At 43.1% G+C, this 72,089-nt stretch overlaps 1 protein-coding gene across 1 annotated transcript; it reads right to left on the bottom strand.

The window, feature by feature from the left end:
- Positions 1–16,676: 16,676 nt before the first annotated feature.
- slc7a2 (solute carrier family 7 member 2) lies at positions 16,677–69,678 on the bottom strand. The gene is made up of 12 exons (XM_060927858.1): positions 69,482–69,678; positions 67,090–67,490; positions 65,685–65,840; positions 39,604–39,769; positions 39,345–39,481; positions 38,997–39,219; positions 32,576–32,712; positions 25,427–25,529; positions 24,776–24,963; positions 24,480–24,646; positions 19,751–19,859; positions 16,677–17,228 (listed from the first exon to the last, which is right to left on the bottom strand). The coding sequence occupies exons 2-12, from the start codon at positions 67,451–67,453 to the stop codon at positions 17,074–17,076; spliced, it is 1,905 nt and encodes a 634-aa protein (XP_060783841.1). The 5' UTR covers positions 67,454–67,490; positions 69,482–69,678; the 3' UTR covers positions 16,677–17,073.
- Positions 69,679–72,089: the final 2,411 nt, after the last annotated feature.

Genomic DNA, 72,089 nt, shown 5'->3' with positions numbered 1-72,089 from the left:
AGAGAAGACGTCTGTGCTTCTGGATCATGTATAGATATGGCTTCTTCTTTGAACTATAGAGTTTTAGCTGGCAACGGCGGATGGCACGGTGAATTGTGTTCACAGATAATGTTCTCTGGAAATATTCCTGAGCCCATTTTGTGATTTCCAATACAGACGCATGCTTGTATGTGATGCAGTGCCGTCTAAGGGCCGAAGATCATGGGCACCCAGTATGGTTTTCCGGCCTTGACCCTTACGCACAGAGATTCTTCCAGATTCTCTGAATCTTTTGATGATATTATGCACTGTAGATGATATGTTCAAACTCTTTGCAATTTTACACTGTCGAACTCCTTTCTGATATTGCTTCACTATTTGTCGGCACAGAATTAGGGGGATTGGTGATCCTCTTCTCATCTTTACTTCTGAGAGCCGCTGCCACTCTAAGATGCTCTTTTTATACCCAGTCATGTTAATGACCTATTGCCAATTGACCTAATGAGTTGCAATTTGGTCCTCCAGCTGTTCCTTTTTTGTACCTTTAACTTTTCCAGCCTCTTATTGCCCCGTCCCAACTTTTTTGAGATGTGTTGCTGTCATGAAATTTCAAATGAACCAATATTTGGCATGAAATTTCAAAATGTCTCACTTTCGACATTTGATATGTTGTCTATGTTCTATTGTGAATACAGTATCAGTTTTTGAGATTTGTAAATTATTGCATTACGTTTTTATTTGCAATTTGTACTTTGTCCCAACTTTTTTGGAATCGGGGTTGTATCTGTCCTATCCAGTTATTGCGTAGTCTATTATGATCCTGATTTTTCAAATGTGTTTCTTGTAGAAAACCTATATCCATATCTAGTTTTTTCAAATGGCCTAAAATATTACTTCGTTTTGTAGCTCCATTAAGCCCTTTACACTTCCAAGTCACAAATTTGACCAAATTATTTGATATTGTTTTCGCCATCCTGGTGTTATTGGTGGTCATGTTTAATTATTGTTTGGCAGTCGATTCCATCTTTAATGACATCCTCTGAAATATAAAACACTCTGAACACAAGAACAACCCTTGGGGCCAAACCTTACTGTAACTCCCTTCCGGAAATATGGAACATTTTTATTGGAAAACATGAATGGAAAATGATGACAAATCTAGTCATGAATTGATCAGAATCAGTCTGTAATACAATTTTATTATTAAGACCATTAATTCATTCATAGGGTCTTGCAGAAGATATTCATAAGAGTTATTCTACAAATTAAATACTTGGATAATGTAATTTCTCCAGACTCTCATAAAAAAAAGATAAAACAAAAAAAACCTGGTCATGTCCTCTTTTAATTAATTAGTATTAATGATACATGCTAATTTATACAATTAATCAGTATTAATGATACATGCTAATCAGTAGGCAATGCTATGACTGCTGAGGTGGCTAAGATTTGTTTAAACGTAACACAATCTATCACACTGTAGTAAGACAAAAGTTTCCATGCAACTAACCGTATAGAACTAACCACCATTCCCCCGACTGATTTTCCCCATTTTACAATCATACTGACGTTCTACACTACAAAATGGTACAAATATGATAATATAATTGCCAACAAGAATTAAACACATCAACAATTTTAGAGTTTATATTTTTGAAAGTAGCCTTCATGCCAGCTTTGTCCATTCTTGGTGTTCTCTCAGTCTGCTTCGTGAGGTAGCAATTTGAGATACCTTTCCAACAGTTTGGGGGAAGATCCATATATACTGAACATTGCTTTGTTGCTTTTCCTAAGTCCTGAATGAAATTATAGACTGGAAGAACATTTTTAAAATATTTCCTTCACCAAATATTTTTTATTTTCATTCACATGATTTATTCTCGTGCGTCAACCTCGTTATTTATACCTGTCTGAGAAATAAAGGTCATTAAAATATCTTCAAGATCATGAAAGTCAAACATACAATCAGGTAGTCTAAGTTTTGACTGGTAGTGTATTATTAGACTATATAATAAAAGTCTATACAAAGAACAAAGGAAGGGTAAAAAAAAGTTAGTAATAGTAAATCTGATTGCAGAATGCACATAATTGCTTTTAATAGAAATAAACTTAAACTAGTATTATACTAGTATGCAATCAAAGTGTTTATACAGTAAACATAAGTTAAAACAGCCAAATAATCGAGTGTGTAAAACAATTATAGCTAGGAATGTAACCTTTGAGTATCAAAATATATTAAAGCATTGATACTACCGGTATCTGTGGCAGCTGATGGTGTTATTAGATAGGATGGCCAGAATATAATTGTGGCAGCGGGGGCGTGGTCAAGCGTCGGTCTGTGAATGGAGGGCGGAGTCAGGGAAGGTAAGTGGCAGAATCACTGCACCTGACGTGAATTAACCTGTGTTTGTGTGCCTCCCCCAGTGACCGCGCCCTATAAAAGGAGAGAGAGAGCAGAGAAAGGGAGCTCTCCCCAACCTGGACACGTGTGTGTGGGCAAGCAAGGTAAGCTGCTGAAAAGCGCAAATAAAAGTTTTTTGTAAGAACTCAGTTCTGGCCTGCTGTGCTTCTGTGCTCCACCCACCTTCAACTATTTCCACAATAATATATAGACAATTAAACTTTTAGGGTTAAGAAATGTATTTACAGTGGTGCTTGAAAGTTTGTGAACCCTTTTGAATTTTCTATATTTCTGCATAAATATGACCTATAACATCATCAGATTTTCACACAAGTCCTAAAAGTAGATAAAAAGAACCCAGTTAAACAAATGAGACAAAAATATTATACTTGGTCATTTATTTATTCAGGAGAATGATCCAATATTGCATATCTGTGAGTGGCAAAAGTATGTGAACCTCTAGGATTAGCAGTTAATTTGAAGGAGAAATTAGTGTCAGGTGTTTTCAATCAATGGGATGACAATCAGGTGTGAGTGGGCACCCTGTTTTATTTAAAGAACAGGGATCTATCAAAGTCTGATCTTCACAACACATTTGTGGAAGTGTATCATGGCACGAACAAAGGAGATTTCTGAGGACCTCAGAAAAAGTATTGTTGATGCTCATCAGGCTGGAAAAGGTTACAAAACCATCTCTAAAGAGTTTGGCCTCCACCAATCCACAGTCAGACAGACTGTGTACAAATGGAGAAAATTTGTGTACAAATGGAGAAAATTCAAGACCATTGTTACCCTCCCCAGGAGTGGTCGACCAACAAAGATCACTCCAAGAGCAAGGTGTGTAATAGTCGGCAAGGTCACAGAGGACCCCAGGGTAACTTCTAAGCAACTGAAGGCATCTCTCACATTGGCTAATGTTAATGTTCATGAGTCCACCATCAGGAGAACACTGAACAGCAATGGTGTGCATGGTAGGCTTGCAAGGAGAAAGCCACTGCTCTCCAAAAAGAACATTGCTGCTTGTCTGCAGTTTGCTAAAGATTACATGGACAAGCCAGAAGGCTACTGGAAAAATGTTCTGTGGATGGATGAGACCAAAATAGAACTTTTTGGTTTCAATGAGAAGCGTTATGTTTGGAGAAAGGAAAACACTGCATTCCAGCACAAGAACCTTATCCCATCTGTGAAACATTGTGGTGGTAGTATCATGGTTTGGGCCAGGATGGCTTGCCATCATTGATGGAACAATGAATTCGGAATTATACCAGCAAATTCTAAAGGAAAATGTCAGGACATCTGTCCATGAACTGAATCTCAAGAGAAGGTGGGTCATGCAGCAAGACACCGACCCTAAGCACACAAGTCGTTCTACCAAAGAATGGTTAAAGAAGAATAAAGTTAATGTTTGGAATGGCCAAGTCAAAGTCCTGACCTTAATCCAATCGAAATGTTGTGGAAGGACCTGAAGCAAGCAGTTCATGTGAGGAAACCCACCAACACCCCACATTTGAAGCTGTTCTGTATGGAGGAATGGGCTAAAATTCCTCCACGCTAGTGTGCAGGACTGATCAACAGTTACCGGAAACGTTTAGTTGCAGTTATTGCTGCACAAGGTCACACCAGATACTGAAAGCAAAGGTTCACATACTTTTGCCACTCACAGATATGTAATATTGGATCATTTTCCTCAATAAATAAATGACCAAGTGTAATATTTTTGTCTCATTTGTTTAACTGGGTTCTCTTTATCTACTTTTAGGACTTGTGTGAAAATCTGATGATGTTTTAGGTCATATTTATGCAGAAATATAGACAATTCTAAAGGGTTCACAAACTTTCAAGCACCACTGTATATTACAAGGTCTCATTCATAGGATAAGAACAAAATGGGGCAAACTATTACACATGCACATGTGTCAGTGTTTCAAGTATGTTATATATATATATATATATATATATATATATATATATATATATATACTGGGTGCGATTTGCTGGGGGGGATGGTGGGGATCATCCCCCCCTCTGGTTTTTATCTCTGCTGAAAAAAAATCCTCAGGGACAACCCCGTCAATAAAACAAACAAACCCCCAAAAAAAGTTGACATGACAGGCATGTTGTGACACAGTTTTCTATGGTCTACATTGCACTCACTTTCAAAATGACCCGAAGTGGCAGCTTTGATGTTCACGAACATCCCCAGCAAATAGATACATTGTAGATAATAACCAGTGTGAACGTGGATTTAGCGCCATGAATCACATCCTTACTGATGAGCGCAACAGAATGAATGTATCCACACTTAACAGCCTTCTTTTCCTCGCTGTCAATGGGCCAGACATGCGTTCCTTCCCTGCTGAGAAATTCGCAGAAATGTGGATTAAAGAAGGGCAAAACGTGGCGGATAGCGCACCGACGGGAAAGCAGAAAAGGCCACATGAACTGCGCCATCAGAGCAAACTGTTCATTTAGTATTCATGTATTTTAGTGATTTTCGAGTCACTGTCCATTTAATCCGGAGGGAGAGAAACATCACAGCAATGCGACAAGCCATGCGAACTTTGTTGTGTGTTAGTGTTTGTGTATTTAGTCAGAGAGATAGGAAGATGAATTTACTATCTCTGGTTTAGTGTTCGTTTTCATTTAGTGTTATTCATTTGATATCATCGGATGTTATTGAGCTGTTAGCCTATTGTTACCTTAATTTTGTGACGTTTCATGATTAAAAAAAAAAAACCATCCCCCCTTCTGGTTTTTTGACAAATCACACCCTGTGTATATATATATATATATATATATATATATATATATATATATATATATATATATAAAATCTCCTTCTCACCCCCGGCGGGGGGGTGGTATCCATGTCATCCTCAAGCTCGGGTCCTCTACCAGAGGCCTGGGAGTTTGAGGGTTCTGCGCAGTATCTTCGATGTTCCTAGGACTGCGCTCTTCTGGACTGAGGCTTCAGATGTTGTTCCTGGGATTTGCTGGAGCCACTCTCCCAGTTTGGGGGTTCCTGCCCCAAGTGCCCCCACTACCACGGGGACCAGGCAGCCCTTGACCTTCCACATCCGTTCCAGCTGCTCTTTCAACCCTTGATACTTCTCAAGTTTCTCATGTTCCTTCTTCCTGATGTTGGCGTCAGCTGGGATCGCCACATCTATCACCACCACCCTCTTCTGCTCTTTGTCCACCACCACTATGTCCGATTGGTTAGCCAGGATCTGTTTGTCAGTCTGGAAGCTGAAGTCCCACAGAACCTTGGCCCTGTTGTTCTCAGCCACCTTCTGTGGTATGGCCCATTGGGACTTGGGTACTTCTATTCCATACTGGTTGCAGATGTTCCTGTATACTATCCCAGCCACTTGGTTGTGCCTCTCCATGTACGCTGATCCAGCTAGCATCTTACACCCTGCTACTATGTGCTGGACTGTTTCAGGGGCTTCTTTGCACAGTCTGCATCTTGGGTCTGATCTACTCTGGTAGATCCTGGCCTCTATGGCTCTTGTGCTTATGGCCTGTTCTTGTGCTGCCATGATTAGTGCCTCTGTGCTGTCTGTCAGTCCTGCATTATCCAGCCACTGGTAGGATTTCTTGATATCAGCCACTTCCTCCATCTGACGGTGGTACATGCCATGTAGGGATTTGTCCCTCCAGGTTGTCTGTTCCTCCTCCTCCTCTGCACTCTCATCAGGGTTCTGCTGCCTGAGACATTCACTTAGCAGTTCATCCTTTGGGGCCATCTTTCTGATGTATTCTCAGATTTTCGATGTTTCATCCTGGACTGTGGTCTTGATGCTCACTAGCCCTCGGCCTCCCTCTTTCCGCTTAGTGTATAGTCTCAGGGTGCTGGACTTGGGGTGGAACCCTCCATGCATGGTGAGGAGCTTTCTAGTCTTGATATCTGTGGCTTCTATCTCCTCCTTTGGCCAGTTTATGATACCAGCGGGGTATCTGATGACTGGTAGTGCATACATGTTGATGGCTTGGACCTTGTTCTTACCATTCAGCTGACTTTTCAGGACCTGCCTTACTCTCTGGAGGTATTTGGCTGTGGTTGACTTCCTTGTGGCCTCTTCATGGTTTCCATTAGCCTGTGGGATGCCAAGGTACTTGTAGCTGTCTTGGATATCACCTATGTTGCCCTCTGGTAGGTCAATCCCCTCAGTCCGGACCATCTTGCCTCTCTTTGAGACCATCCGGCCACACTTGTCCAATCCGAACGACATCCCTATGTCATCGCTGTAGATCTGGGTGGTGTGGATCAGCGAGTCTATTTCTCGCTCGTTCCTGGCATACAGCTTGATGTCATCCATGTAGAGCAGGTGGCTGATTGTTGCCCCACTACGGAATCGGTACCCATAGACGCTCTTCGTGATGATCTGACTGAGGGGGTTCAGGCCTATGCAGAACAGCAGTGGTGATAGCGCATCTCCTTGGTATATGCCGCACTTGATGTTGACTTGGGCAATGGGTTTTGAGTTGGCCTCTAGGGTTGTCTTCCACATTTCCATTGAGTTCTGGATGAAGGTCCTTAGGTTCCTGTTGATCTTATACAGTTCCAGACATTCCAGTATCCATGTGTGTGGCATTGAGTCATAGGCTTTCTTGTAGTCAATCCAGGCAGTGCACAGGTTGGTCTGTCTCTTCTTACAGTCTCGGGAGACTGTTCTATCGACCAGTAGCTGGTGCTTGGCTCCTCTGGTGTTACTGCCAATTCCTTTCTGTGCCTCGCTCATGTATTGAGAGCCACATGCTTACTCATTTTTGCCGCAATGATGCCTGACAGGGCCTTCCATGTTGTGCAGAGACAGGTAATTGGCTGGTAGTTGGATGGGATGGGTCCCTTCTGGGGGTCCTTCATGATTAGGACTGTTCTGCCTTGGGTTAGCCATTCTGGGTGGGTCCCATCCCTCAGCAGCTGGTTCATCTGTGCTGCTAGGCGTTCATGGAGTGCAGTTAGCTTCTTCAGCCAGTACATATGGATCATATCGGGGCCTGGTGCTGTCCAGCTCTTCATCTTTGACACTCTTTCTTGGACATCTGCCATTGAGATGGTTACTGGTTCTTGTTCTGGGAGGTTGCTGTGGTCAGCTCTTAGGTCCACTAACCATTGGGCATCGGTGTTGTGTGATGCCTTTCTTTCCCATATGTCTTTCCAGTATTTTTCCACCTCAGCTCTTCGTGGGTCTGACCGGTTGTTGTTCCCCTGCCACCGAGAGTACACCTTGGCTGGTTCAGTGGAGAACAGCTTGTTTATTCTCCTGGCCTCTCCCTCCTTGGTGTATCTCTTCAACCAGGTGGCCAGAGCTGTTAGTCGCTGTTTGGCAGTTTCGAGTGCCTCTGGTATGGAGAGTGAGTTGTACTTCCTGGGTGCCTCTTTATTCACCATGTTCCCTTTCTGTAGTTCAGCTAGCTGGCTAACTTCTCTCCATGCTGCCTTTATCTTGGCCTCTAATCGTGGTGGATACTGTTTGTTATGTCCCGAGCCCACCTTGTGTCCAAGCATCTCCATGATTACTGTTGCTGTACTGTGTATCAGCTTGTTGGTCTCAGTGATGGTTCTTGTGGAGATTGTCTTCAGAGCAGCATTCACATCTACTCGTAGATCTGAACTCAGCTTCGGTATTCGTCGGGGGCTCCAGGTTTCCAGTTGGGTCACGATCTTCCTTCTCAGGTCAGCAGCTCTTGTGTTGAGGCTGTTAGCTGTTGGGGCTTGGTACCCAATCTCTGGTTGTGGGGATGATGATGCCGTTGTTGTATTTCTATAACTGTTGTATTTCTGTAATCTCTAGTTGTGATAGTAGTTCGATTACGGATGTTGGAACACTGGGCTAATAGCTGTAATAATAATAATAGCTTATTTGTTAGCCTTGATTTGTTAGTTTCGAAGTATCCAATGGTCCCACATTCGCTGCATGTATCCCCTCTCTCAGTTTGCCCTGGTTCCCTAGCAACTGACGCAGACCTTGTTGACCCAGGCGATGTCTGAGCCGGTATGACTCTATCAGTTATGTCTTCACTCATTCCTGAGGTAGGCTGATATATCATGAGGGGTCTTGCCTAAGGACCCTTACTGGATGATGTTTTGCCCTGACTGGGATTCGAACCCCGATCTCCCATGTCAGTGAGCATTACCACTGTACTATCCAGCTGATAGTGGGTTATATATATATATATATATATATATATATATATACACACACACACAGTTAGGTCCATTTGGACACTGACACAAATTTTGTTTTTTACCTGTTTACTGAAACATATTCAAGTTATAGTTGTATAATGGACATGGACATAAAGTCCAGACTTTCAGCTTTCATTTGAGGGTATCCGCATTAAAATTGGATGAAGGGTTTAGGAGTTTCAGCTCCTTAACATGTGCCACCCTGTTTTTAAAGGGACCAAAGGTAATTGGACAATTGACTCAAAGGCTATTTCATGGGCAAGTGTGGGAAATTCCTTCGTTATTTCATCCTCAATTAAGCAGATAAAAGGCCTGGAGTTGATTTGAGGTGTGGTGCTTGCATTTGGAAGATTTTGCTGTGAAGAAAACATGCGGTCAAAGGAGCTCTCCATGCAGGTGAAACAAGCCATCCTTAAGCTGCAAAAACAGAAAAAACCCATCCGAGAATTTGCTATAATATTAGGAGTGGCAAAATCTACAGTTTGGTACATCCTGAGAAAGAAAGAAAGAAAGCACTGGTGAACTCATCAATGCAAAAAGACCTGGATGCCCACAGAAGACAACAGTGGTGGATGATCGCAGAATAATTTCCATGGTGAAGAGAAACCCCTTCACAACAGCCAACCAAGTGAACAACAGTCTCCAGGAGGTAGGCGTATCAATATCCAAATCAACCATAAAGAGAAGACTGCATGAAAGTAAATACAGAGGGTTCACTGCACGGTGCAAGCCACTCATAAGCCTCAAGAATAAAAGGCTAGATTGGACTTTGCTAAAAAAACATCTAAAAAAGCCAGCACAGTTCTAGAAGAACATTCTTTGGACAGATGAAACCAAGATCAACCTCTACCAGAATGATGGAAAGTAAAAAGTATGGTGAAGGCGTGGTACAGCTCATGATCCAAAGCATACCACATCATCTGTAAAACACAGCAGAGGCAGTGTGATGGCTTGGGCATACATGGCTGCCAGTGGCACTGGGTCACTAGTGTTTATTGATGATGTGACACAGGACAGAAGCAGCCGGATGAATTCTGAGGTATTCAGAGACATACTGTGTGCTCAAATCCAGCCAAACTGATTGGTCGGCGTTTCATGATACAGATGGACAGTGACCAAAAACATAAAGCCAAAGCAAACCAGGAGTTTATTAAAGCAAAGAAGTGGAATATTCTTGAATGGCCAAGTCAGTCACCTGATCTGGGTCACTAGTGTTTATTGATGATGTGACACAGGACAGAAGCAGCCGGATGATGATGATGATGCCCTTTATTGTCATTAGTCACATGTACCAGCGAAATTAGCTGTCAACCTGTCCGTACATATACAACATACAATTGACATAGGGTAGACAGGACAGGAAGACAGGGATAAAGATAAAAAGGAAACACAACATGAGGAGAGATAAGGAAAAAAAAGAAACCCCCCCCCACTATGCTCCTGTCAGGAGTACAGTGTGGGAACATTTAAAAAACCTTTTCATAAGCACACAACACAAGTACACTTTAAACACGGGACTTGAGGGGGGGAATCAGGGGTAAGGGGGGAGGGGAGGAGGTAATCCAGCGCAAGCAAGCAGCCGTCCGCTCCTGCAGCCATGAAGGCGCTGGTCACGCACCCGCTTGTCACACTGGGGGTACAAATGGCGACCGCGGAGAGTTAGAGAGGAATGCGAGGAATGAGAGTGTCTCCCGGCAGTGACCTTCAGGGGGAAATGTTTCCTCAGCAACGGCCTGAGCCAAGGCTGGTGCTGTCTCAGGGCGCTGAATGTTGATAAGATATGAATTGTTTGGTCTTTCCAGATGCAGTCTTTGCATGTCCACACCGCTCGTCCATATCTGTCCATTCCGTCCATTCTATTCAAATTGATCTCCGAAAAAAGTATTCCTTGCAAAGCTGAAAGCTGCTCCGAGATAACAACCATTTTGTGGTTAAAGTTCTGAATGTCCACAGTCTGAGTGCCAACAGCTTTGCCCACCACTCCAATCATATTGGGCAGCTTTGTGGGGCTTTGAACAGCTGTCACCATTGTCTGATTTCCTCGATATACCAGGGCAATGCCTAATCCAATCAGCAAAAGTCCTGTAATCATGGTTCCGAATAGGTAGATATCTTCAATGTCCTCCACAGAAAGAATCGCCAGGCACACGACCCGCCACCGCTCCCACGCGTCCATCGTGTAACCAGCCACAATGAGCCAGATGAATTCTGAAGTATTCAGAGACATACTGTGTGCTCAAATCCAGCCAAACTGATTGGTCGGCATTTCATAATACAGATGGACAATGACCCAAAACATAAAGCCAAAGCAACCCAGAAGTTTATTAAAGCAAAGAAGTGGAATATTCTTGAATGGCCAAGTCAGTCACATGATCTCAACCCAATTGAGCATGCATTTCACTTGTTAAAGACTAAACTTCAGACAGAAAGGCCCACAAACAAACAGCAACTGAAAACCGCTGCAGTAAAGGCCTGGCAGAGCATTAAAAAGGAGGAAACACGGCGTCTGGTGATGTCCATGAGTTCAAGACTTCAGGCAGTCATTGCCAACAAAGGGTTTTCAACCAAGTATTAGAAATGAACATTTTATTTACAATTATTTAATTTGTCCAATTACTTTTGAGCCCCTGAAATGAAGGGATTGTGTTTAAAAAAATGCTTTAGTTCCTCACATTTTTATGCAATCATTTTGTTCAACCCACTGAATTAAAGCTGAAAGTCTGAACTTCAACTGCATCTGAATTGTTTTGTTCACAATTCATTGTGGTAATGTACAGAACCAAAATTAGAAAAATGTTGCCTCTGTCCAAATATTTATGGACCTAACTGTATATATTACCCTACAGGGGTCATTGTGGCAGCGGGGGCGTGGTCAAGCGTCAGTCTGTGACCAGAAGGCGGAGTCAGGGAAGGTAAGTAGCAGAATCACTGCACCTGATGTTGATTAACGTGTGTTTGTGTGTCTTCCCCAGTGACCGCGCCCTATTTAAGGAGCGAGCGAGAGCAGAGGAGAGCTCTCTCCCGAACCAGACACCTGATGTGTGTGTGCGCGCGTGTCTGGCTGTGTGTGTATGTTTATGAGAGACCACTGAAAAGTGTATAAAAATAAGAAGAGTTCCAAAACTCAGTTCTGGCCTGCCATCTTCTGTGCTCCTCCCACTCCTGTGAACGGCCACAGTGGTGCCGAAACCCGGGATTTGGAGTGCAGAAGAACAGCCCATGGAGTCCTCCCCTTTCGCTGACCTGGTCCACGCCCTCACCACGACCCAGCAGAGCCAGCATCAGGTGCTAGTCGCCCTCCGGAAGGAGCAAGAGCAACGGTTCGAGGCCCTGGTGCTGGTGCAGCAGGAAGATCGACAGGCGTTCCGGCACCTCCTCGCGTCAGCAGGGTCCACCACCTCCACCGCTGTGGGCCCTTCCCCCCTCACCCTAACGAAGATGGGCCCGCAGGATGACCCTGAGGCCTTCCTCACACTCTTTGAGCAGGTAGCAGAGACCTCGGGCTGGCCGGTGGAACAGCGCGTGGCGCGCCTCCTCCCCCTGCTAACGGGCGAGGCGCACCCGTGGTGCCCTCCTGTTTCTCCCTTCTGTGTCTGTCTCTCCCCCCCCAGGTGAGTGAGCCCCAGAGCACCAGTGCAGAGAGGAAGCCCGGGCCGGTTTGCTGGTATTGCAGGGAGCCGGGCCACCTCCAACAGCAGTGCTCGGTGATGGAGGTGGGCGCGGTGGTTCGGATCCCCGACACGCCAGGAGCCGCCCTCGATCGGGCCGGAGCGTATCGCATACCGGTGAGTGCCCAAGGGGTTACATATCAGGCGTTGGTGGACTCTGGTTGTAATCAGACCTCAATCCACCAAAGCCTGGTGCAAGACGAGGCATTGGGGGGAGCACAATTGGTGAAGGTGTTGTGTGTGCATGGGGATGTTCAAAACTACCCTTTAGTATCGGTCCACATTCTTTTTCGAGGGGAAAAATTTAGAGTAAAGGCGGTGGTTAACCCTCGCCTTACCCACTCGATAATTTTGGGACTGATTGGCCGGGATTTGGGGAATTAATGAGTCATTTAGTGAAGAGTGGGTCCTGCCGTAGTTCTACACGGGGATAGATTATACCGAGTGACGCAGGACACTCAGACTAAAGAGCAAGTCACACAGCTTTTGATTCCAAAGAGCCGCTGGGAATTGGTACTCCAGGCAGCTCACTTTAATCCCATGGCTGGACACTTAGGGCAGGATAAGACACTAGCCCGAATAATGGCCCGGTTCTATTGGCCAGGGATTCGCGGCGATGTCTGTAGGTGGTGTACGGCATGCCGCGAATGCCAGTTAGTAAATACAGCGGCCATTCCAAAAGCGCCTTTGTGCCCTCTCCCATTAATCAAGACCCCGTTCGAAAGAATTGGGATGGATCTCGTCAGGCCATTAGATCGGTCAACACGAGGGTACCGCTTTATTTTAGTTCTGGTGGACTATGCAACGCGATACCTGGAAGCAGTGCCTCTTCACAATATCTCCGCACGCAGTATTGCAGAAGCGCTCTTCCGCGTCATCTCCCTAGTTGGAATCCCGAAAGAGATTCAGACTGACCAAGGCACCTCGTTTATGTCACGTACACTGAACGAACTGTATGGGTTATTAGGTATTAAGCCGATCCGCACCAGCGTGTATCACCCAGAAACGGATGGTTTAGTTGAACGGTTTAATCATACCCTCAAGAATATAATTAAAAAATTCATAAGTGAGGACGCACGTAATTGGGATAAATGGCTCGAACCCTTATTTGCAGTGCGAGAGGTCCCCCAAGCCTCCACGGGGTTCTCCCTGTTCGAATTATTATATGGGCGTAAGCCGCGCGGCATTCTAGATGTGCTGCGAGAAAATTGGGAGGAGGGACCTTCACCAAGTAAAAATGAAATTCAATATGTTATTGACCTGCGCGCAAAACTCCACACACTCACACACCTAACCCAGGAGAATTTGCAGCAGGCCCAAGAACGGCAAACCCGCCTGTATGACAGGGGTACGCGCCTTAGGGAGTTCGCACCAGGAGATAAAGTACTCGTACTGTTGCCCATGTCAAGCTCCAAATTGATCGCCAAGTGGCAAGGACCCTTTGAGGTCACATGGCGAGTCGGGGACATCGACTATGAGGTGAGGTGAACGGACAGGGGTGGGGCACTACAGATTTACCACCTCAATCTGCTCAAACTCTGGAATGAGGAGGTCCCCGTGGCGTTGGTGTAGGTGGTTCCGGAGAAGGCGGAGCTGGGGCCAGAGGTTCAAAAGGGAGCACTGGCATCACGTATCTCTCCGGTCCCCTGTGGAGACCACCTCTCCCCGACCCAACTCGCGCAGGTTGCCCAGTTGCAGACCGAGTTTTCGGACATGTTCTCACCCCTGCCCGGCCGCACCGACCTCATAGAGCACCACATTGAGACGCCCCCGGGGGTGGTAGTGCGTAGCCGCCCTTACAGGCTACCCAAACACAAGAAAAAAGTGGTTCGGGAAGAACTCGAGGCCATGCTCGAAATGGGCATCGTCGAGGAGTCCCACAGTGACTGGAGCAGCCCGGTGGTCTTGGTACCCAAGGCTGACGGGTCGGTCCGGTTCTGTGTAGACTATAGAACAGTCAACGCGGTGTCTAAATTCGATGCGTACCCAATACCTCGTATTGATGAGTTGCTCGATCGACTAGGCACAGCTCACTTTTACTCGACACTGGATTTGACAAAGGGTTATTGGCAGATCCCCTTGACTCCATTATCCCGAGGAAAAACGGCCTTTTCCACACCGTTCGGCTTACAACAGTTTGTCACACTTCCTTTTGGGCTGTTTGGGGCACCCGCCACGTTTCAGCGGCTAATGGATAGGGTCCTCCGCCCCCACGCCACCTATGCAGCTGCATACCTCGACGACATCATTATTTATAGTAATGACTGGCCGCGGCACCTACAACACCTGAGGGCCGTCCTTAGGTCGCTGAGGCGAGCGGGTCTCACAGCCAACCTGAAGAAGTGTGCGATTGGGAGGGTGAAAGTACGGTATCTGGGCTTCCACTTGGGCAACGGGCAGGTGCGTCCCCAAATTAACAAGACCACAGCAATTGCGGCCTGCCTGAGGCCCAAGGCCAAAAAGGGGGTGAGACAGTTCCTGGGGCTGGCTGGCTACTATCGTAGGTTTATACCTAATTATTCGGACATCACCAGCCCGCTGACTGATCTCACTAAAAAGGGGGCACCAGATCCGGTCCAGTGGACGGCGCAATGCCAGCGGGCTTTTTCTGAGGTGAAGGCTGCACTGTGTGGGGGGCCACTGTTACACTCCCCTGACTTTTCTCTCCCCTTTATGTTACAGACTGATGTGTCGGACAGAGGGCTGGGGGCTGTTTTGTCCCAGGAGGTGGAGGGGGAGGACCGCTCAGTACTATACATCAGTAAGAAGCTGTCGGTGCATGAGGGGCGCTACAGCACCATTGAAAAAGAGCGCCTGGCAATCAAGTGGGCGGTCCTCGCCCTCCGTTACTACCTGCTGAGACGCCCTTTCACCCTCTGTTCGGACCACGCGCCCCTCCAGTGGCTCCACCGCATGAAGGATGCCAACGCGCGGATCACCCGTTGGTATCTGTCACTCCAACCCTTTAACTTCAAGGTGATCCACAGGCCGGGGACGCAGATGGTCGTGGCAGACTTCCTCTCCCGTCAAGGGGGGGGGAGTCGGCTGCAGGCCGGACAGCCGCCTGGCCTGAGTCGGGTGGTGGGGGTATGTGGCAACGGGGGCGTGGTCAAGCGTCGGTCTGTGACCAGAGGGCAGAGTCAGGGAAGGTAAGTGGCAGAATCACTGCACCTGATGTTGATTAACGTGTGTTTGTGTGTCTTCCCCAGTGACCGCACCCTATTTAAGGAGAGAGCGAGAGCAGAGGAGAGCTCTCTCCCGAACCAGACACCTGATGTGTGTGTGCGCATGTCTGGCTGTGTGTGTATGTTTGAGAGACCACTGAAAAGTGTATAAAAATAAGAAGAGTTAAGAAACTCAGTTCTGGCCTGCCGTCTTCTGTGCTCCTCCCACTCCTACAAACGGCCACAGTCATGCTGTGTTTCCTCCAAATGTTTAACGTTAAAAAGGAGTTATAACCCTTCCAAACTAAAAATAAAATAAAATGTACAGTTCTGTCATCTGTCCGTTTGTGTAATTCATACTTTGATGAGAGAATATGTGCTCAGTCTATCTACTTTTACTTTCTCCTCCATATGAATTTACGGGAAATATGTAAATATTCCACCTTGTTCCCATTCATTACGCTTGTGGGGATATGGGGAAACCATGACCTAATGGTTAGAGAAGCAGCTTTGGGACTAAAAGGTTGCTGGTTTGATTCCCTGGACCAGCAGGAATGGCTGAAGCGCCCTTGAGCAAGGCACCTAACCCCCAACTGCTCGCCAGGCTGCTCTGGGTATGTTGTATGTTGCTCTGGATAAGAGCGTCTGATAAATGCCATTAATGTTGTGACTGTACTTCATGTCTCAATTCCTGCTAATAACGTGCTATCATTATTACCATTTTGGCACAAATGGGGATCAAAAGAGGGTTTCATTCTGTGAAATCAGCTGTTAGTGACAAGCTACTGACTGAATCTACTCTCTGAGGTAGAAAAAATCAGCCCCATTGTTTCTTTTTTATTCTTTTCCTTCGGGTAATTTATGCTGCTGCTGTACCTTGTTCCAGAAAAATCCAAATGTGCCTTTAGACGTTTGACAGAAATTAAAGTTGCATTTCTTTTTATCTTGAAAAATCATGAGGGCTTAGTCCTGCTAGTCTATTTACACCAGCCATCTATGAATAATATTATAGCTCTATTTGCAAAAAATGTCAGCTCTGTATTGTAGTATAGAACTAACTGTGTTATCTTAAAATAAAAAAGCAATACTCCTATAGTAGTTTCTGTGAAGTGAAAGTGGAACGAGCTTCTTTTTAATCTTAAAGAAAGGCCTAAACATAGCAGTGAAAATGAATTGTGAACAAAGAACTTGTTGGCAAAATATTGAGAATACTGCTCATGGTTTAAAAAAAAAGTGAAAATTCAGTGTAACTTGTCGATATTTGTTTTTAGCTTATGGGGAATTATAATGAAAAACATATTCAAATCTGACACTACCCATGTTGTGGCTAATGGTCTTTAACCCAACTATTCTCCATGCATCTGAAATGCCTTATTCTATTGAAGATGTAGTGTTAACAGTTAATCGGTTAATGTGTGAAATTCAATCCTCCTTTCGAGTTAAGGCACTTCTTAGTCTTATACTTGTATGATCATGTTTCATACATATTTCAAAAATCACAGTGTTCATGTCAGGATTAATCTTAAGCTCTTCAGAGAGAAAGCAGTGTCAGTGCATGCCTGACACTGGGCTCAGAGGAGAGCTGGGCTCTCAGCTGGTAAAGCGCGATGGTTTGCTACACACAGAGTTTTAAGGCAAAATCAGCTATAAACAGCAATCCATTCTTTAAAGCTGGCTGGTCTTCTCTGATTGGATGCATTTGTCCACAACACCGTCCTTTACAAACATCCTCTGTTTTTCTGGTACATTTTCAGTGCTCTGCCGTTGCCTCTGGCGTTCGCTGCTGTGCCACATCCCATAACCGAAATAAATAAGGAAACCTGTAGAAGAATAAAACACTTGCTCTGTGTATGCCTCGTTCACCCAGTTCTTTCTTGGTCTACTCTACACTGTGTGCACAATTATTAGGCAAGTTGTATTCCTGAGGATTAATTTTATTGTTGAACAAATACAGTGCTCTCAGTCAGTCCAAATTAAACCTAAAACCCGAATGTTTAACAAAGGAAAAGGAAGTTGAGGCTTTCTCAGGTGAATATATGTGTACACAATTATTATGCAACTAAATGAAAAGCTAAAATTTTCCCATCTCACTTGTTTATTTTAATTTTTCAAGTAACAAATAAACACTTCTGGCATCAAGCAGCATGGTGGTGTAGTGGTTAGCACTGTCGCCTCACAGCAAGAAGGTCCTGGGTTTGAGCCCAGTGGCCAACGAGGGCCTTTCTGTGTGGAGTTTGCATGTTCTACCCGTGTCTGTGTGGGTTTTCTCCAGGTGCTCCAGTTTCCCCTGCAGTCCAAAGATATGCAGGTTAGGCTAACCGGTGGCTCTAAATTGACTGTAGGTGTGAGTGTGAATGGTTGTGTGTCTCTGTGTGCCAGCCCTGTGATGACCTGGTGACTTGTCCAGGGTGTACCCCGCCTCTCGCCCATAGTCAGCTGGGCTAGGCTCCAGCTTGCCTGCAACCCTGTACAGGATAAGTGGCTACAGATGATGGATAGACTTCTGGCATTTCAAAAATATTCGGTGACCAGTATAGCCACCCTTCTTTTCAACAACTCCCATGAGCCTTTCATCCGTGGAGTCTGTTAGTTTTTTGATTTGTTGACAATCAACTTTTCGTGCAGCAGCAACTACGGCCTCCCAAATGCTGTTAAGAGTGGTGTATTGTCTTCCGTCACTGTAAATATCATGTTTAAGAAGGGCCCACAAGTTCTCAATAGGGTTTAAGTCAGGTGAGGAAGGGGGCCATGTCATTACTCAGTCATCTTTAAGGCCTTTGCTGGCTCACCAAGCAGTGGAGTATTTGGATGCATGTGATGGTGTGTTGTCCTGCATAAAAATCATGGCCTTCTTGAATGATGTAGACTTCTTCCTGTCCAACTACTTGAAGATTGTATCTTCTAGAAACTGGCAGTAGGTTTGGGAGTTGATTTTAAGTCCATCTTCCACCCGAAATGGTCCAACTAGCTCATCTTTAATAATAGCAGCCCATAACAGTACCCCTCCTCCACCTTGCTGAGTCAAAGTGGTGCTGTGTGTCCATTAGTGATCCAGCCACGGGCCCATCCATCTGGTCCATCAAGGGTCACTCTCATTTCATCCATCCATAAAACCTTTGAAAAATCTGTCTTCAGATATTTCGTGGCCCAATCTTGACGTTTCAACTTGTGAGTCTTGTTTAATGGTGGTTGTGTTTCAGCCTTCCTTACCTTGGCCATGTCTCTGAGCACCAAACACCTTGTCCTTCTGGATACTCCAGATAGGTTGCAGTTCTGGAATATGGTGGCACTGGAGGATAATGGGTTCCTGGTAGCTTCATGTTTAATCCTTCTTGAGTCTTTTGCAGTTAATTTGCATCTTTTCTTCTCCACACATTTTTTGCGACCCTGTTGACTGTAACAAAGCATTTGATTGTTCTGTGGTCACATTTCAATTGCTAATGCCCAGGTCAGACAGCAGGCTGCAACTAGCTTTCAACTACTTGCGTCTCTCTGCGATAACAAAATCGCAGGTAGACGCAAGACTGGTCATGTAGCATGTAGAGGCAGGCAGTCGTGCAATGCTTGAGTGACCAAACGCAGGTAGTGGCAGCTAGACGCAAGCTGACACAGGGGAAGATGAGTCTTTAGAGATGGCTGCGATGCATTGCAGGTAGTTTACAACAAATAGTTTACAACAATCTGTGAGCCGTCTTATGGCCTTATACAAGGGTAAGTCAAAAAGTTCTAAGATAAGTTGAAAAAAAACTATTCATGAAATTAACAAAGCTATTTCTCTACATATCCTCCATTTAAGTCGCCACCCAACCGATCGCAGGTCACAGCATGCGTCTTTCTGTCGTCTGACCTGGGAATTAGCTGTTTCAAGAGTGCTGCATCCCTCTGATAGGCATTTTACAATTTTTTGTCTTGTCAGTGTCTGTTAAATCTGTTTATTAGCCCATTTTGCCTGAGACAAAGAAGCTGCCTAATAATTATGCACACCTTAATAGAGGGTGTGAATGACTTTAGGCCACACCCTCCCTCATTACACAAATAAATACCACCTGAGAATGCTTAAATCCAATTAGCATTCAAGCTGGTGGTTGGAAAATATGCATAGAAATAATGGTAGGGTTAGAGTACTCACTTGCCTAATAATTGTGCACACAGTGTAGGGTTCAGATATACTGTATCTAAAGCGCCGATGAAAATTTGAAGCATTTAGTAGTGCCAGTCATGCTTAAATAAATTGTTTTGGAGTGCTAATTGCTGATTGTGTGTGGGTCTGCATGTGTTTGAGGTGTGTGTGTGTGAGAGAGAGAGAGAGAGAGAGAGAGAGAGAGAGAGAGAGAGCACTTACCCATAGTCATCCAAACAGAAAATCGGATCCATGTGTCTCCACTCAGCTGCAACATGAGGTAAACATTGACAAATATACTCAGAATGGGCAGAAAGGGGAGCAAGGGAACCTGTAAAGCAAATAAACAGCAATGAACATCTGCAGTAGTACCCAATAATACATGGACTGAAACTTAGTCTGTGTGTGAAGTCAAATAAATGAAACACCACATTACTCAGTTAACTGAACCAGGCACTGTATATTAATAAGTAAGCTTTTTTTTTTTTCAAATATTGTTCAATCAATGCTGTTAGTTGGAAGCTTCATATTCTTTGTACAGTATTTAATATAGTAATTGGTGAGTTTATCATTCAAGCTGTACCAAAAAAAACTTTCCTAAGTGTTTATTAAAGGAGAACTGAAGTCATTTTTAAACTTGCTTTATTTCTTAATTATCATGTTATTCAGTTACGTTTTCGGTTTTAGTAACCTTATGTCGTGACGCGTATTGGCAACTAATTGAAAGAAAGCACAACTTTATTCATCACACACTTGTGAAATTCCTCTCTGCATTTAACCCATCTGAAGCAGTGAACACACACATGCACACACGTGAGCAATGAGTGCACACACATACCCAGAGCAGTGGGCAGCCATGCTAACAGCGCCCGGGGAGCAGTTGGGAGTTAGGTGCCTCACTCAAGGGCACCTCAGCCCAAGGCCGTCCCATATTAGCCTAACCGCATGTCTTTTAACTGTGGGGGAAACCGGAGCACCCGGAGGAAACCCACATAGACACGGGGAGAACATGCAAACGCCGCACAGAAAGGCCCCCGCCAGCCGCTGGGCTCGAACCCAGAACCTTCTTGCTGTGAGGCGACCATGCTAACCACTTACACCACCACTGTAAATTAATATTTAATCTAATTGCAATTAAATATTATACTTATCGGCCTATTTGGTTTTTAGCCATGTTGAATTTAGCTCGTTTGGTCCACGGCAGGCGTCACTTATCTGCGCGATCTTCACGAGACTTGTGCAAGACTTCAAAACGTGAAGTGTCAGCCAGGTGTCAGTGCCGCCATTTTGAAAACTGTTTTCCAAATGAAATATTGCACAAAAGCGAGTTTAAATGACGATTACTGCCTACTTTTTTCAAACTTTCCTGATTGCTATCAAAACAAACAAAACTTCCGGCTTGATTACATCCATGTTCGAAGGAGGCGCGCGCGCATCTTTTGACAACATTGGCAGATGTTGGTCACTTTGATTTCCGCTGTACATTTTACTTCCATCCTATGATGTCTCACACAGGTCTCAACGAATCTTGTTTATGGCCGTTGCTTTGACATATGGACTGATATATTACATAACATATTTCAAACACTCATAACTTGCTACAGCAGTGACAAAATAGCTGTCAAAATGCATTCCTATATTTAATAAAATGAGATAAATAGAATTTTGATAATAAAAAATTTGCCCTCAGTTCTCCTTTAAGTTAATTCAGCACATCTTTGTTGGCCTGTCTAAGTATGCATGAAATTTAGGCTAAATTTAGCTCTGTCTGTTTCCGTTAGCTAAAGTTATGTTCCCTTAAAGCTCTATTAGATAAGCCTTGTTTTATCTGTTACATTAATGTAATCTTTGTTTGTTGTTGTTGTTTTCCCATTCAGTAAAGCCTTGTTGACATTTGTTGGGTACGGTTAATCAGCAACTTCAGACACAGTTAACGGGCACAGGGTTTTGCTGAAGATATTCATCCTAACTTACTGCTTACCTGTTTTACCTGTTTATTTGTTCTTTCTGTTAGTGCATGCATCAAACATATACATTTATTCTATTACAGTGTCAGAACTTTACTATTTACAGGAAACCTTGGCTTGGATAAAAGAACATTTCTTATCTTTGTATTGAAGGTGAGTGTCACATCCATGTGCGCATGGTTCGAATTACCTGGGAGCCAGTGGGAGCTGAGCCCTCATAAAGTGAGGACTGGCTCCCATGAAAGCAGTAAAATCATATATCTGCGGGGGTCTCTAAAAATGCAGGATCATTATATTTTAATCACAAATGAAGCTCATTTTCCTTCAATATGCTGAGTAATGTTTATGTTAGATAGACAAATAGCCTTAAATAATAAGAAGAATCAACATGTTTTCCAAACATGTGCATACTCTTGTGACTGCAGCACCACCACGCCACTATGCATGCAGACTATCCTTTTGAGAGCTTGTGAACGTTGACACACACACACACACACGTTAATCCTTTCAGAAGAAGAACCACTTGACCTTGGTTTCATTCATTAGTTAAGTTTTCAAAAAAAAGATCATGACCATAGCCTGGTGAAAACAGACCACTTTGGTCTATTTTGTCTGTGTGATGGTAAGAGAATGGCTCTTACTTTCTACTAGTGGAATGCATTCTCCATCTGTTTAAAAGTGTAGGCTATAGGAAAATAGCAAAAACAATATGTTCAACAAAAAAACAACAACAGCAACAACAAAACACTACTCTGTGTGTGTATAGCCTAACGAACCACGTAGCCTCTCACTCACGGAAGGCACATCTGTTAGGCTATTTATTTATATATTTATTCACCGCGGCGGCACGGTGGTGTAGTGGTTAGCGCTGTCGCCTCACAGCAAGAAGGTCCTGGGTTTGAGCCCCGGGGCCGGCGAGGGCCTTTCTGTGTGGAGTTTGCATGTTCTCCCCGTGTCCGCGTGGGTTTCCTCCGGGTGCTCCGGTTTCCCCCACAGTCCAAAGACATGCAGGTTAGGTTAACTGGTGACTCTAAATTGACCGTAGGTGTGGATGTGAGTGTGAATGGTTGTCTGTGTCTATGTGTCAGCCCTGTGATGACCTGGCGACTTGTCCAGGGTGTACCCCGCCTTTCGCCCGTAGTCAGCTGGGATAGGCTCCAGCTTGCCTGCAACCCTGTAGAAGGATAAAGCGGCTAGAGATAATGAGATGAGATGAGATGAGATTTATTCACCGCATCTATGCACTGTTCCCTTTTTTTTTAAGAGACCCTCACAAAGATGAATTCATAATTCAAACCCTGCATGTGCGTTTGCGCCCGAAGATGAATATACGTGCACAGTGGGATGCCTCGAACTGCTACTCACATGCATGTTGTGCTGAAGCTCATTAGGACTAAGTACCTTGCTCCTGTTCCTGATTATGGGTGGCACAGTGGTGCAATGGTTAGCACTGTTGCCTCAAAGCAAGAAGGTTCTGGGTTCGAGCCCAGCGACCAAAGGGGGCCTTTCTGTGTGCAGACATGTTCTTCTCGTGTCTGTGTGGGTTTCCTCTGGGTGCTCCGGTTTCCCCCCACAGTCCAAAGACATGCAGGTTATAAATAAGAGCTGGTCCAACCAATTCACTTCATAAGTCACATAATTAGTTGATTAAGATCCAACTGTGTGCAATCAAAGTGTCACACGATGTCTGTGCAAATCAACCTGTTTTGGAAGGACCCTGACTCTGCAACACTACTAAGCAAGCAAAATGAAAACCGAGGAGCCTCCAAACAGGTCAAAGACAAAGTTGTGGAGAAGTATAGATCAGGGCTGGGTTATAAAAAAAAATCCCAAACTTTGAATATTCCAGGGAGCACCATTAAATCCATTATAGCAAAATGGAAAGAATACGGCACCACTACAAACCTGACAAGAGAAGGCCGCCCACCAAAACTCACAGGATAGGCAAGGAGGGCATTAATCAGAGATGCAACAAAGACACCAAAGATAACACTGAAGGAGCTGCAAAGATCCACGGCGGAGATGGGAGTATCTGTCCGTAGGACCACTTTAAAGCCATACACTCCACATAGCAAGGCTTTATGGAAGAATGGCCAGAAAAAAGCTATTGCTTAAGAAAGCATGTTTGGATGGGGCAGACTCCCCAAACACATGGAAGAAGATTCTCTGGTCAAATAAGACTAAAATTTATATTTTTGGCCATCATGGGAAATGCCATTTGTGGCGCAAACCCAACACCCTGAGAACACGATTGCTACAGTGAAGCATGGTGGTGGCAGCATCATGCCGTGGGAAATTTTTCATCTGCAGGGACAGGAAAGCTGGTCAGGACTGAAGGAAAGATGGATGGCACTAAATACAGGACAATTCTGGAGGAAAACCTGTTTGAGTCAACCAGAGGTTTGAGACTGGAACGAAGGTTCAGGTTCCAGCAGGACAATGACCCTAAACATACTGCTAAAGCTACACTGGAGTGGTTTAAAGATAAACTTTTAAATATCTTGGAATGGCCTTATCAAAGCCCAGACCTCAATCCATTTGAGAATCTGTGGCATAACTTGAAGATTGCTGTACACCAAGCAACTCATCTAACTTGAAGGAGTTGGAGCAGTTTAACCTTGAGGAATGGGCAAAAATCCCAGTGCCTAGATGTGCTAAGCTAATACAGCCATACCCCAAGAGACTTGCAGCTGTAATTGCAGCAAAAAGTGGCTCTACAGAGTATTGACTTTGGGGGTTGAATACCTATGCCCACTCCAAATTTCTGTTTTTTCATCTTAATTATTGATTGTGTCACAATAAACCAACAATTTTCGCCTTTAAAGTTGTAGGCATGTTGTGTAAATCAAATGGTGCTAACCCTCCAAAAAACATTTTAATTCCAGCTTGTAATGCGACAAAACAGGACAAACACCAAGGGGGATGAATACTTTTGCAAGAAACTGTATATTTTACCGACCTCAAGCATTTTGCAGTGTACATACCATGAACGACACCTTTTTGCTGGTCTGCGGTTGTCTACAGACCAAGGTGATACACAAGAAAAAGATGAAAAAGGATGCTGCCAACACTCCCAGGACCCAGGGCTCCATAGCAAGAATAGCTTGTCCATAATGTGTAATTAGTGCACTCATGACACACACTACGATAGCTGTAGAAAAGGGAAATGCATACATCAGTATGTGTGTGTTAATCAATCAATCTGCAATGTGGGAACAAAGGATTTACATTAAAAATTCTTTGCAAAAGACAGTGTTGGGCATGATGGCATGATGCTTACTAATGACCCCAATAGCCATGTTAACAGCAGTGGATGAGCTCTTTGTGGGCTGCAGGGAAGGACTGAGGAGAATGTGCACAGACATTTCTCCATCTCTCAGCCTATTGAGATGAGACTCAGACTCAGTCAGCTCAGACTCCCTGATCTCATTAGTTTTCGAGCTCTCAAGCACAGAGTCAGGACGATACCTGAAACAGAAAACTCATTATCATGACACCTTGATTTTCTGTTATTAATAATGACAACATTATGTCACCTGATTGATTAGACATTCATATTTAGGTTGCCTTTGAATCTTCCCTGAATGATATATTCAATTATTATACATACAGGACACTTTTTTGATGGAATAAAAACGTGTTCTATTCCCTTCTAGTGGGTTTCATTCATTTGGTTTGATAGCATGCAATATTGTTCACATATCGCTTATCCTACATGTATTACGCCACTCTACCCAATGGAGAATGAGTACTGAATATGGTTTACGATATGCATGGTTGTCAAGACATGACGTCACATGTCGGAGATGTAAAATGGCCGCCAGGTTTGCTTCGTTAAATATGGAAGATTTTGAGAGAATTTTGAAAGAGAAAGACGCGTTGAACACCCGAAAGGAATGTGTAAAAAGGAAATTAAGCCAATAGCACTAACCTGAGAATAAGAACACAAGCAGCAACCAAAGAGTATGCCAGCAGAGTGCCGATGGACATCATGTCCACTAAGGCTTTTAGGTCAAAAAGGCAAGCCATGATAGCTGTAGGATATGATCCAAAAAAAAAATCCCTTGTAAAGAACATACTGTATACAACAACAACAACAACTTGTTAAAATCTCTTTTACTAAGATGACATATTCAATTGGGAATTTATCAGTGGACATGCGTTAGAATTTAGTATGTCATTTAATAAATTGGAAGATGGTTTATTTTAACATGTTAAAGCAAAACATCAAATGGTTAAAGTGAACTTTTACCATAAAACGACAACAGACACTATAGTTAGCACTCCAAACAAAAATCTAGATAAGCATCTCTGCACATTTGTTTTATGGTGAAATATCACTTTTAAGTTGTTATAAATGTCTACCAGTAATATGATAAACTTTTATAAGTCTCTTTTGAATCTTTTTTTAAAGATGCAGCAAGCATAATTATGAATATGACAATTATATCTAGATTACCATATTTTTAAAATCACAATCAGGGATTTCATTACAACACAAGTAGGTTCCTGATACCATAAGTATTAAAGGTAGACTGCCTTTCAGATTTTTCAAGTGTAGCTCATAAAAAGAATTTTCCCTGACAGCCAATTATTTTTGTTTAGTGGACCGAAAGCTACTGAATTCGAATCATAGACTTCCAATTTTATTAGTTTTTCTTTTAAATAGAACAATTAATGAATTTAGGGCCATGTGTCTCCGCTCTTTTTTTCCTGCTTCACCATGATCCAATTCAAGATACTACATCCTGCATCACGTGGTGGGCTTTCCCCGTTCACACAAGGCATTGTGGGATACAAATTTGAACCAGGAGAGAAAAATGGAGGATGCAAATGAAATGTGAAAGACCAAGTACAGTAATGGAAAGCGAGAAGAAAAGATGTTATGTTGCGAAGGAAAGGAAACGCAGTACCAAACTAATAAATATTGGTGGTCAGCGAGCACCTTGGTGTGATCAGCTGTTTGTTTAGCGACAGAATGATCTAACTGTCAGTGCACGGTCAAGGTAAACCTGTAGATGGCAGTAATGCAACACTGGATGCCAGCTGCCATAAACCCCAAAAGAAGAATAAAAAGAAGCAGGTAAACCTGCGCATGCGCACACCGGATTTCCTCTGTCTGCTTGAAGTGAGCGATTTCATGCACATTATTTGCGAGGGAATCCCCTCAAATTAAATAACTTCCCAGCCACAGAATGGCCTGTTTGTTTGGGGTTTTTTTTAGATATTGCAGAAATAAGCATATATCACAATGACCAAATTTCAGAAGGAACGAGTTTATCAAATCGAAAGGACGTATAGCTTTAAATATAGAATAAACAATATAGCAAATAACTGACTGGAACACATACTGACTTTCAAATGGCTGGTTTCTGTATTACTATTAGTCAGTACCCAGTATTTCAGATTACACTGGGATGATATTGCTGCTTGGAAACCTTATCTAAAGTATTCATGAATTTTGTACTGAATGCACTGCATTGAACGAATTTTCACAAATCCATCCATCCATTATCCATAACTGCTTATCCTGTGCAGGGTCATGGGTAAGCTGGAGCCTATCCCGGCTAACTATGGGCAAGAGGCGGGGTACACCCTGGACAAGTCAACAGATCATCACAGGGCTGACACAGACACAAACACCAATTCATGGTCAATTTAGAGCCACCAATTAGCCTAACCTGCATGTCTTTGGGGGAAACCGGAGCACCTGGAGGAAACTCACGCAGACACGGGGAGAACATACAAACTCCACGCAGAAAGGTCCCCGTTGGCCACTGGGCTCGAACACAGAACCTTCTTGCTGTGAGGCGACAGTGTTAACCACTACACCACCGTTCCGCCATTTTCGCAAATCCCTGATTGTGGTTCATAAGCTATGATTAATGCTCTTCAGCTTTGACATTCAGGGGTTAAATTAGGGGATTAGAGGTGGAGAAGGACAAACTGTAAGTACTAAAACAATAACCACAACAATCAGGTCTGGCAATCTCATTGCAGTTATTCAAATTAAGTATTTAAAATAGAAACACTTGTTCCCATCAAACGTCAGTCATATAAATGCTGAGAAATTCATGAATAATGCATACATTTTACTGTTCCTTTATTGTCTTATGAAGGAGATGGAACTCTCCACTTTCTAAAGCTCAATTTAACCCCCTTTTGACATTACAATATGTAGCTTATAAGTAATAATAAGGAGATAATACAGTGTCTGGAGGTTATACCATTAATATAAAGCTGTTACAGTTAATCATTTTTGGAAAACATGGTAACGTCATTTCCTTATTCTTCACTTATTCTTATCATCAGTAGTTATTCCATGAAAAACCATCACTACTTTATTGTACGGTATAACCAATGAGCACCATATTATCTATGCTTATCTGTAAAGGGACTGTATGATTGCAGGTTTTCATTCCAACCCAGCAGGAACCACAGCTAATAGTCAACTGAAGATCAATTGATTAAAAAGGTGGAATCAGGTGGAATTCCTGTTTGGATGAACCAAAAACCTGCAGCCACACCTGCAGATGTCTTTACAGATAGAATTTGACACCTCTGCTTTCTGCGATAATACATTATGAGTAAAATATGTACATCTCTATCTATCTTTTACACTTATGTATGAAGAATTACTGGATATAATTTTGCAACACCAAAGGGCTCCCTAAAATCCCAAGTCAAAACGAAAGCTCTTAGCTGGTGTACTGAGTCAATTTGAGACATGAGCACTGATCCGGAGCATTGATACAGGTGGCTAAACTTACAAACAACCAGCAGGCTAGCAATGTAGACTATGAAACCCAGATTGCTTCAGTATGTACTGAATTATAGGGGCCTTGCAAAGCAAAGCTTGACCTCCTGGAGCCCTTTTCTCAATAGTTTATTCTCTACACTACACTCTGCCCTCTATGCAGCTGTACATAGGAGTCTTCAAACACTTGATAAACTCCTTCCCTCATTCCTGCTAGCATGAAAGTGCTTGTCCTCTACTGTTCCTCAAAAGAAATTCCTCTGAAGATGATCTTATAGGCAGCTGCACCTGTCCTTGTTTAATGCCTGTGTAAAATATAAATATTCCTCTCTTTTACTCACTCCAGGATATCTTCCTCTTTAGGGCCTTTATAAATTAATGTGTCCAAGTTCAAGGCACCCCACCCCACACACACACGCTGCTTTACGTTGTTCATATGCTCATAGAAAAGTTATATTGGCACTCGAAAGGAAAGCCTTAAAGGTTTTATGTCGAACACTACAACAGAAAAGTTCCAGAAAAGATTCAGAACCGAACCCCTTAGAACCCTTAACCGTTCAAACAACACCTCAGTAATCCTTTTTTCCGGAGAATATATCTTAACATGCACTAAAACACAGCTCATTCAACTCATCAGCTAATTACCATGTGAATTTTAGGTTAAATCAATTAAAACCCAGTTTCCAAAAAGGTTGGGACGCTATGTAAAATAAAAAAAGACTGCAATTATTTGCAAGCCACAGAAACCCTATTTTTCATTGACAATTGTACAAAGATAACATTTTAAATGTTGAAACTGAGAAATTTTATTGTTTGAAAAATATATATGCTCATTTTAAGTTTGATGCCAGCAGTACATTTCAAAAAAGTTGGGACAGGTGCATGTTTACCATTGTGGGTCACGCTCCCGGGCTCACTTAACACTCAGGACTCCACTTCCCACAATCCTCCTCACACACCTGTCACTACCACGTGCACTCCATCAGCCAACCCGGAGCCACTTCCTAGGAGTGGCTCCCCCGAGTTCTAATCATCATCACCTGTACCTCTTTGTTTATATCTGTATTTATACCCCTCTGTTTGTTTTATCCTTTGCACAGTATTGCCTCCACATTTTCATGAGCCTACTGGGCGTTTCTATTTCTGATTGCATTCCTGTGTATGACCATTTTTGCCTTCCAGTTTCTTCCGGTTTCACCTAGCCCTTGTGTTTATTTTGCCTGTGCTTTTCTGATTCCCAGTTCTTGGACTATTGCCCGTTTCCCGACCATGATTTGTTTTAGTTATGCTGTTATAGTTAGTTGCCGGAGTCCCTGCTTGTACTCAGTGCAATATGTATACTGTTCCTACTTATTCAGGTGACATTGGGCATACCTAACAACCTGTGGGTTTTTTTTCTCTCTCTCTTCCCCCTCCCCCCCAAATCTGTCCCTCTGAGTTACATGTTGGTCCTGGGATTGAGATGCTGACCTCTTCTGCTCCTCGAACCTGCCTGATCCATCCTGGTGCCCTGTGTCTGGTTGGAGTCTCATCGCATCGACAGCCCCATGTGGACAGTTGGGGGTCGCGCCTGGAGGATGCTCTGGACTCTTGCAGTGGTGCTTTTGTGGCTGGGGACTGCAGTTGACTTGCTGACTTTGGGACTGCGGTTGTCGTGAACGGTTTAGCGCTCGGGTTTCCGTCGGTGGGGGGTTTATAGCATCAACAAAGCTGACTTTATGTTAGGACTGTTAATGTTATAGTCATGTTGTCTGTTGTTGCCCAAATGAGGATGGGTTCCCTTTTGAGTCTGGTTCCTCTCAAGGTTTCTTCCTCATGTCGTCTGAGGGAGTTTTTCCTTGCCACTGTCGCCACAGGCTTGCTCATTGGGGATAGATTAGGGATAAAATTAGCTCATGTTTTAAGTCGTTCAAATTCTGTAAAGCTGCTTTGCGACAATGTTTATTGTTAAAAGCGCTATACAAATAAACTTGACATGACTAGCCCTCGTTACTGTGTTAGATTTCTTGGTATTGACTTGGCCTGGCCTTGGCCCACTGTGTTCATTAAAGCATTGAGTTTATTTTTAATCCACGAGCGTCTGGTATGTCACAGCTGCATTACACTGCATTGCAAAACCTCTTTTTTTTAACCACACTCTAAATATTTGGGAACTGAGGAGACAAATTGCTGTACATTTATGCCGCTTTTCCACTACCAACGCGGCTGAGTTGGGCTGAGCCGTGCCGTGCTGAGTCGGGCTGAGTCGAGCTGAGTGGGGCTGTTGGAGTTGCATTTCAACTACAACCGCGCTGAACCGTGCTGGCTGGAAGTGGGTGGACACATTGGGTGGAGTTAGCGAAAGTGGGTGGACGTCAGGTGATGTCGTTAGGTGGAGCAAACAGTGACATCAGTGACCTTTTAAGCGGTAGTCTCACGACCCGGAGAGTAAACAATAAACATGGAGGACATGGAGTCGTTAGTGTTGCTGGTCTTGGTGCTGTGGCTTGTTGTCGCCGACAACGCCAACAGATACTGGCAAGAGCGTATAGATGAGGCGAGGCGCATAAGGCTTCATAATTCTCATAATTCTCCTTCTTCCGGGTTTACGGTGTTTACAGATCCCAGCGTGCTCGCAGGGCGTGTGTGGGCGTGTGAGGACACTCCTCCTCACCAATCAGTGCACAGGGGAGTGTCTCCTCACGCCCCTAGCCTCACTCAGCTCGGTTTAGCTCGCTTCAGCCCTACTCCAAAACCGTGCAAGTTTTGGGGGCTGAGCAGGGCTGAAGCGAGCTGAGTCGTGCTGTTCTTAGATAGTCGAAACGCGAGCCGTGTCGGGCTGAAGTGAGCTGAAGTGAGCTGAAAAAGGGTAGTGGAAAAGGGCCACTAGTTTTGAAAGGGAACATGTCGTCCCATTCTTGCCTAATATAGGATTTCAGGTGCTCAACTTTTCAGGGTCTCCTTTATCATATTTTTCATTTCATAATATGCCAAATGTTTTCAATGAGAGACAGGTCTGGACTGCAGGCAGACCAGTTTAGCACCTGAACTCTTTTACTACAGAGCCATGCAGTTATAATAAGTGCAGAATGCAGTTTGGCATTGTCTTGCTGAAATAACCAAGGCATTCCCTGAAAAAGACATCATCTGGACGGCACTATGTTGCTCCAAAACCTGTATAGATCAGTATTAATTGTGCCTTCCCAGATGTACAAGATATTCATGCCATGTGCATTAATACAGCCCCATATCACGGATGCTGGCTTTTGAACTGTGCACTGATAACAAGCTGGATGGTCCTTCTCCTCTTTAGCCTGGAGGACGCGATGTCCATGATTTCCAAAATGAATTTCAAATTTCAATTCATCAGACCACAGAACAGTTTTCCACTTCACCTCACTTATACATGAGCTTTGGGCCCAGAGAAAGTGGTGGTGGTGTTTCTTGGTATTGTTTATATATGGTTTCTTCTTTGCATGGTAGAGTTTTAACTTGCATTTGTGGATGCAGTGATGAACTGTGTTCACAGACAATGGTTTTTGGAAGTGTTCCTGAGCCCATATAGTGATTTCTACTACAGAAGTGTGTCTGTTTTTAGTGCAGTGCTGCCTGAGGATCAGGAATATCCAATATTAGTTTTCAGCCTTGTCTCTCAGGTGCAGAGATTTCTCCAGATTATTGATATTATTCTCTGAATCTTTTAATGAGGTTATGTACCAGAGATGATGTGATCCCAAATTTCTTTTCAATTTTACATTGAGGAACTTTATTCTTAAATTGTTGCACTGTTTGCCTACACAGTCTTTCAAACAGTGTTGAACCCCTCCACAGCTTTACTTCTGAGAGACTCCGCTTCTCTGGGATGCTTTTTTTTTTTTAATACCCAATCATGCTACTGACCTGTTGCCAATTAATCAAACCAGTTGTAAGATGTTCCACTGGGCGTTTTTTGTTTTTAATTTTTGCCCCAGCCCAACTTTTTTGAAATATGTTGCTGGCATTAAATTCAAAATGAGCATATATTTTTCAAAAAACAGTACAAGTTCTCAGTTTCAACATTTGATATGTTGTGCTATTTTCAATGAAATATAGGGTTTCCATGATTTGCAAATTATTGCATTCTGTTTTTACTTACATTTTACACAGCATCCTAACTTTTTTGGAAACAGGGTTGTATTCAAGAACAGGAGATCAGGGAAAATGCATCATGTGCTTTAAGTTTCACCACCGCAAGAGCATGCATCCACCACGACCACTGCAAGTCATGCACACGCTGCAATTGCACCCAAGCTGACACAAAGAGACAGTGGTCCATGCCATGTCCCTCTCTCCTTGGGAGCTTACCCGCTGTGGTGCCTGCTGCCATTGTGGCAGCCACTGGTGATTGACGCTTACTCACTTTGGAAAGAAACCTGAAAAGTATGCCATCTCGCGCCATGGCAAACAGAATGCGTGGCAGAGGAAACATGGCGCCTAACAGGCTAGGAACAAAAAAGGGGTCATCGTTCAAAAACAATGTATTTCTGACATGCAAGAACATGTATCAATCCACTGGCAATTGTGAATGTGTAAATAATTGTCAAATGCAGAAATTGTGGAGGCTATTTTTTTCTTTATTGCTAAGCTTTGCTTTGGATTTTGTCTGTATGATTATTAATTCTTTTGCTTCACTAATGATTTCCTCATGTTGGACATTCACATTTGCCTGGTGAAGCATGTTGCCAGATTTTGCACAGCAAGTTACACCCCCAGCTCTCACCTGCAACTATACCGGAGGCCATTGTGGCAATAAGTGGGGTCTTCGTCTTAGGATTGATTCGGGCTAACACTTTGAAAAGCACCCCATCCTCTGCCATAGCATAGATTATACGTGGCATTGGGAATATGGAGCCCAGCAGACTGCGTATGGAGCAAAGACATGCAGGGGACGAACACATTAGTCAGGCAACACATACTGTACACAAGCCACACTGCACCATTGCCACAAAGCAGAACATGCTGGAGACCAGTTCCCCTAAAACTTTTTTAATGGATTATACAGTGTTTCAGTGTGTTTATTAAGTTCATAAAGTGCACACTTTAAAGAATTTCGGGATTTGGCCATTTATTTCTAATTTTTTTCTGGATTAGCCCTGAAGTCACTGCCATAGATTTGTATATTAATGATTTACAGAATTTTAGGATTTAAAGGTCCCATGGCATGAAATTTTCACTTTCTGAGGTTTTTTAACGTTAAAATGAGTTCCTCTGACCTTCTTAAGTCACCCCAGTGGCTAGAAATTTCATAATGTGTAAACCAAACTATGCCCAACATTTGAGAATGGTGCGTCAAAACGGCGCGTTGATAAACTCTTCCCTTGCCTACGTCAGCAAGGGAGATGATCCCCACGCCCCCCCTCTGGATTCCCACCCACTGTATGGATTGTCCGCCCAGCTCAAAAGTTGCCACCAAACATGGAAGTTGCGCTGTACATGGATGTGACAACACAGAAAGGAGTCTGTTTTTACTGCTGACGGGAGAGCCCCTGAAGACACAGTGGCTTAATTTTATTTACTCCAATAATACGCTGTCGAGTCTACCTAAGACGGTGTATGTTTGTCGGAAGCATTTTCCTGAGGAATGTTTCCACAACTTGGGACAGTACAGGGCAGGTTTTGCACATCAACTGTCACTGAAGCCTGGGTCCGTACCAAGCATCCCTGCCGCATCAGCCACAAACACCGAACAAGTAAGTGTATAACTGTTAAGTCGTTTTGCCATGTTTTAAAATCGGTGCCACGTTAGCCTTGCAATGGCTACATTAGCTGTGCAGCTAACCGCTTCCTGCAGTTAGCCAGGTACTCTGTGCTACAAAACCAAAAAGCATGCAGCATGCTCTGTTAAACTGAGTTTAGTCTGGAAATTGACTGTAACTTATGAGCTTATGTTTTGCCGTGTTTTAAAATCGGTGCCACGTTAGCCTTGCAATGGCTACATTAGCTGTGCAGCTAACCGCTTCCTGCAGTTAGCCAGGTACTCTGTGCTACAAAACCAAAAAGCATGCAGCATGCTCTGTTATAATAGCCAATCAAAACAGTTTTTGCAAAGACACCCACATTCTTTTTTTTAAGTCACTCGTTCATTTTATTTGTTTGTTTGTTCAGTAAAAACCCAAACATTTGTTGAATTTATTTTATTTCCTCGCGTCGCACCTTAATGACGTCAGCGCGCGGTATTTTTCCCTTCGCGGTTTGTTCCTTCTCTCTCGCCATAGTAAGACACCCACATCCGCTTGTTCTGAACCACTGGAGGTAGCGTCACAGTGCTGTTAGCCAATCAGAGGTAACACGTTTACATGTCATGAATATTAATGATAAGACCCACCCCCACCCTCTACCCTTCCCCGCCTCCTGCTTCTCATTAGCAAAACAACGCACTGGGAAAAGCGCTGAAATGGGGCTTTCTCCCAGGAGGCTATATCTACGTGCCGAGGGTTCATTTCGAGAAAGGCTGCGGATATAACATCCGGAAACCTCCACGAGCCCGTTTAAAGCATCAACAAACCACCATGCCATGGGACCTTTAATAAAATAATAACACTCTAGGTCTTGTCCTGGTGCACTATTTAACAGTTATTCCACAAAATCGAGTTGTACATGAGCTGATAGCTATAAGCCATGTACGATGAGATTGAGTGGAAAAACTTATTCTCTCCACATTCGATGGATTGAGAAACAGCATTTTTTTTTGCAAATTCAATAAATAAAAACTTTCTACAAAACATCTAACAAAATCCTTTCCGCTTAGAATGTAAAACAAACTGGTGAAATGACAGTAGCAATTTGTGAAAAATGCTATAATAATTCTTGAAAAATAAAAAAAGATACGTTCTTACCATCAAATACTTTTATTCCATATTTTGTTGCTTTTTTGTGGATTTATGGGGGTTTTGTTTTTGAGGAGTTTTTAATTTCGTCCTTGGTTGGTTCAGCAACACGCTCCACCATTTTGTTTTTCTCTGCTCACGGTATATGAGCTGATAGCCTAGTAGTAGAGTAACCAGAGTGTGCAATTGCTCATATCCAGTGAATGTGGATAGAATAAAACAGTTATTCCACTCAATCTCGTCATACATGGCTTAAAGCTGACTCTGTGCTACGCGCCTCGTCGGCTATCAGCTCATGTATGATGAGATTGAGTGGAATAACTTAAATATACACTCAGAGGCCACTTTAATAGGAACACCTGTCGCCCTGATTATTCATGCAATTATCTAATCAGCCCATCATATGGCAGCAGCACAATGCATAAAATCATGCAGATGCATGCCAAAAGCTGGTTTGAATAGTTCAGAAATGGCTGATCACTTTTTCCCCCTCACACAATCTCTCGAGTTCACACAGAATGGCGAGAGAAAAAAATCCTTGTTGTAACATTTCTTTTGACAGAAATGCCTTGTTGATGAGAGAGGTTCTGGAAATCTACAGAAACTCAAATAACCACTCTTTACAACTGTAGTGAGCAGAAAAGCATCTCAGAACATGACAGACCTTGAGCCAGATGGGTTATAATAGCAAGCCACATTGGGTTCCACTCCTGTCAGCCATGAAAAGGAATCTGAGGCTACATCAACACGACAACGGCAACAAGATTTTTTTTTAAATATCGTGTCCACATGGGCAACGGATCAGTAAAATATCAGGTACATATGGCAACACAACGCTTGCTGAAAACAATGCAATACACATGCCACACCTCTACGTGCGCTGTAAGACGGTCCCATCGGAGACACCAGAACAATAGAAGAAGTAGACGCATGCGCATAAACCCCTTCTTCTGTAGCATCAGCCACATAAAGTTTTGATTATTAATCAGTAGCGTAAAACGAAAGACGCGGAAAGAAGAATGAATGGGGGTAGATGGAAGCCGGTACGCCAACATTCCGATATCCTCCAGAATTCTTTAATGGTCCGGAATAAAGTGAATGCTACACATTGATGGATTACTTTGTTCTTCTACGCCCTTTTTGAGGAATGTATTGTTGGACTTAAACCAACATCTGAAGAGGTGAGATCGCTCCTTTTTTTTCCCTATTTTTGCTGGCGGGATTGTTTTTGTTTTTGGAAAGCAGTGAAAATATTTTGTAAGCGTGTTTCATGAACCAAGTTATAGGATTTGTTGACAACTCGCATCGAGTTCATTACACTTCTACCTGGCGTGAAGCACTGACAGTCATGTGGTTGTGACGTCATCGTAAACAAATCCGTTCTACTCATCCAGACGACTTCGCAACAGCGGCGTTGCCAGATTTTTCCACTCTGGAACCCGTTCTCAAAAGATTTCATTTTGGGGCACCCAAAACGCCAGTGCCGTGTGGACGCCAGGCCGAAACGATAAACAATTTTATCAGATTCACCTGAATTCGTTGCCGTGTGGACAGGGCCTGAGGCTACAGTGGGCACAGGCTCACTGAAATAGGACAGTTGAAAACTAAAAGGACAGTCGAAGTCTCCCAGTATGACAATGTGGCATGTCACAAAGCACAAGCCATTTTAAACTAATTCCATGAACATTACTGTGGCAGCGGGGGCGTGGTCAAGCACCGGTCTGTGACAGGAGGGTGGAGCCAGGGAAGGTGAGTGGCAGAATCGCTACACCTGACTGTAATTAACCTGTGTTTGTGTGTGTTTTCCCAGTAACCGCTCCCTATTTAAGGAGGCAGAGAGAGAGGAGAGGGAGCGCAACCCGGGACGAGATTACAGAGTGTGTGTGTGTTTATGTGTTATACCGCATACGAGAAGCGGGCGATTAGACTGAAAAGTTGTTTAATAAAAGCCCCCTCTGCATCCCAAGCGTTGTCCTGTCGTCCTCTGTGCTCCACCCACACTCGATCCGCGCTACAATTACATTGAGTTCGGCGTACTTCAATGGTCTCCCATTGGGATGAATGAATGAACCCTTTATTGTCACTAGTCACAAGTACCAGTGAAATTGACCATCAACCTCTCCTTACACACATACAATACATACACATAATTAACAAAGGGGAGTAGACAGGACAGGAAGACAGGGAAAAAAAGGAAATTGCAGAGAAACATGAGGAAAGGAGAGGAAAAAAAGCAACCCCTGCTCTATGCTCCTGCAGGAGTACAGTGTGGGAGCATTAAAAAAAACCCTCAGCACTTAAGCACAAAAAAAACACAAGTACACTTTACAACATGAAAACACGGGACTTGAGGGGGGAAAGGGGGAAAGGAGGGGGAAATCAGGGGTGGGGGGTAAGGGGGGGAGGTAGAGATAACCCAGTGCAAGCAAGCAGCTGTCCGCTCCTGCAGCCATGAGGGTGCTGATCATGCACCTGCTTGTCACACTGGGGGTGAAAACAGCAGCCGCGGGAAGTTGGGGGAGGAATGCGAGAACATCTCCCAGCAGTGACCTTCAGGGGGAGATGTTGTCCCAGCAACGGCCTTGGCCGAGGCCGGTGCTGTCTCAGGGAGCTGAATGTTGATGAGATTGAGATTGTTTGGTCTTCCGAGCAGACGCAGTCTTTGCACGTCCACTCCGCTCATCCATATCTGTCCATTTCGTCCATTTTGTTCAATTTGGTCCCCGAAATACTTATTCCTTGCAAAGCCGAAAGCTTCTCCAAGATGACAACCATGTTGTGGTTCAAGTTCTGAATAGCCACAGTCTGAGTGCCGACAGCTTTGCCCACCACTTCAATCATATTGGGCAGCTTTGTGGGGCTTTAAACACCTGTCACCATTGTCTGATTTCCTCGATATACCAGGGCAATGCCTAATCCAATCAGCAAAAGTTCTGTAATCATGGTTTCGAATAGGTAGATATCTTCAATGTCCTCCACAGAAAGAATCGCCAGGCACACGACCTGCCACCGCTCCCACACATCCATCGTGTAACCAGCCGCGAACATTCCGGCAGGACAGGCGGGTTCCCCCGAACCCAGGCTTCTCGTCGAGAAAACTGTGTCAATTTCGTTAGGAGACCAGTTTATCAATTCCATGCTTATTTTTTAGTTTAGAAAGCAATGCGGAGAGAGTCTCTCAAAAAGTATAAACAGACGAGACGAGACAAAGAAGCACAAGCAGGGAAAAAAAGGAGGGAGAGGGAGAGCAGAGCAGAGCAGAGAAATGCGACTGCCTTCCGTGGAAGCACGGGGAAAAAAAGTGCAAGAATGTGAGATTTGCAACATTAGTATATGTGCAGCAACTGTAATTTCATGTCAACAGAACCAGCACAACCAGTATCTCGATGGAATGTTTCCAACACTCTGTGGAATCCATACCACAAACAGAGCCTGCTCTGAGAGTAAAAGGGGGACGTACCCAATATAAGTGTGGCGTTCCTAATAAAGTAGCCAGTGAGTGTATGAGACAAAATTGTCATATCAGATTTTAGAATGCTTTTGAAGAAACCAATTTAATACAGACTGTACTGTTGAACTGGAACTGTATGTACTCCAACAAAATGTTCTGCAATTAGAGAGCTCTGGGGGGGGGGTGTCATTGTGCATGCTTAGATTTTTGTCCTGAAAGAATGCAATAATGAAGCATCAATTAAATTGAAGTGCAAAGCATTTTATGTTTGTTGTTCTTTCAAACAAACCACCAAAGAATCACTGGAGTTTTTAATGAATCGATCCACAGTCGACCCATTAAACAGCATGTACTAATTAGGCTTCACAGCATATTTACATTTAAACCACATCATTAAAAGGTAAGATTGTGTAATAAGATTTGAGATCCAACCTAAAAGGATAATTACCTGGTTGATAGTGCACACAGGGATCCCACTGACACCAAATATTTCGCTGGACCCCAGCCAACATAGTTAAAGGCCATAGGCAGAGGACTCTTCTCATCAAGAAGATAATACGGCATCATGAGGGTAAGAGCAGTAGACACACCAAAATAAGCCAAGAAGCAAATCAGCAGGGAAGCAACTATCCCAATGGGAATAGCCTTCTGAGGATTCTTCACCTCCTCACCTGATCAAGAGAGTTCTGGCATCAAAGCACTGTTTCAGAACATATTAAAAACTGTCCAAAAAGTAATAACACATTTATTAAGCAGGACTTGATTGTGTCTCGCCATCATATGTCTTCATGAATACCTGTGGTGGCAATGCAATCAAATCCTACAAAGGCATAGAAGCATGTAGCTGCACCAGCCAAGGTTCCACCAAAGCCATAAGGCAAAAATCCACCAGCACCATAATCGCTGGTAACGTTTCCACTGTAGGACAGATTTCTGCAATTCAATTATAAGAATAAGGTTAATTATGGTTGTTAGTTTTCCATGAATATCTTGTACAATAAAGCCCTGGGATGCCTCACGTTAGCCTTACAAATCTGAATCTACATATCTCTCACCTTGTCATAATAGTCACATTTATAAGAGATTCTTCTGATATCTTCCAGTTGAAAGAATCTCCTTTGACAAAGCCAGAGACAATGACGAACATAAGCACAAGTATGTTGATGGCAGTAAAGATTTTGTTGACCCATGCTGACTCTTTAATCCCAAAGGAGAGAAGACCTGAGAAAATAAAGTCATAAGTAAATATTCAGTATGATATCATGGTGTTCCAGAAGGTTTAGTTCTGAAACATTCAGTACTGTGCAAGTCTTAGGCACCCTATTGTTTGTTTTGTTTTTTTCATATGAACTTTGTTATAGATTTCTATTTTATGACTTCTACATTATCGAGTCAGTACAAAAAGATTTTAGCCTTCCAGACGTTTGTTTTCCAGCACAAAATTAAATGCTACAGGGAAAAAAATGCTTAGAGCAGCATATTAAATAAGAGACAACTTTTCAGATTAAAAAAGAAAACATAATTAAAGCTGCTGGCGGCCTTGACGGCCCCTCACATGTGTGGTTCCGCAACCCAGGACATTCCGCCACCCAATAAAACAGTCACATGTCATATATTCATCAAATGTTCAAAGGTGATGTGCATGTTGCAAATGTCATGACTGCTTGATGGATGAGAGATAGACAGACAAAGACTGTAAGTGTGTGTGTGTGTGTGTGTGTGTGTGTGTGTGTGGTGTGAAAATGTACATTTATATATGTACAAAACTATACATGTGTCTCCTCCTTATCTCTATCTCACGCTGCAATCTTAAGTCATCTTAGCTTTCCTGTATCTGCAGTGTGTGTGTGTGTGTGTGTGTGTACATGCAGAGTTTTCATATGTCTGCAACAAAATGCACAATGATGGCAGGTCACTATTAGTGTGTGTGTGTGTGTGTGTGTGTGTGTGTGTGTGTGTGTGTGTGTGTGTGTGTGTGTCTGTTTGTCAGAGAGAGAGAGAGAGAGAGAGAGAAAGTGTGTGTGTGAAAAAGAGAGTGTGCTCATAGATGTTGCGTGTGCATACTTCTGAGAGAGTGTATGTGTGTATGCATAAATATGCATATGACTGTGTGTGTATGAGTGTGCACAGAATTGTATATGTTACCCATTCTCGTGAGTATTCATGTATGTGTATATGATTGCAACTCTGTGTGTGTTTGTGTGCTACATGTATGTTGAGTGTGTTGGTTGCACTATGTCAGGCATGTCATAGATCAATCCGTCAAAGCAGTGAAAATTTCTGGCACATTTCCTGCTTGGCCAAGTGGTGGTGCTATTGGGCAGGCCCATTGGGATTTAGACGTGTCAATATCATCAGAATCACGATATCCAATATTTTGTAAAGTTTCAGATCAATCCATCAATGAATTGAACATTTTTTACCTATTTCCTGCTTGGCCAGATGGTGGTGCTGTGCTAGGCATCTGAATTACACATGTGCATATCATCACAGTCATAATACACAATATTTTGTAAAGTGTTAGATCAACCAGTTAAGGCATTGCCAATTTCTGGCACATTTCCTGCTTGCCCAGATGGTGGCGCTGTGCTAGGCATCTGAATTACACATACAATATTTTGTAAAGTGTCAGATCAATCAGTTAAGGCATTGCCAATTTCTGGCACATTTCCTGCTTGGCCAGGTGGTGGCGCTATAACAGGCAGGCCCATTGGGCGTCAAGTTATCATAATAACCATAATATCTATTGAAGTAAGAAGTGTCTGACCATACAGTCAAAGCACTGTGGCTTTCTGACATGTTTCCTGTTTATGTGGCAAGATAATTAAATCATAAAGCCATTTCAACATATTACAAGATATCAAAAATCCCTTTACAATATAATATCAGCGACATCTTGGCATCACGTATAACAAATTTCACATGAATCACATTCTCTAATAACCTGAAAGGTTTCAGTCAAATAATTAAATGTATTATGACTTCATGACACATTTCCTGTTTATGTGGCGAGTATTAAAATTCATAATATTGCCATTTCAACATATTACAACATATCAAAAATCCCTTCGCAATTCAACATCAGCAATATCTTGGCATCGTGTTTGCCAAGTTTGACATGAATCTGATGAACCATCTAGGAGAAGTACGTTAAAAATGACCATGTGTCCAAATGCATATAAGCCCAATTACCTCACTTCCTGTTGGGCATGACTAATGCAATGAATATACGAAAGTTGTTCGTCTTGGGACAAACTACATACGTACCAAATTTGGTATGCGTAGCTGAAACTATATGCCAATCCAAGGACTCCATGACATTAGGGGACGCTATGCAGTCCCTGGGCCACACCCAGGGCCAAATGTCTGTGGCTGAGAAGTGGTCACAATGACTGATGTGTGTATCAAATTTCATGAGTTTTCGTGCATGGGAAATGCCTCAAAAAAAGCCAAGCGTGACAGAAAAATAATAAGAATAAGAATTAAAGCTGCTAGCGGCCTTGACGGCCCCTCGCACGTGTGGTTCCGCAACCCAGGACATTCCGCCACCCAACAAAACAGTCACATGTCATATATTCATCAAATGTTCAAAGGTGATGTGCATGTTGCAAATGCCATGACTGCTTGACGGATGAGAGATAGACAGACAAGGACTGTGTGTGTGTGTTTCCGTGGTGTGAAGATGTACATTTATATATGCACAAAACTATACATGTGTCTCCTCCTTATCTCTATCTCACGCTGTAATCTTAAGTCATCTTAGCTTTCCTGTGTCTGCAGTGTGTGTGTGTGTGTGTGTGTGTGTGTGTGTGTGTGCGCACATGCAGAGTTTCATATGTCTGCAACAAAATGCACAATGATGGCAGGTCACTATTATTGTGTGTTTGTGTGTCTATTTGTCAGAGGGAGAGAGAGAGAGAGAGAGTAAGTGTGTGTGTGAAAGAGTGTTTATAGATGTTGCATGTGCATGTGAGTGCATACTTCTGAGAGTGTTTGTATTTATGCATAAATATGCATATGACTAGAATTGTATATGTCACCCATTCTCGTGTGAGTATTCATGTGTGTGTATATGATTGCAACTGTGTATGTGTATGAGTGTGTGCGTGCATGTGTGCGTCCATGCATGTGTGTGTGCTACATGTACAGTATGAGTGTGTGTGTGCATGCATGCATGTGAGTGTGTTGGTGGTGCTATGTCAGGCATGTCATAGATCAATCCTTGATGGATGGCCACCAAAAGCACTGCTGGATGAGTGCCAGGGTTCGGGCGGCTCCCGGATGACAGGTCAGCTTGGAGCCATGACCCCACTGCAGCACCTGGGTTCACACAGAACAGGGAACAAACAGATGGTTAGGAGGAATGTTGTTGGGGTCACCTTCACTGGGGTCCTGCTCCAGGGCCTTCTGCATGAGCATCTCAACCTCTAGAATGGCGGCTCCCACCAGGCAGCATGGAGGAAGGATGGTCTCGGGCGGCTTAGACTCCTCTTGGTGGGAAGAAAACATTCTGGACAGGGCGTCGGGTTTGTCATTCTTGGAGCCTGGGCGGTAGGAGAGCATGAAGTTGAACCGGGAGAAGAAGAGAGACCAACGGGCTTGATGGGAATTAAGGCGTTTGGTGGGCTTGAGATACTCCAGATTCTTATGGTCGGTCCAGACTAGGAAGGGGAGCTCCGACCCCTCGAGCCAGTGCCTCCACTCCTCCAAGGCTAGTTTAACAGCCAGTAGTTCTCGGTCGCTGATGTCGTAATTCCGTTCGGCTGGGGATAGCAGGCAGGAGAAGGAGCATGGGTGGACCTTGTCATCACTGGTCCTCTGGGATAGTATAGCTCCGACCCCTGACTCAGGAGTGTCGACCTCAACAATAAACTGCTTGGTAGGATCGGGTATGGTGAGAATGGGTGCTGTAGTAAACCTGTGCTTGAGCGTGGAAAAGGCTTTCTCTGCTTCCTCCCCCCACTTGAATTGGGTCTTGGTCGAGGTCAGGGCTGAAAGAGGTCCGGCCATCGTGCTGAAGTTGCGAATGAAGAGTCTGTAGAAGTTGGTGAATCCTAGGAAGCGCTGGAGCTCTCTTCTCGAAGATGGGATGGACCAATCGGCAACTGCCTCGAGCTTGAGGGGGTCTATCTGGATCCTTACTGGAGAGATGATGAATCCCAGAAACGAGACAGAGCTCTGGTGAAATTTGCTCTTTTCCGCCTTGACGAACAACTTGTTTTCTAGCAGGTGCTGGAGGACCTGCCGGACGTGACCCCAATGTTCCTCCAGGGAGCGGGAGAAGACCAGGATGTCATCCAGGTACACAAAAACGAAGATGTTTAGGAAGTCCCTTAAGACGTCGTTAACGAGTGCCTGGAAGACTGCGGGTGCATTGGTCAGGCCGAAAGGGACCACGGGGTACTCGTAGTGACCAGTGGTGGTGTTAAAGGCCGTCTTCCACTCGTCCCCCTCCCTGATCCTGACGAAATGGTATGCATTGCGTAGATCTAGCTTAGTGAATACCTTGGCTCCCTGGAGTAGTTCAAAGGCCGTGGTCATGAGCGGTAGTGGGTAGCGGTTCTTGACCGTGATGGCGTCGAGACTCCGATAGTCAATGCAGGGCCAGAGTGACTTTTCCTTCTTTTCCATGAAGAAGAATCCCGCCCCTGCTGGGGAAGAGGAAGGACGGATGATCCCAGCCGCCAAAGATTCGGAGATGTACTTCTCCATGGCTTGCCTTTTGACAGGAGAGAGTAGAGTCATCCTTTGGGTGGCGCTGTCCCAGGTAGGAGGTCGATTCCACAGTCATAGGGTCTGTGAGGAGAGAGGGACACTGCTCGGGTCTTACTGAAAACAAGTTTGAGATCCAGATATTCCAAAGGGACGTGAGAGAGGTCAGGGAACTCGCTGGCTGAAGGCTGCAGTGGTTTGGCAGGAGACAGAGCAGAGTTCAGACAGGAAGCTAGGCAGGACTAGCTCCAGCCTAGGATGGTGTTGTCAGCTGTCACGGCCCCTCTATCATGGGTGCCTGTGCCATTGCCATTGCCCTATTAGACTGCAGGGCTCCACCGGGGCACTAGGGGTCCCTGTCCTTCGTCTTGTGTGTGTTACAGGCATTTAGACTGATTCTTACACCTGGGCCTGGTGTACCTTTATAGTCCAGTTTGCTGGAGTGTCATGGTCTCTTCTTTCCCCGCTCACTCCGCCTGTGAGAGCTGTCTGGGTGGCTTGTGCTGCAGCAGGCCAGAGCGATGGCTGAGGCGTTTTTGTTTTTTTTATTGTTATTTTAATTTGTAGCTCTACCTTTTGTAAATAAATGATTTATTATTGTTACCCCTCGTGTTGTCTCCATTTTTGTCATGGGTCAGAGCCAAACCGTGACAAGTGGGGGCTCATAGAGTAGACCCTGGTTTGTTTGTGTGGCAGTCTGCTAAATTTATGAATGGAGTAGTAGCCTAGGCTGCGTGACGTTAGCACGTAGTAGCCAGTCAGCTGTAGCGTTGTTCAGGAAAACACGTGTAGCTGTTTGTTTGTGAGGACATATTGAGAGGGTAAGTAAAAGTTTTCTGTACTGTTATTTGGTATGAGTAAGTCTGTTATATTATCTGGTGAATAAATATTTGATTGTGCAGAGTTTGTATTGCTAGTTAGTTGTTTGGCGATAGGCCTATTTGTTTGTAACTGGGTTCCGGGGCTTGTTGTGCAGTTATTGTTAATCACTGTCAGGTCCCTGTTAGGTATAGGGGCGAATTCCTTTTGAGTCTTTTTTGTCTGTGTCACACAGTGAACTAGCAACAGAGCAGCAGGCTGATCCTGCCCTTGGTGAGCTGTTTGATCAAGTGCTGTCGGAGGTTGATGGAAAGAGTGCTGTCAAAGGATACATTTTGCAAGGTGGGCTGTTGGTAAGGAAATGGGCTCCACTGGGGGAGAATTTTGTGGGGAATCCTGTTTTCCAGATTGTGCTCCCGGCAAAGTTTCGTCAAGAAGTACTGAAAACATCACATGATCAATTAGGACATCTTGGCGTCCGAAAGACCTATGAATACATTATGAGGTATTTCTTTTGGCCAAAGTTGAAGCAGGATGTTTCTCAGTATATTAAAACATGTCACATATGTCAGGTTACAGGAAAGCCCAATCAGGTCATTAAGCCAGTTCCTCTTGTTCCCATTCCTGCATTAGCACAACCTTTTGAACATCTCATAATCGACTGTGTTGGCCCCTTGCTTCAATCTAAGTCAGGGAGGAAATATATGTTAACTGTGATGTGTCAGAGCACTAGATATCCTGCTGCATATCCACTTCATGCTATTACTACTAAGTCAGTGGTTAAGGCACTTACACAGTTTATTGCCATCTTTGGGATTCCAAAAATTATACAGAGTGATCAGGGTTCAAATTTTTCATCACATTTGTTTTCTCAGGTGTTAAAGCAGATCCGAGTGAAACATAACCAGGCTTTGGCATATCACACACAAAGTCAGGGGGCACTGGAGAGGTTTCATCAAACCCTGAAGTCTATGTTGCATAGCTATTGTGTTGAGCTTCAGCAAGATTGGGAACAGGGGTTGCCCTGGTTGTTGTTAGCAGCTAGACAGGTTGTTCAAGAGAGCACTGGTTTTAGCCCAAATGAGCTGGTGTTTGGGCATACTGTGCGTGGGCCTCTGGATATACTTTGTGACTCTGTGACTTTATCTGAACCTCCACAGAATTTGATCCATTACATCAATGGTTTCCGGCATCGGCTGTTTGTGGCTGGTGAGTTGGCTAAGGAGAGGCTGGCCTCCTCCCAGGTTAAAATGAAACAGCTATATGATCGTAAGGCTGAGGTCCGTCAGTTTTGCCCAGGTGATCAGGTTCTAGCCTTACTACCTGTTATTGGTTCCCCTTTTCAAGCTAAATTTCATGGCCCCTTTACTGTACTCCTTCAAACCTCTGACTTAAATTATCTGCTTCAGACTCCAGGGTGTAGGAGGAAAACTCAGCTGTGCCACGTTAACCTACTGAAGCCATATTACAACCGTGTGGCACGGTCTTCTGTAGGGGGAGGGAATGCCCAGCAGTAGATTGCTAATCCAGTGTTAATGGTAGATACAGTGAGAGGGTATGTGTCTAGTAGTCTGGCTGTGCTGGGTGATGATGGTGTGACTGCACCTGATGACAGTAGGTTGCGGGGTAGGCTCAGGGACTCTGAAACATTGTCTAGCCTTGAGTCCGTACTTGGGCATTTGTCCCAGGAGCGTTCTGCTCAATTGTCTGCTCTTATTAGGGAATATTTGTGTTTATTTAGTGATGTTCCAACTCGTACACACCTAATTGAGCATGACGTTGATGTAGGTGATTCTCAGCCAATTCGACAGCGTTTCTATAGGGTATCTGATGAAAAAAGACGCATGAAGGAGAATGAAGTTAAATACATGCTTGAGAATAATATTGCTCAGCCTTCCCTTTCTAGTTGGGCGTCGCCTTGTTTGCTTGTTGATAAAGCTGATGGAAGCCCCAGATTCTGCACAGATTACCGCAAAGTTAATTTGGTCACTTAAGCTGATGCATACCCCCTTCCTCAGATGAAGGACTGTGTTGACCAGGTGGGGGCTGCTCAGTTTGTTAGTAAGTTTGATTTGCTCAAAGGCTACTGGCAAGTCCCTTTGACTGCCAGAGCCAGAGAGATTTTTCCTTTTATTACACCTTTTGGTCTGTTTTCTTACTCGGTTATGAGTTTTGGCTTATGGAACACGCCAGCTACAGTGGGGCAAAAAGGTATTTAGTCAGCCACCAATTGTGCAAGTTCTCCCACTTAAAAAGATGAGAGAGGCCTGTAATTTTCATCATAGGTACACTTCAACTATGAGAGACAGAATGGGGGGAAAGAATCCAGGAAATCACATTGTAGGATTTTTAATGAATTAATTGGTAAATTCCTCGGTAAAATAAGTATTTGGTCACCTACAAACAAGCAAGATTTCTGGCTCTCACAGACCTTCACACAGAATTTATTCTTTAAGAGGCTCCTCTGTCCTCCACTTGTTACCTGTATTAATGGCACCTGTTTGAACTCGTTATCAGTATAAAAGACACCTGTCCACAACCTCAAACATTCACACTCCAAACTCCACTATGGCCAAGACCAAAAAGCTGTCAAAGGACACCAGAAACAAAATTGTAGACCTGCACCAGGCTGGGAAGACTGAATCTGCAATAGCTAAGCAGCTTGGTGTGAAGAAATCAACTGTGGGAGCAATTATTAGAAAATGGAAGACATACAAGACCACTGATAATCTCCCTCGATCTGGGGCTCCACGCAAGATCTCACCCCGTGGGGTCAAAATGATCACAAGAACGGTGAGCAAAAATCCCAGAACCACACGGGGGGACCTAGTGAATGACCTGCAGAGAGCTGGGACCAAAGTAACAAAGGCTACCATCAGTAACACACTACGCCGCCAGGGACTCAAATCCTGCAGTGCCAGACGTGTCCCCCTGCTTAAGCCAGTACATGTCCAGGCCCATCTGAAGTTTGCTAGAGAGCATTTGGATGATCCAGAAGAGGATTGGGAGAATGTCATATGGTCAGATGAAACCAAAATAGAACTTTTTGGTAAAAACTCAACTTGTCGTGTTTGAAGGAGAAAGAATGCTGAGTTGCATCCAAAGAACACCATACCTACTGTGAAGCATGGGGGTGGAAACATCATGCTTTGGGGCTGTTTTTCTGCAAAGGGACCAGGACGACTGATCCGTGTAAAGGAAAGAATGAATGGGGCCATGTATCGTGAGATTTTGAGTGAAAACCGCCTTCCATCAGCAAGGGCATTAAAGATGAAACGTGGCTGAGTCTTTCAGCATGACAATGATCCCAAACACACCGCCTGGGCAACGAAGGAGTGGCTTCGTAAGAAGCATTTCAAGGTCCTGGAGTGGCCTAGCCAGTCTCCAGATCTCAACCCCATAGAAAATCTTTGGAGGGAGTTGAAAGTCCGTGTTGCCCAGCAACAGCCCCCAAACATCACTGCTCTAGAGGAGATCTGCATGGAGGAATGGGCCAAAATACCAGCAACAGTGTGTGAAAACCTTGTGAAGACTTACAGAAAACGTTTGACCTCTGTCATTGCTAACAAAGGGTATATAACAAAGTATTGAGATGAACTTTTGTTATTGACCAAATACTTATTTTCCACCATAATTTGCAAATAAATTCTTTAAAAATCAGACAATGTGATTTTCTGGATTTTTTTTTTCTCATTTTGTCTCTCATAGTTGAAGTGTACCTATGATAAAAATTACAGGCCTCTCTCATCTTTTTAAGTGGGAGAACTTGCACAATTGGTGACTGACTACATACTTTTTTGCCCCACTGTACATTTCAGTGCCTAATGAATATGATGGTGTCTGGTCTCAAGGGATGTGCTGTGTACTTGGTTGATGTGGTGATCTACAGTGATACTTGGGAAGTGCACTTGGAACATATCTGGCAACTGTTTGATCACTTGCATGTAGCAAATTTGACAGTTAACCTGGCGAAGTGTGAGTTCGCCAGGGCCACTGTCATTTATCTCGGCAAGCAAGTTGGTCAGGAACAGGTGCGTCCAGTGCAAGCCAAGGTTGCTGCTATTGAGCAGTACCCTGTGCCTGCAACTAAGAAGGAGCTCATGCATTTTCTCAGGTTGATAGGTTACTACCGCAGTTTTTGTAAGAACTTTTCAACTGTGGTGGCACCCTTGATGGATCTGTTAAAAGCTAAGGCTAAGTACATCTGGTCCGTGCTCTGTCAACAAGCATTTGACAATGTGAAAGGTCTCTTGTGTGTCCCTCCTGTTCTAGCAGCTCCCTGTCTGGATAAGCCATTCACACTGCAGGTGGATGCGAGTGATGTTGGCGCTGGAGCTGTGTTATTTCAAACTGATGGTGATGGTGTGGAGCGTCCCGTAAGCTATTTTTCACGGAAATTTAATTCTTATCAGTTGCACTATTCTGTTATTGAAAAGGAGACACTTTCTTTGGTGTGGGCGTTACAACACTTTGGTGTTTATGTTGATTCTGGTGTTCCTTTGGTGGTCTACACAGATCACAATCCCATCACTTTTCTTTATTCTTTGCCTTGTCCCAACTGAAGACTGATGCGTTGGTTTCTGTTTTTACAATCCTATTCTTTGGATATCCGCCATATTAAAGGCACAGAAAATATTGTAGCCGATGCTCTGTCAAGGGCAGTATGTCCTTGAAATTGTTGTTTTCCAAGTCCTCTGTCCCTTTCCCTTTCTATTCTTAAACTTTGCTTCCCCAGGCGCCGGGGTTGCTGGGTAGTTGGGTGGAGATGGTAGGGTGGCTATGTGAAACCTTTTCTAGGTTGGTGAGTTTTGCACAATTAAATGCCAGGTAGTATAAACTTTCTTTCTTTATTGTATTTCTGTGAGGGGAAAAATGTTTCATGATCGGGGTGGGTTTTGTTAACCCTTGTTTGTTGAGTTTTGAGTGCCCATTGGGAACCCTGCTCTTATGGGAGGGGGTATGTCACGGCCCCTCTATCATGGGTGCCTGTGTCATTGCCATATTAGACTGCAGGGCTCCACCGGGGCACTAGGGGTCCCTGTCCTTTGTCTTGTGTGTGTTACAGGCATTTAGACTGATTGTTACACCTGGGTCCAATGTACCTTTATAGTCCAGTTTGCTGGAGTGTCATGGTCTCTTCTTTCCCCACTCACTCCGCCTGTGAGAGCTGTCTGGGTGGCTTGTGCTGCAGCAGGCCAGAGCGATGGCTGAGGCATTTTTGTTTTTCTTTATTATTTTACTTTGTAGATCTACCTTTTGCACGGTGGTGTAGTGGTTAGCGCTGTCGCCTCACAGCAAGAAGGTCCTGGGTTCGAGCCCCGGGGCCGGCGAGGGCCTTTCTGTGCGGAGTTTGCATGTTCTCCCCGTGTCCGCGTGGGTTTCCTCCGGGTGCTCCGGTTTCCCCCACAGTCCAAAGACATGCAGGTTAGGTTAACTGGTGACTCTAAATTGACCGTAGGTGTGAATGTGAGTGTGAATGGTTGTCTGTGTCTATGTGTCAGCCCTGTGATGACCTGGCGACTTGTCCAGGGTGTACCCCGCCTTTCGCCCATAGTCAGCTGAGATAGGCTCCAGCTTGCCTGCGACCCTGTAGAAGGATAAAGCGGCTAGAGATGAGATGAGATCTACCTTTTGTAAATAAATTATTTATTATTATTGTTACCCCTCGTGTTGTCTCCATTTTTGTCATGGTTCAGAGCCAAACCGTGACACAGCCCAGTTAAGGTGGGGGTTGGGCTGCATTAACCATGGTAATCCTAGGACGATGGGTATGTGGGGGTTGTTCATGATGTGAAGCTGGATGGTTTCTGAGTGGTTACCGCAAATCTTTAGGGTGAGCGGGGCGGTAAGGTGGGTGATGCTGGTCAAGCCGGTGCCATTGAGTGTCAGGACAGTGAGAGGGACGTCAAGAGCAAGTTGTGGGATTCCCAGATGCTTGGCAGTGGTGGAGCAGATCAGGTTCCTGTCCGCCCCTGAGTCAACGAGGGCCTGGAGGTGGTGATGCTGGTTGTCACAGATAATGATGACAGGAAATAACAGATGATTAGCGGGGGACTGGTTCCGAGCATTGCGCACCAGGGCCCCTTGATTCACTGGTGGGCTCGTCCTTTTAACGGGCAGGCTCAGCAGATGTGTCCCATCATCATCATCATCATCATCATCATAGTTTCCCTTTTGGCCCATCCTTGACCTTAGGGCACATCTGCTCAGGGAAACATGCTTTGAGCAAATGATTGAACTTGGTTTTGTCCATCATCATTTTCCTGGCTTGCATTGGATCTATCTGGAGGAGATCCTCAACTCGTTTCCAAACTCTTGTGGTTGTCCTTTTATCAAAAAGAACCTGTTTTTGGAGGGCATCATTCTCCATGCGACAAACATGGGCCATGTATTTGAGATGTTGGACATGGCAGTAATCCTGGATGGAACTGGATTTTGTTATTTCCCGTAGTCGCTCATTTGATATTTTGAATCCCCAATCCAGCTGTCCTTCCACCAAGGTAGCTGGGTCGACATCCTTTTTCTGCTTGTTACGAGGAGGAACATTTTTCCTTGCATAGCCTCCCGATACCATCTTCCTTAGAAAATTGTTCCACACACTCTCAACCGTTTGTAACTCTGAGGTGAACATGTGACATGCCTGAATGCCATACAATAAACGTGATCTGACACAGGACATGAGGATCTTCATGCGAGTAGATAAGTGAATTTCTCTGTCCATCAAACAGTTCTTCAGTTCATCCCACTTTTTAAATGCGGATGCGATATTGGCATGCAACACTGCTGCTGAATTGCTTATATTGGTGATTACCGGTACATGTCCCAGATACCGAAATGACCGGACATTCTTGATATTCACCCCATTTATTGATACTAAGGTCTTCTGATCTTTAATGGCCTCATCGACATTAAACGCCATCATCTCAGTCTTGCTATAGGACATCTGTAGGCCAAATCGAGTAAAGGTATTGTCATAGATAGATAGGACCAGGTTTAATTCCTCTACACTCTTTGTGAAGATTGCCACATCATCAGCATATAGTAGCTCTGTAACTCTTCTCTGTCCAGATGTTGGTGCCCGTCTTCAGTACTCTCGAGGTGACACTTCATTAGGGAGGCAGAACTCCACAAGAATTCCTGCATCGGGGCATTGCTTCAAAATTTGGTATTTTGCGCATCGCATTACGAAGTCCATATAGATATTAAATATGGGTGGACTCTCAAGGGCGCCTTGGCGACAACTCACATACATATTGAAGTACTGATTTGCTCCCTTAATGCAAGCTTTAGTGCCAGTATACAGTGTCTGTAATATTGAGACCAGTTTGGGGCATCCTAGACGGATGTTCAACACTTGAAATAGTGCTTCTCGTAGAATCCAATCGTATGCGGCCTTAAGGTCAATGAAGCAAATATACAGCGGATTTCTTTCTTTCTCGAGTATATGCCTTGTGATGTAAATGGCATCGCACGTCGATCGATTTCTTCTAAAGCCAAATTGCATCTCCATAAGGATGATTTTGTAGACTGGCTTTATTCTTTCAATGACAATGCTCGCTAATATCTTTGACATAGTGGCAATGATGGAAATACCATGATAATTATTGGCCAGGCTTTTGAATCCCTTTTTGTGTAAACACGTTATTGCTGATATCAACCATACACTGGGAACCTTAAGACACGTCCATACTATATTGAGTAGGATGACTAGGTACTGGAGGAGTGTTGCAGATTGGGAATACTTTAGCTGTTCTGCATAAATGCCATCTGTTCCCGGGCACTTCCCATTGTTGAATCTCTTGAGACAACATCCAATCTCGGCTGCTTCAGGTGGGTTTTCATCTATGGGTTGTATATCTTCAGGTGGTAATATATACGGAAATTCTTCTGACCTAACCAGCTCAGGTTGAAGTTGGAATGGCCGCTGGCCTAAGTGTTTGGAGAAATGCTTCTCTAGCTTCTGTTGGTGAATTACTTGCATATTCCTCCTCGGCATTGAAGAGTAGGTCTTCGACAAATGAAATTCTTCCTCCACATTCCTTTGTTTGCTAGCTACATTGATTCTTTGTGCCTTCTCACTGAAGTACTTGCTTTTCAGTGCTATGCGCATCTTTCTAATTTGCTTGGACAGCTCCTTTCTTTCATTGGGATCATTTGATTGATGACACTTTGCAATCAGTTCTAAAAATTTGTCATTAGCCCACGGTTTAGTATCACACTCTTTCTTCCTTTCTGGAATGACCTCGCTCGAAGCTTTCGTTACAGCATCTACAACTTGCCTGTCTATAACATCTACCTGGTCAGACGGTAACTGTCCCAGCTGACCGCAGTAGAAGCGGGCCCCCGTGCTCCGCTGGCGATGTCATTCTTCCACTGACACCCGAACCTAGTCTACCTGCATGGGTTCGATGGATGCGGCGGGAGGTGGAGAGGAGGTGAATCTGGGCGTTTTTTCTCTCTCCTCTGTTGCTGGATCCAAGCGTCAATGTGGTTGGCAAGGTCCATGAGGCTGGAGAGGTCTGACAGCAGTTCTCGCGATACCAACTCATCATTGATGGCGTCGGACAAGCCATGCAGGAACGCGTCGATCTGGGCGTTCTCATTCCAACCGCACGAAGCTGCCAATGTCCGGAACTCGATGGCGTAATCCGAGGTAGACCGGGACCCCTGCTGCAGCTCCATGAGCTCTCTAGCCGCCTCCCAGCTGGACAGAGAGCAGTCAAAAGTTCGCCTCATCTCCTCAGAGAAATCCTTGAAACTGGAACAAAAGTGTGCATTGGCATCCCAGACCGCAGTTCCCCACTCTCTAGCCTTGCCGGTGAGGAGCATTATTGTAGATGCTACCCAGGAGCATTCTGTGGGGAAGGCCAGAGGTTGCAGTTCTAGGATCAACGAACATTGAAACAAAAACGATCTGCAAGTACCTGCTTCTCCATTGTAGGACTGAGGTGCTGGAAGTCTCGGTTTGTGGAGAAAGGTGGTGGCAGGAGCTGAAGTAGGAGATGGCTGAGAAGGGGTAGGCATGGCTTGACAGTGCTGCATCTGCATGGTGAGAAGGTTGAGTGTGTTGGACAGGGTGGCGAGGTTCTTGGTAATTTGTTGTAGGTCTTGTTGGTGGGTCCCGAGGAGAGTCCCTTGCTGCTGGATGGCCATTCTCAGATGGGCGAGTTCCGCTGGATCCATGTTGGCCAGAATGTACTGTTAGGGCTGGTGGAGGTACAGTAGGGCAAAAAAGTATTTAGTCAGCCACCAATTGTGCAAGTTCTCCCACTTAAAAAGATGAGAGAGGCCTGTAATTTTCATCATAGGTACACTTCAATTATGAGAGACAGAATGGGGGGAAAGAATCCAGGAAATCACATTGTAGGATTTTTAATGAATTAATTGGTAAATTCCTCGGTAAAATAAGTATTTGGTCACCTACAAACAAGCAAGATTTCTGGCTCTCACAGACCTTCACACAGAACTTATTCTTTAAGAGGCTCCTCTGTCCTCCACTTGTTACCTGTATTAATGGCACCTGTTTGAACTTGTTATCAGTATAAAAGACACCTGTCCACAACCTCAAACAGTCACACTCCAAACTCCACTATGGCCAAGACCAAAAAGCTGTCAAAGGACACCAGAAACAAAATTGTAGACCTGCACCAGGCTGGGAAGACTAAATCTGCAATAGGTAAGCAGCTTGGTGTGAAGAAATCAACTGTGGGAGCAATTATTAGAAAATGGAAGACATACAAGACCACTGATAATCTCCCTCGATCTGGGGCTCCATGTAAGATCTCACCCCATGGGGTCAAAATGATCACAAGAACAGTGAGCAAAAATCCCAGAACCACACGGGGGGACCTAGTGAATGACCTGCAGAGAGCTGGGACCAAAAGGCTACCATCAGTAACACACTATGCTGCCAGGGACTCAAATCCTGCAGTGCCAGACATGTCCCCCTGCTTAAGCCAGTACATGTCCAGGCCCATCTGAAGTTTGCTAGAGAGCATTTGGATGATCCAGAAGAGGATTGGGAGAATGTCATATGGTCAGATGAAACCAAAATAGAACTTTTTGGTAAAAACTCAACTTGTCGTGTTTGGAGGAGAAAGAATGCTGAGTTGCATCCAGAGAACACCATGCCTACTGTGAAGCATGGGGGTGGAAGCATCATGCTTTGGGGCTGTTTTTCTGCAAAGAGACCAGGACGACTGATCCGTGTAAAGGAAAGAATGAATGGGGCCATGTATCATGAGATTTTGAGTGAAAACCTCCTTCCATCAGCAAGGGCATTAAAGATGAAATGTGGCTGGGTCTTTCAGCATGACAGTGATCCCAAACACACCGCCCGGGCAACGAAGGAGTGGCTTCGTAAGAAGCATTTCAAGGTCCTGGAGTGGCCTAGCCAGTCTCCAGATCTCAACCCCATAGAAAATCTTTGGAGGGAGTTGAAAGTCCATGTTGCCCAGCGACAGCCCCCAAACATCACTGCTCTAGAGGAGATCTGCATGGAGGAATGGGCCAAAATACCAGCAACAGTGTGTGAAAACCTTGTGAAGACTTAGAGAAAATGTTTGACCTCTGTCATTGCCAACAAAGGGTATATAACAAAGTATTGAAATGAACTTTTGTTATTGACCAAATACTTATTTTCCACCATAATTTGCAAATAAATTCTTTAACAATCAGACAATGTGATTTTCTGGATTTTTTTTTCTCATTTTGTTTCTCATAGTGGAAGTATACCTATGATGAAAATTACAGGCCTCTCTCATCTTTTTAAGTGGGAGAACTTGCACAATTGGTGACTGACTAAATACTTTTTTGCCCCACTGTATAGTGAAGTTAGGATCCAAAAGCAGAACACAGACAGTAATCCAATAAATAAGATAATTTAATACAGGGAAGAAAGGGTGTGGCAAAAGATAAACAAACAGGACGAAAGACAAATAGCAAAAATAGTCCGGGCAAAATGAGAACAAACAACTTGACAAAAACATGAGACAGGCAAAGACAAAAATGCTAGTGCAAAAAACCATAAACAAGAAAAGACCCTTAGTGCAAGAAAACATGAAACCAAAATTTCTTTGGGCCAGTAAACCTGTGCGCATGCAAAAAAAAAAAAAAGATATTGCAGCTCCCTAAACAGGTAGGGGGTCTTGCTCTCCCCAATTTTTTGCACTACTACTGGGCAGCTAACATTCATAAATTGCTATACTGGACTGACAAAGTCATTACCAATCAGCCGGCTTGGGTCCAAGTTGAAATTTCTTCATCTCAGACCTCATTGAGGGCATGGCTGTGCTCTTCACTCTCTGTGTCAACCGCTGATGTAAACATTAATCCAGTAGTCAACCAGTCGCTCAAAATCTGGTTGCAATTCAGGAAGCATTTTGGTCTGCGAGACTGCTCTATTTATGCTCCAGTGTTGCACAACCACAATTTTTTTTTGTGACCAATTGTTTTTTATTTTATAATGATGCACATATTCATAATCAACACAAATACAGAGGTATAACACTTCACACCCATCCACCCCCCACACCCACCCAGTGGTGAGCATCTGTAATCTTACATGTTATATAAACATTTAAAGTACATTGGTATACAAGTGTATAGAAACAAAACAACATATTTTCCAGCAAAAAAAAGTAAATAAATTAAAAAAAAAAAGTTACAGAACAACTGTACACAGCACCTTAGACATGAGTATCAGCAATAAAGGTTTTGACCTCATCAAAAGCACGGTTCCACCTCATTAGAGTTTGCGATCTGGCACCATGTATACAGGCTGTTGAGAATTCCATAGATATAATATCAAGTAAACTTAGAGCCCATAGACGTCTACACATAACATGTGGGGGGTTCCATTGGCTGACTAACAGTTTTTTGGCTGCGGTAAAAGCAGCCAAAAGTAGGCTGCTCTGGAAAAGCGTCAGTGAGAGGTTGGAATAATCATTTAGAAAAAATAGACTTGGAGTTATAACAATATCTGTGTCTATCAGAGTTGAAATATCAACAGATAGCCATTGCCAGAAAGGTACCAGTGCTGAGCATTCCCAAAAGAAATGTAAAAACGTTCCAGTTTTTCCATCTGAACACAAAGTACGCATATGAAATCGCTTAAGTGGTGTTAAATATACTCTGTGTGCTAGTTTCCAATTAATCATTTGATGATTAGGATTCTTAGATGACATAATGATTGTCTCCCATGTCTGATCAGAAAAGGTATCTTTCAGGTCACATTCTAAATCTTTTGACCAAACTGCTACAACTCCAAGAGGCTTGTATAATTTCTTCATCAGAAAGGAGTAAATAGATGAAGCAGAAGAAGGAATGAAGTCATTGAAATATATAACATTGCGAATACTATGCACTGGTAATTTTGTGTCAAGAGGAACACCAAGAGCATTAAGAGCTGATCTGATGCTTAAGTATAAGTAGAAAGTAGAGGCCGGTATATTGTACTTCGACTTCAGGTCCTGAAACGTTCTCAAGCCTTTGTCATCATACAGGTCTCTAAGAGTTGTGATGTTGCACTCTGCCCATTGAGAAGATCTAAATGGGGTACTCCCAGATAGAAACCCATTATTATTAAAAAGTGGAAAGTGATGATGCCATTTCGATATAGATCCTGTTTGTCTTTCTACAACCTTCCAAGTAGATAACAAATGGGTTATGATTGGACCAAAACGAAGGGCGCATTGCTGAGTAGGAACATTGCAAAAAACCAAATCTCTTAAATTATAGGGGGTGACCATTGACTCTTCAATAGCTCTCCATGCCACATTTTTATTTGAATTAAACCAGACTGATATGGGGCGCAACACAAATGCTTGGGCATAAACTTTAAAGTCAGGAAAAGATAAACCTCCATCCTGTCTAGAGCATTGCATAGTGGACAGCCTAACCCTAGCATGTTTCCCATTCCAGATATATTTCCTTAGAATGGAGTTGAGGTGGTCCCAAAAGTGTGCAGGGGGTGGTAAGGGTATCATTGCACTATAAAAATTAACCTGTGGCAAAACGTTCATTTTAACTACAGAAATTTGTGCATATAATGACTTGGGCAAACATGACCAGTTTAATAAATCTGTACTGACTTCAGAAAGAATTTTTTTTTAAGTTTTTGCTTGCAATATCATGCAATGAGGGTTATATGTCTATCCCTAAATATTTAAATGATGTTACAGTAGGTGCGGTGCTAGAAAGAAGCAAGGAGACAGGGTCAAAATTTAAGGGAAGAAAACAAGATTTGTTCCAATTTATCTTATAACCTGAAAGATCACTGAAATGATTAAACAATGACAGAATATGAGGCACTGACGAAACAGGGTCATTTACAAACAAAAGAATATCATCAGCATACAAAGAGATGTGATGAGATGTATTTCTTACATTAATCGGTAGAATTTGCTCTGATTGACAGACAGCCTGAGCTAGAGGTTCTAATGACAAAGCAAATAACAATGGTGAAAGTGGGCAGCCCTGACGCGTACCCCTTCCCAAAGAAAAAGAACATGAGCACAGTTGTCCAGTTAACACAGATGCTTTAGGATTACAATATCGTACTTTGATCATGTTAATGAAGTCAGGGCTAAGCCCATATGCTCAAGAACAGACCATAAATAATTAAATTCCAAACGGTCAAATGCTTTCATTGCATCTAAAGAGAACACTGCACAAGGACTAACTGATTGATCAGCAGAATAAATGTGTAAAAGACGGCGGATGTTGTCAGATGCTGAACGTGATCTAATAAAACCGGTCTGATCTTCATGAACCAACTTGGTAATCACCGACTCCAAGCGTCGTGACAATACTTTGGCATAGAGTTTAATATCTGCTCCAATCAGAGAGATTGGGCGATAATTAGCACAAGAGGTTGGGTCCTTATCTTTTTTCAACAGCAGAGATATAATAGATGTGTTAATATCCTGTCTGAAAGATCCATGTTTAATTGAATGATTTATCATGTCTAATAATAGAGGACCAAGCTCTGTCCAGAAGGTTGAATATAATTCTGTTGGAATGCCATCCAGTCCTGGCAATTTACCTTTATTCATACATTTCAGTGATTCTTTCAGTTCTTGAAGAGTAATTGGTTGACCTAAGGACTCTGACTCCTCGGTAGATAGAGTAGGTAAATTAAGGGAAGAAAGAAAAGAAGACAGAGTTGCAGTGTCACATGTAGATTCAGAAGTATATAGAGTAGAATAGAAAGATTGGAAAGTGTCATTGATATTTTGTGGGTCAGTAGTAAGCTCACCAGAAGACAGCCGTATCGCAGGTATATTTGCAAACTTTTCATTATTACGCAATTGCAGGGCTAGAAGATGGCTTGGCCTGCTCCCATTAAAGTAGTAATTTTGTCTGGTCCTTTGAATAAGAAACTCTGCTTTCACTTTAAGTAATTGGTTTAATTCAGTTTTTAATATTTTAATTTTAGTGGCTGTTTGGTCGGAGAATGAAGCCTGATTTGCTGCCTCTAGTATTATAAGCTGAGATTCTAGATCAGCTATTCTCTTCATTCTGGATTTTTTAAGATGTGACGCAAAGGAAATAGAGAAACTACGGATGAAGCCCTTGACTGCATCCCAGAGTATGCGGGGATCCGCCACTGTCCCTTGATTAATGCTAATAAACTCCAATAGCCCATTTTTAAAAGACTTACAAAAGTTTTCATCACGAAGTAGCGTTGAATTAAACCGCCATCGTGAAGCATGTGGAGGTTGATTGACTAATTTGAGGTTGATGACATTGCTATCATGGTCAGATAGAGACATGGGGCAAATATCTGAGCAAAGACAGGATGAGGAAAGAGAACAGGACATAAATATGAAGTCGATCCTGGAATACGATTTGTGCCTTGAAGAATAGAATGTATATGCCTTGGCAGTGGCATTAAGAAAACGCCATGAATCTACCAGAGACAGTGCAGAAATACAGCTTCTGAGTTTATCAGTGCATGCTGCTTGTAAATGAGTTTCACTTTCTCCTGACCTGTCCTCATCATGAGACATGACCGCATTCATATCTGCCCCCATCACAATCTCATAGCCCGCCATATTGAGAAGATACCGGTAGTTTGTGAGCTTTGAGAAGAATGCAGGATCGTACGTGGAAGGAGCAAAAACAGATAGAAAGGCCAACTTCCTGTTTCCCACCAAAGCCTTAACATGAGTCACTCTGCCATCAGTATCATTGTCATGCTCAATAATATCTATACCTAAATTCCTTCGTAGTAGTATCATAACACCTTTAGTTTTATCAGTGGCACTAGAAGCAGAAATTACTTTGTAAAATTTATTGTTACGTCTATGAACATCTTTTCTGAGATGGGTTTCCTGAATCAAAGCTAAATCTATCTTTCTCCTTTTTAAGAGTTCTAGACAACATGCACGTTTATGAGGTCCATTCAAACCATTCACATTCCAACTCAAAATATTTAGGTTAGTCATAACTGTCAACTACTTGCAATGAAGCAAAAAAATAAAGACAAACCATATAAATTTCTTTCATGATGCTCACCACTATCCCACCCCCGGGTCAAAGAACATAACCCCATATCTAACAGGGTCCCTCAACCCAACGCAGACTGGGTATAGAACAAGCCCACGTTCCCTTACATAAATCTGTGACATCAGTAATGGTTCACACGCCAGGTGCTGACACAAGCCCTTATAGTGAAAACCAAAAACTGTTAGGGTTTTGCTGGGAATCAAACCCAGGTCACTGGTGTAGTAATCCAGCAAACCCCCACTAGGCCACCAGGGGAATGACTCAAGTGTAGAGGAGTGAGGTGAAAGTAGAATAGAAAAAACAGTTTATTTACAATGTTCAAAAAGTCCAAGGCAAAAAAGTATAATCCAAATGCTCAGAAGATAAACAGGAAAAAATAAAAAATCCAAAAGTTCAAAGTCAAATCAAAGAAAAGAAAAGGCAAAAGGCAAAAATGCAAACGCTCAGAAGATCCAGAATGTAAAGTACATAGTCCAAAAGAAAGCAAAATACCAAAAACCATAAGGGCATAAGCAAGGTACATGGGACAGAGGTTACTAGCCATAAGCAGCCAAAGACTCCGTGACAAGAGGCTAAACAGAGGAAGTATATATAGCCAGGGTAATTAAGAAACAAGGCAGGGCAGGAAATAAAGAACAGGTGGGGGTAACAGGCACATGGAAACACAGGCTATCAAAACAAACACAAAACACAGAAGCAGTGGCGGCCTCTAGAGGCCAAGACAGTCCCCAGTCCTAACAAAAACTAAATAGCTTAATAGCAAAGTCTTAAGCATATATTGTGCATAGTAGAATTAAATGAGGGTTCATAAGAATGTAAACAAAATTCGCCTGTTCTCCTATTTTACTGGAGGAAGTGATAAAGAAAAGAGGACGAGAAAAAAAAACATTCTGTCCCAAATATAATTAGGATCTGTTGGTGTGTTACATCCTACAACATCACCATAACCAACGACTCAATCATTTTGACTGTAAGCCAGGGTAGTATGTAGATATACACACAGGTGCGTGCACGTAATTTACAGTGTCCCATGGAAGACAATCTTGCATCATTCTGTGTCGCTCTCAGCAATGGGTTGGAATTCTGCCAGTGAGTCACAAAAAGCACTGGCCTCCTCCGGCATTTGGAAAAATTTCGTTTCCCCTCCTTTCAAAGTCACCTTGAGAGCTGCCGGATACTGGAGGAAAGTTTGGCACCCCTTTCTCTTAAGCTCCCTCTTCACTGTGGTGAATGCAGACCGTTTCTTCGCAGTAGCGGGCGAGTAGTCAGGGAAAATACTGAGGGTCGTCTCACCATCGTCCATCTGAATGGTCCCTTGGTCCCTAGCTGCTCGGAGAATCATGTCTCAATCAGTGTAGTGGAGAAGTTTGAAGATGAACACTCGGGGTCTCTCAGGTCTCTTAATCTGCGGTGTTTTAGAGTTGTGTTTAGGAGGATTTAAATAAATGCGATGGGCTCTTTCGATTTCAATGTTTTTGTCCTTCAAAGAAGGAAACCAGACTGGCAACGACTGCTTGAGAAAGCCCACGGGATCATCTTTTTCCAAGCCTTCGGGTAGACCAATTAAACGAAGATTGTTGCGTCGGCTACGGTCTTGCAGCTCAACAAGTTGTTGCTCAACAGTATCTAGACGCTTATCATGACTGTGCAGAATTTTTTTCTGGTCTCTTTGCTCACCAGACAGCGCGTCGATTTTCGAGCACATAGTCGCCATATGTGTCGATAGTTCAATTCTCATCGTAGCCATTTCGGATTTCAGAATACACTCTAGTCTTTCCATAGCATCCTCCATACCAATGCTAGCACTTGCTGGCTTAGCCCGACCGTCCGCTGGCCTTGCTTTCCTCTTTTGAGAGGTGGAAGATGGAGTTAAAGTCAACTGCTTGCGCGCCACTGACATTTAGAAACGTTAACAGACGAAAATTAAGTGGTGTATTCGGATATAAGCCAGATAAATACTGAAAATAGGGCCTGATGTCAGGAGCTCCTTCAACACGCGTGCAGCTCCATCAGCGCGTCACGTGATCTCCGCACAACCACAATTTTAAACCATCAACTATGGACTCTGCCTTTTGGTCTGAGAGTGGCATAACTTCTATTAATGATTTTTATGACAATGGTACTTTCATGTCCTTTACTGACTTGTCGACCAAATTTAAGCTCCCCCCCACCTTTTCCGTTTTTTTTCAAATTAGACACTTTATCCAGAAAAATTATCCTGACTTCCCAAATCTCCCCACACAGACTTTGTTAGATACTCTTCTTATGATGAACCCCAATTAGAGAGGGAATATTTCACATATTTTTAGTGCCTTGGACTCCATTACCTCAGTCTTCCCACAACAAACAAAAAAACTTTGGGAACAAGATCCAGGGCTAAATCCTGAACCAGACCAATGGGACAACATTCTTGAGTTAGTGCACAATTCCTCTGTCTGTGCCTGACATGGGCTAATCCAATGCAAACTCATACATAGGATCTACTACACTAATCATAGATTGTCAAAAATCTATCCCAATGTTGCAGACACTTGTAAATAGATGCAACCAGTCCCCTGCCGATCTCATGCACATGTTTTGGTCATGTCCAAAACTGATAGACTTTTGGTCTAAAATATTTGATACCCTTCACATGGCCTACAATGTTGCGGCCGACCCCCATCCCCTCCCTGCCCTTTTTGGTATTCCACACACCAATACTTTATCAGCTGAAGCACAATACAGTATGGCTTTCTGTACTCTACTGGCCAGGTGTTTAATTTTGCTTAACTGGAAACACACCTTACCCCCATCCTATAGCCGATGGGTTACGGAAGTCCTGTTCAGCTTAAAGTTGGAGAGGCTAAGGTTTTCTCTCAGAGGTTCTCTGAGGAACTTTGATAGAACCTGGAACCCCTTGCTGTCCATTATCTCATCTCATTATCTCTAGCTGCTTTATCCTGTTCTACAGGGTCGCAGGCAAGCTGGAGCCTATCCCAGCTGACTATGGGCAAAAGGCAGGGTACACCCTGGACAAGTCAAGACCCTGGGCTGACACATAGACACAGACAACCATTCACACTCACATTCACACCTACCTGGTACAGTTAATTTAGAGTCACCAGTTAACCTAACCTGCATGTCTTTGGACTGTGGGGGAAACCGGAGCACCCGGAGGAAACCCACGCGGACACGGGGAGAACATGCAAACTCCGCACAGAAGGGCCCTCGCCGGCTACGGGGCTCAAACCCGGACCTTCTTGCTGTGAGGTGACAGCGCTAACCACTACACCGCCGTGCCGCCCCGCTGTCCATTATAGACTCACTAAATATTACACCTGAGGAGCCAGATATCTGAGTCCTTGAGCATTGCAACTTCTCATCTCATCTCATCTCATCTCATTATCTGTAGCCGCTTTATCCTGTTCTACAGGGTCACAGGCAAGCTGGAGCCCATCCCAGCTGACTACGGGCGAAAGGCAGGGTACACCCTGGACAAATCGCCAGGTCATCACAGGGCTGACACATAGACACAGACAACCATTCACACTCACATTCACACCTACGGTCAATTTAGAGTCACCAGTTAACCTAACCTGCATGTCTTTGGACTGTGGGGGAAACTGGAGCACCCGGAGGAAACCCACGCGGACACGGGGAGAACATGCAAACTCCGCGCAGAAAGGCCCTCGCCGACCACGGGGCTCGAACCCGGACCTTCTTGCTGTGAGGCAACAGCGCTAACCACTACACCACCGTGCCGCCCCTCACTGTACCTGAGACTGTTTATTTATTTCTTTATTTATTTTAAGTAAAGGATCATCTCAGACCAAATATTGACTTTGTTTCATTTATTATGCGTTGTTGTTATTGTTGTTTTGTTTGTTTTTTTAATGTTGAAACATTTAATTTCATTATTTTTTAAGCCATTTTTGGTCCACAGCATTTCTTTATATGTGCCTAATACTTTTGCACAGTACTGTATATGTAACCAAAATGTTGTTTGTGCAATTGAAATTTTGTGTGTATCTGTGTTTTTTCTTTTCTTTTTCTTTCTTAATTATTACAGTAATAGTAAGATAAACAATATCTTAAATGATTCTTTCATTCAAGAAAGCACATTTTCTAACTCTGAGCTTCTCTAATGTAGTACAGTCATCATATTCCTCGTTACCGCTGCATGTCAGCCTTGGAAAAACTTGGCTTTACTGTGATTAAATAAACATTGACAGAATGTACTCTTGAAGTAGTATGATACTGTGTTCAGTCCAGCAGTTCAAAAGTCATTCGATCTGGCATTTTAGAGCAGCCCAGATGCCAACTAAACACAAAACCCTCTTATGTATACACAATGCAGGCGGGGTACACCCTGGACAAGTCGCCAGATCATCGCAGGGCTGACACATAGACACAGACAACCATTCACACTCACACCTACGGTCAATTTAGAGCCACCAGTTAACCTATCTCTTATTGAAACTGCAATTAACCAATTAACCTATCTCTTATTGAAACTGTAATTTTAACTGAAAAATGCAATAAAGCAGCATTGTTACTATTAGCCCTTGCCATTTTTAATTATCCATCCATTATCCATAACTGCTTATCCTGTGCAGGGTCGCAGGCAAGCTGGAGCTGATCCCAGCTGACTATGCGCGAGAGGCGGGGTACACCCTGGACAAGTCGCCAGGTCATCGCAGGGCTGACACATAGACACAGACAACCATTCACACTCACACCTACGGTCAATTTAGAGCCACCAATTAACCTAAATGCATGTCTTTAGACTGTGGGGGAAACCGGAGCACCCAGAGGAAACCCACGCGGACCTACACAGGGAGAACATACAAACTCCAAACAGAAAGGCCCCCGTCAGCCTCTGGGCTTGAACCCAGAACCTTCTTGCTGTGAGGCGACAGTGCTAACCACTACACCACCATGCTGCCCCATTTTTAATTACATATTACTTAATGCAGCTGATGAAACATGAAGCCATGCAGACCAAAAAAATAAAAAGAGACCATTTTATATTTACATAGCAGACAGTTATCATTTTAAATTTAAGTGAGTGTTACGGTATACATGGCCAAAATTACATTTCAACAATAAGAAATACCTGATAGCAGTAATATAAGGCAAGCCGCAAAGAAGTCTGGATACTCTGCTAGGCCAGGCATGCTCATTCCGAAGTGTAATTTGCAGAATTGTTCAATATGGCCTCCTATTAGTTCATCAAATGTTCCACTCCAAGCTCTGGCAACACTCGAGGTCCCTTCATCAAAAGAAAATCAGCTTGTATTGTGAATACGTACAAGTTAATAAGGACAACCCATTGAAGATTAATAGAAAAGTTCAATATTTATTCTCATAAAATATTATAAATACTTTCTGCACATTTCAAAGGGTTTATAAAATACATTATTCAAACGTTGGGTTGATGAAACATACCTAAAATGGAGCAATTGTTCAAGAATTGATATAATTAGTCGGGAGGTATTTAGCCAACATATTAAGATGTTGTATTCTCCAAAAATGTTTGTGTGTTTTATCATGTTCTATCGAGAGATTTAATTGCTGATGTGATGTTTTATCAAGAGATTTAAGTATTAGATTAAAGAAATAAAGTTGTTATATAACAGGTACTAGATGAGCAATGATAATTTTTATTCAGATTTTTTTAAAAAGAAATTTGAATATGAAAAAGCTTGGATTCTAGTGAAGAAAACATGTAGTTCTCTTCCCCATACATACTGCCATTTCATCATTTTTAAGCCATTTTTGGTCTACAGCATTTTTTTACATGTGCCTAAGACTTTTTTTTTTTTTACTTTTTTTAACGAGCTTTTTCATATTCAAATTTCTTTTAAAAAAAATGTTTAAATAAAAATTATCATTGCTCATCCAGTACCTGTTATATGACAACTCTGTTTATTTTATCTAATACTTAAGCCTTAGGCACATGCAAAGAAATGCTATAGACCAAAAATGGCTTAAAAAATAATGAAATGAAATGTTTCAACATTAAAAAATACTATAAACAGCAGTAAGGCATCATCAATGAGACAAAATCAATATTTGGTCTGAGACGACCCTTTTCTTTAAAAAAAAAAAAATAGTCGTCTCAGGTACAGTGAGTGCAGTTTTATAAGGAAACGAGCTGTAGGTTTTACTGAGCATCTTGCAGAACCAGCCACAGTTCTTCTGGACGCTTGTTTTTGATTCGTTAACTGCATTCATCTTTATCTGATTCCTCAGTAATCACTTTATACTAGGTCGGGGTCGAAGTGAGTCCAGAAGCTAACCCTGGACCTCTGAGCGCAGTAAAGGAATACACCCTGAATGAGACAATAAATAATTCTTGGACAAATTTAAAATACTTACATTATTTTGTAAAAAATAATGTTATAAATGTGCAGAAAATACATTTTAATAATGTATTATTGAAGATCGTCCAGCATATTTTTCGAAGGATGAAAATTAGATGACATCCAATAAATAGTAGAGCAATTCTTTACACTCACCTATAACATATGAGAGAATCAGGTTCCATCCCGTAATGAAGGCCAAGAGTTCCCCTACTGTCACATAGCTATAGAGATATGCAGAGCCTGTCTTGGGCACTCGCGCGCCAAACTCAGCGTAGCATAAGCCTGCCATGACAGAGGCCAGAGCGGCTATGAGGAAAGATACTACGATGCTAGGACCGGAGTTGCCTTTGGCGACTTCTCCAGCAAGGACATAGACCCCGGCGCCCAGTGTGCTGCCTACACCCAGAGCGATGAGGTCCACTGTGGACAGGCAGCGACAGAGCTTGGAATCCTCCAGACAGTCCACATTTTTCCTTCTCACCAGAGAGCGGCTGAATGACAGCAGATGTGCCAGCATTTTCTCACTTAAGACCAGAAATCAGGACAGTGATAGGCTATAATGACATGAACACTGGATTATAAATTTGGAAAAGCCTTCGGAAACACACAAACTCTCACCACCACCACCACCAAAAAAAAAAAAAAGTATACAAAATATAGTACTGTGCAGAAGTCTTGGGTACATGGAAAGAAATGCTGTAAAGCAAAGATTCCTTCAATAATAATAATGAAATTAAACTTTTCTACATAAAACAAACCTCAATGTCAATTAATATTTGGTGTGACTCTTTGGTTTAAAAAAAAGGGAATCAGCAGTCTCAACTACAATTTGTTTTAAAAACTAGGAAATTGGTAAGTTGGTAAGTATTTTTTTCCTGAAAAGTTTTTTTTTTTTAAACATAAAATATTACTTCTTTCATTGACATGCCAAAAACTTGTCTATAACATTTAAATTTTTTGTTGATAAGATGTTTGTAAATGTATTTTTTTTCTTCTACTAAACATCCAAGACAAAATTTGTCTTAAAAGAAATTTGGGTGTCTAAAACGTTTGCACAGTAAAAATTTTGAATAATTTTCCTTGAAGCAAAAATCCGAGTGACCAAAAATGCTCATACTACAGATCATCAGGACTGCCCTCGGTTCCAGTTCTTGCGTCAAGTCAAGTTTATTTGTATAGCGCTTTTAACAGTAAACATTGTTGCAAAGCAGCTTTACAGAATTTGAACGACTTAAAACATGAGCTAATTTTATCCCTAATCTATCCCCAATGAGCAAGCCTGTGGCGACGGTGGCAAGGAAAAACTCCCTCAGACGACATGAGGAAGAACCGTCGAGAGGAACCAGACTCAAAAGGGACCCCATCCTCATTTGGGCAACAACAGACAACGTGACTATAACATGAAGTCAGTTTTGTTGATTTTATAAACCCTTCATTGATGGAAACTTGAGTGCAAAACTGTTCATGACAACTGCAGTCCTAAAGTTAGCAAGTCAACTGTAGTCCTCAGCCATAAAAGCACTACTGTAAGTGTCCAGAGTGTCTTCCAAGTGTGACTTTCAACTGTCCACATGGGGCCGTCCTCCACAGGAGCAATGCGATGAGACTCCAACCAGACACAGGGCACCAGGATGGATCAGGCAGGTACGAGGAGCAGAAGAGGTCAGCATCTCGATCCCAGGACTGACATGTAACTCAGAGGGACAGATTTTGGGGGGGAGTTTACACTTGCATGACTTTACACTTGTTTTCATGCCATTCTGTCATTGAGATGACTAGTAAGTTTATTCCAGCATTCTTTAATCAACCCTGAAGAGCTAGATTCCTCAGTTTCAACTGTATTGTTACAACACCCTACTTGTTTCCACATCCACATGGCAGTGACTGGACATTTTCAGTCACTGCCTTTGCATATGTTAACTGTTTGGGTAGGTTTTTTTAAGGACTGTTTCATGAAAGGAAAAAAAAATCCTCAAACATACATTACATTACAGTACATTACATAAAGTATTTTAACCTCTGTCATAGAGATAGGATATTTCTTAACTGTGATGGTGTTTTTCACTAATCTTGGACACTACAGTATCATATTGAGAAATGATCTACTTTGATGGCATTTCACTAATTATTTACAATCTTTATATATACACATGTAGGTATTTGAATAATTCCTTGCCTACAGATCTGCTCATAGTGCTCACACATATTTGAAAATTCTGCACCTTCTGCATTTTTCATGTGCAGATTAACAACCCCAGCTCTAAAACCCCAGGCTTGAACTGTGCTCTGTTGAATAAATAATGTTACACAAATAGTCTTTGTCAATGGATTAGAAGCTTTCTGGTGTGTATGTGAGAACTTTAGCATAATTATGAAACGTTATGTACAGACTGTGAAAAAGACACAAATTCAAAGCCCTTTTCGAGTACTGGAGTTTGTTAGAAAGATTTCCTATGAACTATGTTTCACTTACAATTAATACTGTCACAGATACATAAATACTAAAAAGTGGGTTCAAGAGGATTAGAGAAATGTTTATGCTTACCTGTAGGAGCCACAATTCGAGCAGGCAGTCGCAGTGGCTCTGAGGGAAGTAGAACAACACACAACTTTTCAGAACTGCTTTAAAGATGCAAGTGTTGTGTGTCAGCTAATCAATAAAGGCCTGTGTGAAGTTTGACTTAAAGTTTTTCCTTTTCTCAAACTCAAGCCCTTGCTACTGACCTGGGAACCCCTAACTCTTCTATTTTTACCCCTCCCTTCATTCTATCCTGGCGTGTCTTAACTGGTTCTGCCCTGGGTGCATAGAATCTGGAGGGTTGGTCTGACAGCTATACTGCCCCAAGAGGAGGAGGGGAGAGGAATAGGGTGGGCTTAACATTTGAGTGTGTAAAACGTGCAGAGGGTTGTCTAGTATAGAGAAAGGCACATACTCAGTCGTGTGTGTGTGTGTGCGTGCATGTGTGAACAAATGTGTAGAAATTATCCTGTCCATGCTTTATTTCCTTTAAAAAAAAAAAAGCTTTTTTCTAATGCACCCAGGCCAAACATATCCAGCTGCCAGAGCACTTACTGACCACTGATAAATGGTTAAGCAACTGACATTGACAAACACTGAAGCAGACATGTCTGTTTGCCAAACGCATTGGGGACAGATTGCTAAAAGCATGGCCATTCATTGGACAGGGGGGTACGGAGGAGTGATTACAAGTAAAAGGTATATGGAAAATTACTTCTTCAAGCCTGTGAGCACAAAAAGCCCAATACATTAAGTGTTAAAGTCAAATGTTAAATTCAAGCCACACAAAAAAAATTCCAAGACCGGAAAATAAGAACAAGACTCTCAACAAGAACACTAAATGCTAGTTACACATCAGAATTTATTGAATGATTATGTTTCCATAATGGTTGTTCTTAATATTAATAATAATAATAATAATAATAATAATAATAAGAAGAAGAAGAAGAAGAAGAAGAAGAAATTTCAGATCGCCATTCTTAAACCCAAGATTGCTTTACAGTGGAAGCAGAAAGCTTTAGAACAACCAACAGAAGAGAAAAAAACAACTTACACTAACAGAACATAGAACTTAGTCATAAAAATTAAAAAGTAATATCATTAAAAATTAAAAACGCAATAATTCAAATGTCATATATTATTTTGACGAATGGCTTCTATCCAAGATAAAATATTTCTCTCAGTCCTGTTGCAGCCTGGTTACACTACTTTCAGCTGGACTCTGATGTCTGCAGTGTCCTATGCTCCCAATTCTCCATCACTCTAAGCTTATTATGTGGCCTGAATGCCACTGTGAAAGCAAATGCCACCTTTAATAAATGGCTGACTTGGAGCCACAGATGCAAACCTTCATACACACACTGCCCTGGGAGACAGAGTGATATAATGCAGAATAAATTTATTCATTTAAAGGATTTTTGCCAAAGCTTGTGAATCAGTTATGACAAAATAGCTCTAGGTGATAATCAAAAGAAAAATCAAAAGTCTATTATACGGTAATTATACACACAGTGGCTGTTTTTTTCAGGTATGCATTTGTAGATGAATATTTGATTTGGATCTAGTAGTAACACTCATTTTTAAAAATCCCCTAAAAGTTCTGCAACACCTAATATTATTTTATTATTAATTTCAAAGAATAACAGTAACCCTAATAATAATAATAATAATAATAATAATAATAATAGCCACAAGCGGCGATGAACGGCTCAAGCACCTTCAGTATACCAAATCTAGCATGAAGCCAATAAACTGCCTAGGAGAAGAACATCAAAATGTAACACGTCAAAACAACTCACTTCCTGTTGAGTATGACTAAGAAGAAGGCCTTTACTTTCACTGCACAATGAAATTTAGTTTGTCAAAGGAGAGTAAAGGCACTGTGTACGTGCGCACTGACACTCTTGGGCACTTCAGCCCAAGGCCATCCCATGCTAACCTAACTGCATGTCTTTGAACTCTCGGGGAAACCGGAGCACCTGGAGGAAACCCACGCAGACATGGGGAGAACATGCAAACTTCACACAGAAAGGCCCCCATCAGCTGCTGGGCTCGAATCCAGAACCTTCTTGCTGTGAGGCAACAGTGCTAACCACTACACCACTGTGCCACCCTATAATACAATGTACATTACAGTTCTGTTCATCTTGGGGCACCCCATACACCTACCAAATTTGACACGGATAGGTGAAACTATATATCAGGCAAAAGTCTCGATGACATGTGGGGGTGCTATGGAGTCACCTCTGGACACACCTGGGGCCAAGCCTCTACCCCTGAGTAGCAGAGGCCAGGACTGATGTGTGTACCAAATTTCATGAGTTTCTGCCCATGGGAACTATCTCAAAAATAACTAAGTCTATAATAATAATAATAATAATAATAATAATCGTCATCATCATCATCATCATCATCATCATCCTTAGGAACACAATAAGGCCTCGCACCACCAGTGCTCAGGCCATGGCTCAGTGAATACACAAATATTTTCAATAAAAGCCTAACAGAACATAGTCATTAAAAATCTATCTTTTTTAAAAAATAGGATGAGGTAGAAGAGCAGACCCAGAAGTCTTAGTGCAGTGTGTTCCAAATTTTAAGTGCTAAGACACTAAACCATTCATGACCAACTATC

This window comes from Neoarius graeffei, chromosome 8 (genome assembly GCF_027579695.1).
Source record: "Neoarius graeffei isolate fNeoGra1 chromosome 8, fNeoGra1.pri, whole genome shotgun sequence".
NCBI lineage: Eukaryota > Metazoa > Chordata > Actinopteri > Siluriformes > Ariidae > Neoarius > Neoarius graeffei.
Note: the sequence above shows the minus strand (reverse complement) of the source record. Positions and strands in the feature narration are given on the sequence as shown.

Coding starts and splice junctions, on each gene's coding strand:
- slc7a2 (XM_060927858.1), bottom strand. CDS start 67,453: ATGCTGGCACATCTGCTGTCATTCAGCCGCTCTCTGGTGAGAAGGAAA. Junction 39,770..65,684: donor CCTTATATTACTGCTATCAG/GTATTTCTTATT, acceptor TTATTTTCTCAG/GTCTTCTCTCCTTTGGGATT. Junction 32,713..38,996: donor CTGTGTGCACTATCAACCAG/GTAATTATCCTT, acceptor TTTTGTTCCTAG/CCTGTTAGGCGCCATGTTTC.